A 72,089-nucleotide genomic window follows, 5' to 3' on the forward strand; every position below is an offset into this window, starting at 1 on the left:
TAAGAATTTCTTTCACTAAATGGTTTCCTTGATCTATTGACTACACTTAAATTTGTTCACTTGTCATCTCTCTTTCTATATGTTCAATACAAAGAGCTAGAAGAGACAAATAATATTTCTTACCTTCATCTCTCTAAGCACATGATAGAAATCAATTCTAAACTTGAGAAAAGGTTAGAGGAGAATATTGCATTCTTAAATTAATCTCCCTTAAGACCTTTACATACACACGGGGCATTCTTAAATTAATCTCCATGGAAGAAAATTTCATAAAACTAAAGATTCCATAGTGTTGAAACATAAAATCCAAGATCTCATTTATGATAGGATTGCTGATACCTCTAATGACTCATCCACTCATAGCCTTCATATCCAACTTCATATCATGTCATTATGCATGTGCTATTTTTCTTATTGGCTTTAATTGCTTATCCTACATGCTATCTTCTTTCATGGATTTCGTGGCTTATCCCAAATGTGCTTCATACAACTTTTCAATATGAAAGTATTTCAAAACATTATACAATATTATGACTCTTTATGCTTTCAAATGCTATGATTGGTTGCAAAATGGAAGAAATCAAGTATTCTAATTGTTCATCCGTACTTTCTAGATTTTTCTTATTTGATTAGTTTGATAAAAATAGTTTTAATAATCATAATGTCAGCTTTATGTCAAATAAGGAAAAAACCAAATTTGTAATAAGATATCTGCATGCAATTATCTTTCATATAGTTATAAATGCTCTTAAAATTGTCGGTATAGCCTTGTATCACATGCAAATATGATTTGGAAGAACTTGTTCAATATCTTCCTCTTATAATTCTTTACAAAGAACCTACCAAAATACAAAAACCATATACAAAAAACTACACATTTTACATCATAATACATCATAAATTTTAGAAATTCTCCCCAATACCATCCCCCTCCAACTCTTCATGATGTACCTACATTCCAATATCATACAAAAATTAGTAACTTATTGTATTAAACAAGATAATCATCAATTCATTAAATCATTATGAAGAAAATAACATAAGTAGTATATATACCTAGTCGAGTATTCCAATAGGGTCCTCTCTCTGTTTTAGGGTCTCCAACAAGGCTTCATGATCAACATTAGCAATAGTAAAAAGTTCTTTTACTTTTGGTCTTCCTTGATGCTTCAATAACTTTACATTTGTTGCTATAATAAGATGCGAATATATGAGAATTACTTTGTGCTTCTGATAGTCTTTGAATGCAGAAATTCTGTTCCTTCTAAGCATGTATGTCCGTAGCCATGTTCCAGCAACAACCACTGAACCAGTAGGATATGTGAATCCATCATCATCTGTGATCGGTTGTGCAAGTTTTTGTTTGCCTCTTACACAACGTGCTAACCAATAATAAGATTTCTCATCATTCCCCTATCGTGCAACCAATGCAAAGACATGTCCTGGCTGAAGTAGATCTGATAGATGGTTATGCTCAAGTGAACTTTCCATGTCATCATTTTTGATAGAGGGTATGATAGAAAATGGAGTAAGATAATGTGGAGCCCATGTGTCCACCCACTCACTTGACTGATAGTGATCCCAATCACACTGAAAACAAGTACGACAAAAACAAGCTAGTTGTCGTGTCCAAATGGTCCATGCACTAGAATTAGAGCTCCCAAATGAATGCATTTTTTATGAGTCTCTCACTGTAGCACAATCTCATCTATCACCTATGGACCCTTCCTCAACCAACCAAAAGAACCTGTGTACCACTGAATTAAGAGTCCCCCCTTGTGATAATGCTAAACTACACCAATCAACAATGGTATGAGCATCAAGAAGCTCTGTTGTTGAAATCTTCAGTTGTTCCTTAAATAGAGCTCTCTTCACACATGCCCCTGCTCCATCATGTTCCCCTTTTTCATGGCCGAACTCAAAAAAACTCCAAATATGAGGCACCCCTCTCTCTATGTGCATCCTACAAAACCAATAAAATATGCAAGCATTCTTGAATTGACCTGTACAGTTATCTGACCAAATGATATGTCTATCCATAGCAATTGCATGCTCATGTAAGAAATCAAAAAAATTCTCAAAACAATGTTGCACAAACTCGTGAGAGTGAGATCTATCATCACTCATATAAAAATGATACTCTCTAATAATCTTTCGATTATCTTCCGCACTATCAGGGGCATGTCTATATGTTATGTGAACAAAAATTGCAATCTGAATAGAGTTGTAATACTGAGATTGTGTCTCATTTTGAGGTTGCAATGTGTAGTTCTTAGCAAAATCAACAACTGATATAATAGTGCCAATGGGAAAAGTCTCCTTACATGTTCTAAATTGTTGATCCAACCACTGAGACCTGTGACTATGTCTTGCATACTTGTAAACAAGATTTGCCTTGAAATCTGAAATAAAATTAGCCACATTGATATCTTTTCCAACCAATTCACATCTAGAACTCTCACTCCCACTCTTCAATGTGTATTTCACCATTTCATAGACCCTTTTTTTCACTATTGTCTTTCCAAGATCTTGTTCACACCCCTCATGGAAACATGTGTCAAACTTGGATAAGCCACCACATTCTGAACACTTCTCATTTAAGCAAGCATTTTTATAAAAGGAACAACCATCAACTCTACGACATAAGAGTTGATCTAATAAGTCTCTTGATGATTTTGGAAGCCCACTAGCCCCACAATCCTCCAACATTTCTTTACTATGCAAATTAGAATGGATGGAGCATAATAGTTCATGGTGCATAGAAAAATCAACATGATTTTTGCAACAACATGTATTTCGAATTTTGAGTGGCACACAATAAAATGGCTTCAAAGATTCAAAAGCCCTTTGTGATATATGAACACTTGGATGACTTTCTCTAAATTGTTTGAACAACATAGTTTGACTTACCTCCAAATAGTGTTTAGGATGTGGCATGCGGTCTCTGATGCCAATTCTCAACTTTAAGACATCTTTAGCATTGGGTGATACTCGTGAGTTAGAGTGCCAAAATTGTATAATTTCTTCCTTCACATCGTCGGATAGCTTCTTATCAAAAAGTGGAAGTCTCCCACCAAATGCCCATGTTTCATTTTGAAGAGGATCATCAATTTTCTCTCATCGACTAAGTGCTCTTCTCAAAGTAGTATGATTTAGATTCAAATCAATACAATTTTGTCTCATATATCTACCCTTTCTCAAATGATGACTTACCAAAGAGGTTGTAATAACCCTTCGAGCAGCTCTATTAACCTTCTCTCTGCTATTTTTTCCAACGCTATTAAGAGCACTGAAAAGATTCTTCACAATAATGGCATTTCTTTCCAACTTTTTATTGACATGAATTTTCAATTTGGAAAGCATAGGTCTCATCTTTTGCATCTTTAATAAGTGCATGAAAACCTGACATTGCTCTACCACTGTCTTGTTGACGAAAAACATCTGATATAGTCTTGAAGCCCATAACCGAATGGTTCTTTCTAATTTTTTTCCTTCCAAACTAGTCATAATCATTTCATCAATTTCAATTATCCATTTTGGTGTTTTAGAACCTTCATGTTGATTATAATTAGGAGATATGTAAGGTTCTTGTCCATTAGGTTCATGTGCATTGTCATCTTCGACATGGTCAATTATGCAATTTGGATTATGACTTGGTGGCATTTCTTCTTCAAAATTTTCAATCTCTACATTTTCAATTTCCGCATTATCATTTTCAATAGGTACATTTTCATTCCCCAGCTGTACATTTTCATTATCTGACTCTATGATTTCACCTTCTATTAATTCATCATCAACTTGATTGATATTTAGCATACCTTGTCTTTTTTTTCGGTGTTTCATTTTGTCCTTTTTCCTATATGCCACAATGTCTTGATTGGATATCTTCCTTTTACGTTTATCCTTTTGACGACTGCTGCTCCCCATTCAAATGACAAATTCAAACACCTAACGTTATATTTTCAAATTTTTTTTGATGGTTGGGCCCCAAAACGCGAATTTTTACAAATCTCGTGAAAAAAGAGGTAAAAAAGTAATGTTGTCGAGTCTGTAGGGACAGTCAAATGTTTGAAATTGATGCCAGTAGAATCGGATATCCGATCCTGGATCGGATATCCGATATAGGAAAAGGACTTTTGGGGGGAAAACTTGCTAAGGTTTCCTTCCTTTGCCACAATAATATTAATATTATGAAAATATTTGGAGGCAAAGGACTTTAATTTATAACTAAGTTGATAGTATATTAGTATTAGCATAAAGTATCAATAATATAAATATATAATAGTATTAATATACCTATAGTATCATTATTATTATTATACCTATAATAGTATTAATATTATTAATATAGATATAATAGTGTAAATATATAGTGTTTATTTATATTAAGCTACAATATATAGTATTAATATATATTATTATTATAGCTATAATAGTATTATTATTATTACTATACATATAATAATATTAATATTTATTGTTTATTTATATTATAATTATTATCCTAAAATAGTATAAATAGTATATCCTAAAATATTACGTTATTATATAGATATATTAATAATATACATTTTAATATAATAATATTTATAATATATATTATATTTAATAAAAAATATTACATTGTTATATATATATTATATTATTATACATATTAATATAATAATATATAATACAAAGAGGGTCATCGTTTAATGGGTCAAAGAGGGTCATAGGTCACCCTATGACCCCCTTTGACCCATATGAACAATTTGAATATGTCTTTAGGGGTCCTAGGACCCCTAGGGACATATATCGTCGTTTAATGGGTCAAAGGGGGTCATAGGTAACCCTATGACCTCCTTTCACCCATATGAACGACTCGACTATGTCCCTAGGGGTCCTAGGACCCCTAGGGACATATGTCATCATTTAATGGGTCAAAGAGGGTCATAGGTCACCCTATGACCCCCTTTCACCCATTATACCCATTCAAATATGTCCCTAGGGGTCCTAGGACCCCTAGAGATATATATCATCGTTTAATGGGTCAAAGAGGGTTATAGGTCACCCTATGAACCCCTTTGACCCACATGAACGATTTGAATATGTCCCTAGGGTTCCTAGGACCTCTAGGGACATATGTCATCGTTTAATGGGTTAAAGAGGGTCATAGGTCACCCTATGACCCCCTTTGACCCATATTACCCATTCGAATATGTCTCTAGGGGTCCTAGGACCCCTAGAGACATATATCGTCGTTTAATGGGTCAAGAGGGTCATAGGTCACCCTATGACCCCCTTTGACCCATATGAACGATTCGAATATGTCCCTAGGGGGTCCTAGGACCCCTAGGGACATATTTTGTCGTTTAATGGGTCTAAGAGGGTCATAGGTTACCCTATGACCCCATTTGACCCATATTACCCATTCAAATATGTCCCTAGGGGTCCTAGGACCCCTAGCGACATATGTCGTCGTTCAATGGGTCAAAGGGGGTCATAGGTCACACTATGACACCCTCTGACCCATATGAATGATTCAAATATGTCCCTAGGGGTCCTAGGACCCTTAGGGACATATGTCGTCGTTTAATGGGTCTATGACCCCCTTTGACCCATATGAATGATTTGAATATGTCCCTAGGGGTCCGAGGACCCCTAGGGACATATGTCACCATTTAATGGGTCAAAGAGAGTCATAGGTCACCCTATGACCCCCTTTGACTCATATTACCCATTCGAATATGTTCTTAGGGGTTCGAGGACCCCTAGGGACATATGTCATCATTTAATGGGTCAAAGAGGGTCATAGGTCACCCTATGACCCCCTTTAACCCATATTACCCATTCGAATATGTCCCTAGGGGTCCTAGGACCCCTAGAGACATATATCATCGTTTAATGGGTCAGAGAGGGTCACAGGTCATCCTCTGACCCCCTTTGACCCATATTACCCATTCGAATATGTCCCTAGGGGTCCTAGGACCCCTAGAGACATATATCGTCGCTTAATGGGTCAAAGAAGGTTATAGGTCACCCTATGAACCCCTTTGACCCATATGAACGATTCGACTATGTCCTTAGGGGTCGTAGGACCCGTTGGGACATATGTCATCATTTAATGAGTTAAAGGGGGTTGTAGGTCACCCTATGACCCCCTTTGATCCATATGAATGATTGGAATATGTCCCTAGGGGTCCTAGGACCCCTAGGGACATATGTCGTTGTTTAATGGGTCAAAGAGGGTCATAGGTCACCCTATGACCCCCTTTAACCCATATTACCCATTCGAATATTAGGACCCCTAGGGATATATGTCGTCGTTTAATGGGTCAAAGGGGGTCATAGGTCACCCTATGACCCCCTTTGACCCATATGAAAGATTCAACTATGTCCCTAGAGGTCCTAGGACCCCTAGGGACATATGTCATCATTTAATGGGTCAAAGAGGGTCATAGGTCACTCTATGACCCCCTTTGACCCATAATCCCATTTTAATATGTCCCTAGGGGTCCTAGGACCGTTAAGAACATATGTCATCATTTAATGGGTTAAAGAGGGTCATAGGTCACCCTATGACCCCCTTTGACCCATATGAATGATTCAAATATGTCCCTAGGGGTCCTAGGACCGCTAGGGACATATGTCCTCGTTTAATGGGTCAAAGGGGGTCATAGGTCACCCTATGACCCCCTTTGACCCATATGAATGATTCGAATATGTCCCTAAGGGTCCTAGGACCCCTAGGACATATGTCATCATTTAAAGGGTCAAAAAGGGTCATAGGGTGACCTATGACCCCCATTGACCCATATTACCCATTTGAATATGTCCCTTGGGGTCCGAGGACCCCTAGGGACATATGTCGTCATTTAATGGGTCAAAGGGGGTCATAGGTCACCCTATGATCCCATTTGACCCATATGAACGATTCGAATATGTCTTTAGCGGTCCGAGGACCCCTAGGGACATATGTCGTCATTTAATGGGTCAAAAAGGGTCATAGGGTGACCTATGAACCCCTTTGACCCATATTACCCATTCAAATATGTCCCTAGGGGTCTAAGGACCCCTAGGGACATATGTTGTCATTTAATGGGTCAAAGAGACCTATGACCGCCTTTGACCCATATTACCCATTCGAATATGTCCCTAGGGGTCCTAGGACCCCTAGAGACATATATCATCGTTTAATGAGTCAGAGAGGGTCATAGGTCACCTTATGACCCCCTTTGATGCATATTACCCATTCGAATATGTCCCTAGGGGTCCTAGGACCCCTAGGGACATATGCTATCGTTTAATGGGTCAAAGGGGGTCATAGGTCACCCTATAACCCCTTTGACCCATATGAACAATTTGACTATGTCCCTAAGGGTCTTAAGACCCCTAGAGACATATGTCATCATTTAATGGGTCAAAGGGGGTCATAGGTCACCCTATGAACCCCTTTGACCCATATGAACGATTTGAATATGTCCCTAGGGGTCCTAGGACCCCTAGGGACATATGTCGTTGTTTAATGGGTCAAAGAGGGTCATAGGTTACCCTACGACCCCATTTGACCCATATTACCTATTCGAATATGTCCCTAGGGGTCCTAGGACCCCAAGGGATGTATGTCATCGTCTCATGAGTCAACGACCCATATGAACGATTTGAATATGTCCTTAAGTGTCCTAAGACCCGTACAGACATATGTCATTGTTTAATGGGTCAAAGAGGGTCATAGGTCACCCTATGACCCCCTTTCCCCCATATTACCCATTCAAATATATCCCTTGGGGTCCGAAGACCCCTAGGGACATATGTCATCGTTTAATGGGTCAAAGAGGGTCATAGGTCACCCTATGACTCCCTTTGACCCATATTACCCATTCGAATATGTCCCTAGGGGTACTAGGACCTCTAGAGACATTTATCGTCGTTTAATGGGTCAAGAGGGTCATAGGTCACCCTATGACCCCCTTTAACCCATATGAACGATTCGAATATGTCCTTAGGGATCCTAGGACCCCTAGGGACATATGTCGTCATTTAATGGGTCAAAGAGGGTTATAGGTTACCTTATAACCCAATTTGACCCATATTACCCATTCGGATATGTTCCTAGGGTTCCTAGGACCCCTAGCGACATATGTCGTCGTTTAATGGGTCAAAGAGAGTCATAGGTCACCCTATCATCCCCTTTGACCCATATGAACGATTCAAATATGTCCCTAGAGGTCTTAGGACCCCTAGGGACATATGTCGTCGTCTAATGGGTCAAAGGGGGTCATAGGTCAACCTATGACCCCCTTTGACCCATATGAACGATTCGAATATGTCCTTAGGGGTCCGAGGACCCCTAGGGACATATGTTGTCGTTTAATGGGTGAAAGAGGCTCATAGGTCACCCAATGACCCCCTTTGACCCATATTACCCATTTGAATATGTCCCTAGGTGTCCGAGGACCCCTAGGGACATATGTCGTCATTTAATGGGTCAAAGAGGGTCATAGGTCACCCTATGACCCCCTTTGACCCATATTACCCATTCGAATATGTCTTTAGGGGTCCTAGAACCCCAAGAGACATATATAATCGTTTAATGGATCAGAGAGGGTCATAGGTCACCCTATGACCCCTTTTGACGGGTATTACCCATTCGAATATGTCCCTGGGGGTCTTAGGAGCCCTAGAGACATATATCGTCGTTTAATGGGTCAAAGACCTATGACCCCCTTTGACCCATATGAACGATTCGACTATGTCTGTAGGGGTCGTAGGACCTGTAAGGACATATGTCATCGTTTAATGGGTCAAATGGGGTCATAGGTCACCGTATGACCCCCTTTGACCCATATGAACGATTGGAATATGTCCCTAGGGGTCCTGGGACCCCTAGGGACATATGTCGTCGTTTAATGGGTCAAAGAGGGTCATAGGTCACCCTATGAACCCCTTTGACCCATATTAATGATTCGACTATGTGCCTAGGCGTCCTAGGACCCATAGGGACATAGTCAAATTATTTATATGGGTCAAAAGAGGTCATAGACCCTATGACCTCCTTTGACCCATATGAACGATTCGACTATGTCCTTAGGGGTCCTAGGACCCCTAGAGACATATGTCATCGTTTAATGGCTCAAAGAGGGTCATAGGTCACCCTATGACCCCCTTTGACACATAATCCCCATTCGAATATGTCCCTAGGGGTCTTAAGACCCCTAGAGACATATATCATCGTTTAATGAGTAAAAAATGGTCATATGTCACCCTATGACCCCCTTTGACCCATATGAACGATTCGAATATGTCCCTAGGGGTCCTAGGACCCCTAGGGACATATGTCATCGTTTAATGGGTCAAAGAGGGTCATAGGTTACCCTATCACCCCATTTGACCCATATTACCTATTCGAATATGTCCCTAGGGGTCCTAGGACCCCTAGGGACATATGTCGTCGTTTAATGGATCAAAGGGGGTCATAGGGTGACCTATGACCCCCTTTGACCCATATGAACGATTCAAATATGTCCTTAAGGGTCCTAGGACCCCTAGCGACATATGTCGTCGTTTAATGGGCCAAAGAGGGTCATAGGTCACCCTATGACCCCCGTTCCCCCATATTACCCATTCAAATATGTCCCTTGGGGTTCGGGGACACCTAGGGACATATGTCGTCGTTTAATGGGTCAAAGAGGATCATAGGTCACCCTATGACCCCCTTTGACCCATATTACCCATTCGAATATGTCCCTAGGGGTCCTAGGACCCCTAGAGACATATATCGTCGTTTAATGGCTCAAGAGGGTCATAGGTCACCCTGTGACCCCCTTTGACCCATATGAACGATTCGAATATGTCCCTAGCGGTCCTAGGACCCCTAGGGACATATGTCATCGTTTAATGGGTCAAAGAGGGTCATAGGTTACCTTATGACCCCATTTGACCCATATTACCTATTCGAATATGTCCCTAGGGGTCCTAGGACTCCTAGGGACATATGTCATCATTTAATGGGTCAAAGGGGGTCATAGGTCACCCTATTACCCCCTTTGACCCATATTAACGATTCAAATATGTCCCTAGGGGTCCTAGGACCCCTAGGGACATATGTCGTCGTTTAATGGGTCAAAGAGGGTCATAGGTCACCCTATAACCCCCATTGACCCATATGAACGATTCGAATATGTCCCTAGGGGTTCGAGGACCCCTAGGGACATATGTCATCATTTAATGGGTCAAAGAGGGTCACAAGTCACCCTATGACCCCCTTTGACCCATATTACCCTTTCGAATATGTCCCTAGGGGTCCGAGGACCCCTAGGGACATATTTCGTTGTTTAATGGGTCAAAGAGGGTCATAGGTCACCCTATGACCCCCTCTGACCCATATTACCCATTCGAATATGTCCTTAGGGGTCCTAGGACCCCTAGAGACATATATCATCATTTAATGGGTCAAAGAGTGTCATAGGTCACCCTATGACCCCCTTTGACCCATATTACCCATTCAAATATGTCCTTAGGGGTCCTAGGACCCCTAGAGACATATATTGTCGTTTAATCGGTCAAAGAGGGCCATAGGTCACCCTGTGACCCCCTTTGACCCATATGAACGATTCGACTATGTCCCTAGGGGTCGTAGGACCCGTAGGGCCATATTTCATCGTTTAATGGGTCAAAGGGGGTCATAGGGGTGACCTATGACCCCTTTGACCCATATGAACAATTGGAATATGTCCTTAGGGGTCCTAGGACCCCTAGGGACATATGTCATCATTTAATGGGTCAAAGAGGGTCATAGTCCACCCTATGACCCCCTTTGACCCATATTACCCATTCGAATATGTTCCTAGGGGTCCTAGGACCCTTAGGGACATATGTCGTCGTTTAATGGGTCAAAGGGGGTCATAGGTCACCCTATGACCCCCTTTGACCCATATGAATGATTCGACTATGTCCCTAGGTGTCCTAAGACCCCTAGGGACATATGTCATCATTTAATGTGTCAAAGGGGGTCATAGGTCACCCTATGACCCCCTTTGACCCATATGAATGATTCGATTATTTCCCTAGGGGTCCTAGGACCCATAGGGACATAGTCGAATCGTTCATATGGGTCAAAGGAGGTCATAGACCCTATGACCTCCTTTGACCCATATGAACGATTCGACTATGTCCTTAGGGGTCCTAGGTCCCCTAGAGACACATGTCATCGTTTAATGGGTCAAAGAGGGTCATAGGTTACCCTATGACCCCCTTTGACCCATAATACCCATTCGAATATGTGTCTAGGGGTCCTAGGACCCCTAGAGACATATATCGTCGTTTAATGGGTCAAAGACTCTTATATATTAATAATATACATATATATTAATAATATGCACATTAATATAATAATATATATATATACATATTACATTATTATATTTAATAAAAATATTACGTTATTATATAGATATATTAATAACATACATATTAATATAATAATATTTATAATATATATTATATTTAATAAAAATATTACATTGTTATATATATATTATATTATTATACATATTAATATAATAATATATAATACATATTACATTTAATGAAAATATTACGTTATTATATATATTAATAACATACATATCAATATAATAATATATAATACGTATTATATATATATATATATATATATAAATTACATTATTATATTTAGTAAAAATAATAATAATATATATTTTATTTATAGATTGTAATAAGATTAACATAAGATATTATTATATATTACTAGATTATATCTTGTATGTTTACATTACGTTATTATATATATATAATATATTATAATATGCCTTTACATATTAATATAAGTGAAATAATTTAAAAATAAAAAACTAGAACGTTTAAATCGAATTTCCCTCCAAAATTTAAAATTTTTTGGAATTTGACTACCAAGCCATATTGGATATCCGATCAGGCTTGGTATTTACCAAGCCTGCCCAATCAACCCCAAAGACGTGTTTATAGAGAGTTTTAGTAATACTCAGACTTCGGGTAGCCGTCTGACAATGTTATTTTGATCGAAATTGAATGAAACGAAATGAGTTTTTTAATATCGCTCTCCAGATTCCATCGATATAATTTTTGTCAAATTTTGAGTTCGATAAGTATTTATTAGTTAATTATCAATGAAGATTATTGTAAAGTGCTGATTGAAATACTGAATGAAAAATAGCTATAACTTTCAAACGGTATAACATTTTTTAAATCTAAAAGTTGTGTCGCATTCTATACTTCACCTAGTATAAGGAAAAAAAAAAAATTTGATCAAATTTTCTATTAGTTAGGGTGGTCAGACACGAGAATTTTTTTAATCCAAAAAAGTTTTGGTAAAAAATTCATATTTAATTATTTAATTGGAATAAAAATATCGAAAAATATGCGTCACATCCAGGCATGAGTCTAGTTTTCATATCTATAATTATATTAAAAAAATATTATGATTTGATTTTGATTAAGGTGGTCAGACATACACCTACTTTTTATTTTCGCCCTGAAATTTTCTTAGTACTACATTAAAATTCAAAGTTTTGACCAATCAATTATTTTTTTCTCCTGATAAGGCCTAATAGTTTAGAAACTACATTCAATTTTCTACAAATTATTTTCTTACAACTTTTTGATATAAAGTCCATAACCACTTCAAAATTATGTGTCAAGTTGACATAAACCTAATTTGTTAATTTTTCACTGCCACTTAAGGCCATAGTTTGGTACACCATGATCCTGCACATATCCATACACACACACACACACACACACACACACACACACACACACACACATACACACCCATTCTCATTTGTAGTGTTATTTATATCCCTTCTATGTTTTGTTCTTCCTATCTCCTTCTTTGGTGTGTTTCGGTAGATTCATATTAATATATGCTATCCTATCTTTAGAATTGGTTTTAATCTATTCTTACTTCAATTGTTTTTCATCATGAAATGGGATGGTTTTTTTAGTCATCCTTGTGTTCTCTACTGGCTTTAGCCTTTATCCTGTGACATTATCAATATTTAGTGGCTAGGGTCAATTCATGCTAAGTTTTAGTGGATGACATCATTTGATAGCATCACATTGGTATGTTTCTAGCAGCTTCTTTCCCCTTTTACCTGGGTGTCAGATGCTACCATTTTCATTTGCTGATTTCTTTCCCTGAATATGGATTCGAATATCTGTGTGTATTATGCATCCGGAAATCAAACAATGGCATTTTTTGGAAATGTATAACTAGAGAGATGGAACAAAATTCTCAACCCAGTTGATGACATGACTCAGATTGCGATTAATAGATTTATCGAGGAAGGGGTCTTTGACTACCAATTTTCTTGGAGGACTAATAGTCACATTATAGGGTCTTTCATTGGATTCTTGGCTAGAGAAAAGGTTGAGGTAGGGGCCATTATCATACTTTGCTATGACTTATTTGTTCTGACATGGAGGAAGGGTTTGGAACAACTAGAACATAGCATAGATGATAAATTATGAATCCCTCTACCAGAAAAGTATATGACGCTACCTTTGGGGTCCGCTGATTTAGAAACTGCATATCGACATCTATCATTGGTAATTTGTGAGAGCCTTTTTTTTTATCATGAGTGACCTAAAATGGAGGCAAGCATTCAATTTCTACTTCGTTGGAGAGGGATTATCAATAGAGGCTATCTTTGTTTGTTCTTTTATGACTTAATATATTATTTAGAATAGTTTTAGTGGTTTAAAATATCTTGATAAGTTTTGAAGGGCATTTTATGTATTCTTAATATGGTGTTATGTAATGATATTTTAGATGGATTTTAATATAAACTTTGAATTATATGGTGTCATAGCCTAAGGCAATATTGTTGCCCAAATATAAAAAATTTCTCAATTCCTATTTTATCAATGCTATAGTTATTCTCAGAATATGCCTTGTTTTAACCATTAAAATGGTCATTTCCTCTCTAAGTTTTTGAGAAAGTATGCCCTTCAATGTCTTTGGCTCATTCCTAGCTTCACCCAGCACTTTGAATTTTCAAAATTTAGCTTATGAGCCCAAAGTTATCAAAGGTTAATGGAGAGACCTAAAAATATGTATTTTCAATTTTATCATTAACCATTAACCTCTCAAAAGGTTAATAATAAGTTTCAAATTACATATTTTGGAAGAGGTTAATTAACCTCTCCAAAATTACATATTCTCTCTCACCATTAACCTCTCAAAAGGTTAATGATAAGTTTCAAATTACTTATTTTGGAAGAGGTTAATTAACCTCTCCAAAATTATGTATTCTAATCTCTTAAAGATAGGTTAATGCTTGAGTCCCAAATACACATTTTTGAGACAGTTATTAAACTTTTGAATTTTTGATGAAGGATTGGATATATGAATGGCTTGAAATCAATGATCATAAGAATTCATATTTCTAGTAGCACATTTGCTAAGATGTGGAGAGAGTTATAGGTGGTCTGAAACAACAAGAATACCAACGCCCATGGACTATATGACAGAGTGCCTCTTGACATCATGTGGGACTCTGAGTTCATTGTGTAATTATAGGGGAATGGTGTGGAATCACAGACAAGCATGTGAACCATTTGATTGAATGTTGGGCAGCTGGTTATTGAAGGAAGCAAAACACATCCAGAGAGAGAGGAAGCTGGTAATGATAAGAGGAAAGAAGAAAGTACGTTGCTAGAGCCATATTATGGACTAACATTTTTTCTTGGAGATTGCTTGAGTTTTTGAAGAGAAGAAAGTCAGTTAGAACGTGGGTATAAACATAATAAAGGAACCCAATAAGATGTAAGATAGTTCAAGTTTTGTAGAGATGTGAAACTTTATGGATCAAAACATGACAAGTGTTTGACCAAATGTGTTGAAAAAAATTCTATTACCTCACTACCAGGATTATAGTATGTGATAAAGGTTTTAAGTTTTGAATTAAAAAAATGTCATCATCCAAAAATGTGAGCCATACTTATATTTCTAGCTACAGCTATGCCTTCTCCTTCTAACCTACGAAGGTCATTTCAATTACTCAATGGGTGTTAGTTGTGAGTTGGAGATGATTTACATTATGTTCGAGTGCAGTGTTTGGGTCAATTCGTTGTTATGTTGTGTGTTATTGCAAGATTCCTTGTTGTTGTTCTTCTTGCTATTATCGATCCTTTCCAAGGACTAGAAATATTAAACTTGTCGTTCAGAAGATTGGAATTTATGATATTGTATTTGTCATTGTGGCTATTGTGATCTCTGTCTTCTCCTACTAATGTGAGCCATACTTATAAGATGTTTAACAAATTGCTACACCTGTAGATGATATTGCCTCACTAATAGAGACATGTGGGTTGTCTATCTTCTCAGCATAGTGTCACTGAATGGTCTTCCTTGGAAATTGATAATCCACGTATAGAATGGAGTGTTGCATACACCATTCAAAGCCTAGAGAAATGATAGGCTAGACATGACAAAATAATCACAAGGCAATAATATCATAGCATTCAACAATAAAGATAATGGATACACCAAGATGATATTAGAAGATTCACACAGAAATATTCAATTCATTACAATTTTCTTCCTGAGTAAATGATCGTCTACAATATCCTTGTGAATGCCTAATATGAGCTCCAAAACATGGTGATCTTCAATCAAATGCATAGTGGCAAGCTGCATACATGTAAAATCTGAAATCATAGAGAATGTGATCAAACTATTTGATCAAATGATAGTCAAGGATTGATCAAGATATTATAGAATAATGTTGACAGATATATTTGATAGAATGTCTAGTTTATCACTTGGAAGCTGGAAATAAAGAGGTAGTTCAGGGTTGAAGAAATTTGGTGTAATTGAGAAAAAGATCAATAATCGAACAACGAAATACAAATATCAAATGCTGAAACTATGATGAAGCTTAGTTTGGTCGTAGTCACTCTAGAAGATTTCAACATTTCAACCTATCGACAAGAGTTAGAAGAGATCCAAGATAAATACTTCACAACCAAACTCGGGATGGAGAATGTGTTCATTCTGAATTATGATTCAATGATGATTATCCTTGATGCTTACAGGGATTCTTAGGATAAGTCAATTCTGTCCAAATAGATAGAGTTAATAGCAAGAAGACCAGTGATTGGATATGTATACATCCTTAGAAATTCTAGCTAAAGATTTGTTTTTGAATGTTTTCCTTGTATAGGTTAATTAACCTCTCCAAAATTATGTATTTTGGAGGTGGTTATTAACCATGAAGAGGTAGTTATTAACCTCTATGTCTATATAAGGACTCTTTTGGGCTTTGTAAAGGGACTTTTAGACTTTAGAAAAAGGGAGCAAAATGCTAAAATTTTGATTAGAAGATGATATTTGGAAAGTATGTACAAATTTTGTCTTTGTAATAAGAAATTCCTCTTAGGTTCTTGGTGCAAGAAAATAAAGGAATGTACAATTTGAGTTCTCTTCTTTCGAATCTAAATGGTTAGAAATGTTGATTCTCTTTGCAGTAAGCATTCTCACAGTATTGTGTAGATGTTTATGAATCTTTGGATCAGCATTTTTCTAGTAATAGTTCTTAAGCATAGGTTTTGATTGCTATTATTAGAAGTTTTATGTTAATTCAAGAAAATTATGAAGTCATGCAATGCATTCATCATCATGAACTTTCTCATCTTTGAAAGTTTGATTTCATATTTATTTAAAAAACTTCAAAATTATATCATACAAGGGAGTTGCCCCTCTAAACATAGAGGACGGCCGCATACCAAGGGCCTATCCAACTGTTGTGAACGGTTTTCCACACACACTCCATTGGGCCAATTTTATAGTGACAAATCCGTTTACCAACAAGTATGCAATTTTTTATGATTAACCATTTTGATTGACAAGTTGGTTAGACAAGAAAGCTTGTTTCTGGCATCTACACAAGAATGTAAAGTGTATAATAGAATTTTGTTAAGAAAGTCTATAACATTTCAAAGAGCTCATGATCCAAGTTTTGTATTTAACTTGATTTTTATAAGACATGGGACATAATTTATTGGTGGTGGGTATGTCCCTTTTATGTTGTAATAATATAGGACCATGGTCTCAGGCTAGACTGGAGGTTTTTTTTCCCCATTCTTTCCTACTAGTGCCCGTTTGAATGGTGGAATGCTATTGTATATGTATATTTATTTTAATAATAATCAATTCTCATGGCCATTGGCCATTTACTAATCAAAATTTTTTTTGAAAATGTAAAATATAAAATTGCACATATTAATATAAAATACTAAAATAAAATAAATCTTTACTGAAGAATATTAATATTTAAATTTTATAAAAATAGTCAATATGCCATGTCATTGATATAATTATTATTTAATCTTCACATTTAAAATAATTTTAACGATGAATCAAATGTTCCATGGTAAATGAAGATTTCTAGCAAAGAGAACATAAATTATAATTAATGCATTAAAAGTGGAGTGTAAAAACCATCTTATTTTTTTGTGAAGAAAACCAATTTTACTTCTTATAATTATTGCTCTAAGCTAATGAGAAAAGACATAAATTATTATTTTTAAATCATTTTTAAATATTTTTTATTTTTAACCTTTTCTATTTTAATAAGGACTAGTAGATAGGGGAGTTACTATTTCTGGGAACTTGCTATTTTTAGTAAGTTTTTCATATGAGCTCAGAATGTCCTAATTTTAGAGGTGGGTTGGTATTCATCTTGGATATATCAACCTACCAGTTGAGGCTCAGTGTCATATCATGTGTATACATAGATTTAGTGCTAATTTTTGGTTTACAATTTTGGTACATATAAACTTTAGGCTCACTATTGGAGGCCTTAGAGTTCCTAGATGATGTCTGAAACTCGATAGATGGGTACTCTTACAAATCCAAACTTGTAGATCAAGAGCTGGGGTTTTCGAAAAGTGTTATAATAGCCAATGTAGGAACGCTTTGAGAGTTATGGTTTTCTGAAGATGGGTTGACCAAAATGTGCAAAATAAATGTCAAAAATGTATTTGGCCAACTTTATATGTATTAAATTAGGGTCTATCAGCCCTAGGTATTAAGTTTGAATGTCTAGAACCTTTCCAAGCAGCATAAAATTGCCTATTTAAGAAATGCCCGAACATTGTTTAGGACAACTTTCGGTGATAGTTCACAATTTGTCTTGTAGATTACTATAATGAAGGCACCCATGCGGGTTAGCATATTGTAATTATGAATTTTGTAATTCCACATTTGGGGCGATAATAAGAAGCCCCTATTTTGTTCTTGCAATTACTATTGTTTCTTTATTTTTGTTACGTATTTATGGTATTAAGGGGAGTACCCTTTATCAAGATGTTTCTTATATTGTACTTGAACTCCATTTTATTTTATGATGGCCATCCTTTTTTCCCTAATAGTACTTATGTTAAAGGTGTAGCTTGTAGAAGGAAATAGAACTTATGGGTCAAAAACTTAACATTCACAAGGCACGAGCCTACAACACAATCCTAAATTGCAAGCCTCTCAATTGGGAGGTCTTAGGTTTGAGTCTATTCAAGCTTAACACATAATAATAAAATAATCTCAAAATATAACAATAAAAATAATAATAATAGTTAATCTAGAATTAAACCCATTAACTATCGAAAGAAAATTTAAAAATCTTGAGATTCATAATTTTTTAAGACTATATTTTATTTTGTACATAAAAGAATTATGCCCTTGTGTTATAACCTTCTTTGGAAACAATCAACCCTTATGATTGTATGTGCCTTAGAAATCTAACTAAAAGGATTGGAATAGCATATTAATATCCAAAGACATGTTTTCTATAAGATATATAAAAATATCATGTAATTTTATCTATATTATAAATATTTATGGTTTGATCTTTGAATTATTTTTATTAATGTCCTAGTTTAAAAAAAATGTATAATATTTTTTTGGTGTCAGTTTTTTAAAGAATAGACTATTCAATAATTAACTAATGAGATAAATATACTATTCACTAAAAACAATTTAAAATAAATAAAAAGAGGAGGATACAGATTATTCCATGAGGGTGACATATGTTGTGCATTGGATAAATAGTATTTGGATCATATTCTATCTAAATATGTAAACATTAACAAATTTACATCTATAGTAGTCAAAGTGATCGCTAAGTCATTTGAGAGGTCTTGAAACTTTGAATTTGTAGAACAAGTAGACAAATATTGGCTATAAAGTCTTTTTTCTCTAAATATGTAGACAGTAACAAATTTAAATCTGAAAATAGGTGTTTTTTTTTTAAAAAAAAATTTTAACTTTTAGATTGTGCTGAGTTCAAATCTCATCAATAATTTTTTTATCGTAAACATAATATTAATACTATTTCTAACAAAGGAATGAAATATAAGCCATAATAGATTTGAGACTTTGAGGAGGATTGTTTGGCATTTGGTCTCTATTCTTATTTCCTCCCCTGCTATGTTTCACCTTTTGGCTTCTCCCCTATTTTTGTCTGTATTTGGCTCTTCCCTCTACACATTTTTCTCCTTTAGTCATTTCTCTTGGTCTTTTTTATTAGACTGTGTCAATTTTGTGACCCTTCCTCCATTGGCTTCTCCTGCTCCTTGATCGAGTGCTTTTGTCCTGGTTTTTTCATAAGGGGTTTTAGGTTTCCTTAGTTTTGAAGGCCCCTTTTTTCTCCCCTCTTTATTTTTCTTTTGCTTTTAGGCTTCCCTTAACTCTTTTATCATGTTCTTCCCTTTATCTCTATCTTTTGTTTTATTTGAGCTTGATCTATGCTTTAGTTTTTTGTCTGCCTTCATTTTTTCCTTCATATTTTAGTTTAGCCTTAGTAAACTAGATCAAAGGATCTCATAGTTGATATCTCTAACTGTATATCTGTGTAACTATTCTTTGTGGTTAGATAAAACTAAAAGCCAACATATCTAAAATTAGAAACTTTAAATTTCATAAACTAGTTGTAGGTGGAAATAATCTCTAAAGAAATAAACTAAATGTCAATCCATCTAAACTAGTATGTTGATAAGCACGTTAATTTTCTTTCTTTGTATTTTGATATATCATGATAAGAGATCTACTAACAAGGATCTTGGCTAAAATAAGTCATTTTTTTGCAACCATTATGAAAGGATGGAACATGTCAAAAGCATTATAATATACTCAAATATATTTGTCAAGGAAGGTATGCCTTCCTAAGTCTTTCTAGAAAGGGGAAATAAATTTTGTAAGGAAGAGAATTCCCTTTCAAGTCTTTTGATTAGAATCAAATACAAATATATCATATCGCATATAGGAAATTATAGATGTCTTGGGCAAGACTATAGTTTTTCTTCCCCGTTCTTTTTCCCCCTGCACCTTGAATGGAGAAAAAAAATATAAAATAAAAATATTTTGTAAAAAATTTCTAATATATATAATATAAAAGGCAATATCTCTTTTACCGATCGAAAATAAAATACTATTAATACTATTTTAGAATGTAGGAAAGATATCAATTATAGGAGCAATGTAAAGTAAATTCAATAGCCTATATCATATAAGTTAAAACATATTTGAGATTATTTTTTCTACTATTCGCATGTTTTCAATTTGATTGGTGTATTAATATTTAATTATCAAAATTTGGAATATATTCTATGATTCGTCATCAGATTTAATAGTTAAAATTATATGTCATGATTGATCATCATAACTACTATTATCCATCTATGAAATATGAATAAAAGATCAAATATATTGATAAAATATATATTTACATAACATTTAAAAAATCTTCTATCATTAACCTTTTCAACTAGAAAACATAGTAACACTACTGCATAATATATGGAAGGAGTAGCAAATGATCTTTTAAAACAAGAGACGCAAGCATCATAGTTCTTGCAATTTGCATTTTTAGTTTAGATGCAATAGAAATAGAATTGAAGATGGTGGGGGATAAGAAAAGGGCAAGGAATAAATAGAACAAGTTTGGAATTAATGTTTGGTGGGAAATAAGTAGAATGAGTTTGAAAAGTAGTTTTAGCCACTTTTGCAAATGATTCACCGAATGAAAGTATTTGTAATCAACTGTCATTTATTTAAGTGATGGTAAAGAAGCTTAAAAAATGCAATAAGTGTAATACAATTGGAAGCTTAACATACCAATTCCTAAATGTAAGTTAATGTTTTTTCTTCATTATGATATGTGAGAAGTAGATAAATGCTTCCAATGTCTACATTTAAAATTTTACAATTGTTATAAATAACTACACCACAACTAAATGAATTCACTCTATTTTCTAGCAATGTTCCCATTCAAGACATAATAAATGACAACTTCCAAATGATTTTTTGATGTTCAAAAACTACAAACTATCCAGAATTCAATATACATTACAACACTGCATGTCTACAATGTATGTAATCAAGATCTCAATTCAAATATTTCGTTAATGACATTGATAATTGCATGGCATGGTCTAAGCTGAATCTTGATGTGAGTGACTTGCTATTGTCTGAATAGTGTAAAACTAGCTTACTTGCATCAGAGAAGATGGTGTTGTGGTATATGGGCACTAAATTCACCTTATATTAGTAGAAAAAAAAATTAAAAATAAGCTAAAAAAATAATGCAAGAATAGAGAAAAATGTATGATTCACATAATTCATGAACCATTATAGGTGAGTTAAAAGTCAGCTTCAACATTCTTATCTACAAAAAAGATTTTGTATGAATATAATGTCACATTAATTAGATTAATCATTGATAATGAACACATAGAATGTCAAAATAAAAAATTGTAAGTCTTGTCTATTTGTACACCCTTACAATATCAACTATAAAAAGGAAAGATTATAGAAAGTTAATAAATATATTATGAAATGATTTATTGTTAATTATAAAAAACAAATAGATTATTGATTTAGAAGTTGCTTCTAGATACTTTATAGAGTATAAAAATAAGGATGAAGGTAGAGTGAGGGAAGAAAGAAAGTTAAAAAATTATATTAAATTCAATATTTAAGTAGAGTTCATCCAAATTAATAAATATAAAAGACAATAGGCAATTGGAAGAACTCTTTATATAATCATTCTATATTTATAACAAAATATTTGAGTTGGTGAAGTTGAAAGGCTCACAAAGAGTCCACCAAGGATCAAGTCTTGCTGAGTGCAAGGCCCTCGACATCTAATTGCACCTCTATCAAAAAAAATTATAAATACAATTTCAAATTTAGAAATTGCTAAATTTTAATTGTAGTTTCTTTGATTGTTCAAATGTAAAAGCTTAAATCTTAAAGTTTTTATAATCTTTGTAAATAAAATTTAATAAATAATTAATTATAAATAAAATAAATCTAATACATTTATTTGAAATTATTGTTTTCAAATATTTATATAAATATTCAAGGTCATATTCGATAATTCAAAATGTAAAATACAAAATTGAACATATTAATATAAAATACTAAAAATAAAATAAAACTATATTGAAGAATATTAAGATTTAAATTTTATGAAAAAGGTCAATATGTCATGTCATTGATATAATTATTATTAATCTTCATGTTTAAAATAATTTCAAAATGAATTAAATGTTCCATGGTAAATGAAGATTTCTAGCAAAGAGGACATCACTTATAATTAATGCATTAAAAGTGGAGCGTAAAAAATATCTTAATTTTTTGTGTAGAAAAATAATTGTATTCCTTACTATTAGTGCTCTACGCAGATGCGAAAAGACATCAATTATTTTATTTAAATCATTTAAATAGATGAAAAAAAAAAAATCTTCACTATGATAAATTACTATTAGATGCAATAGTATCCTCCCATAACAGATATTAATAATTCAAAAACTACAACTATGGTCGGTGACGATTTTATAGATCACTTGTACCACACCCGCTACAATATGTTTGTCCCTTAAATCTAGCAGAGCGTTAAGTACGGATACATACCAAACATATATTATAATTCGTTAATTTCGTTATATGCTCACAAAAGCAAACATACACGGGATATAATACAAAGTATTCCAAACCTAATCTGTACATCCCTAAAACCTGCTTTGTTGTAACTACGGGTCGGTATGCTCATGGCAGAAATCCCTACTGTTATAATTACATAAAATATATGCAGAAGAAAACATTAACAAATAAATTAAAACAATCTCTGAAGTATGCACACGAATTACGCACTGTTGTTGGGAGTGGTTTTAGTGCTGGGCCACTTATCCTGAACAGAAGTGGGAGAAGGAGGGCCCAAACCACTAAAACCTTTCTTTCCTCCATCGCTGCCGAAAGAGGAGCGAAATTCTGCGCTTTTAACATGCACCCAATTATGCTCTATTTGATCAAGCTGAGCAACAACTTCCTTCATGTCTGGTCTATCATCCTTGCTTGACTGGAGGCATCTGAACGCCAATTCTGCAACTGCTGTGATAGACGATTTTACCTCATTATCCAAATCAAACCCTAAATTGGAATCCACAAGCTCCTGAAAAGCACCTTCTCTGATCTTTGTCAAAGCCATATTAGCCAGGGAAATTTCCTTCCTCGACCTATTTACATCTACAGCCAACTTGGAGGAGATCAATTCCACTAAAACCACACCAAAGCTGTAAACATCGGATCTTTCTGTGAGTTGAAAGCATTCATAGTACTCTGGATCAAGGTACCCCGGAGTGCCCTGCGGAGCAGTAGAGACGTGTGTTACATTCGGAGGCATGAACCTAGAAAGCCCAAAATCCGCAACTTTAACCATGAAATGCTCATCTACAAGAATATTTGTGGTCTTCACATCTCTGTGTAGAACAGGGGGCTCTTGGTTGTGAAGAAATGCCAAAGCATGAGCTGTTTCCACACTGATTTTTAAGCGTGTCTTCCAATTTAATCCTTCCCCTTTCTTTTCTCCGTGGAGATGATCTGCCACGGTACCGTTCTTCACATATTCATAGACAAGAAGTAGATCTCTGCCCTCTGGAGAAGTGCAGCCATAGAGACGTACAAGATTTGGATGGTGCAGAGATGAGAGAATTTGGACCTCATTGAGAAACTGGTCATGCCTTCTTGAGTTGTCCTGATACATTCTTTTTACGGCCACTGCTCGCCCATCAGGAAGTTTCCCAAGGTACACGGATCCAAACCCACCGTCCCCAAGAATTTTTTCTTCAGAGAAGTTGTCTGTTGCATATTGTAGGATTTCATAGGAGAAAATGGTCAAATTCCCTATTTTCTGCTGTACCCCTGCTTCTATATCCCTGCTTTCGCTATATTTATCCTCTTTTGCAATTAGAGTTGGGCTAGGAGAATTGTCTGAAATGCCCGTCCTCTTCTGTTTTGGAATTCTACATATCAGGAATCCTCCTATCAACAGCAAAGCCAATCCTCCACTGACACCGCCTGCAGCAGTTAAAAAGATGTTAATGCATGGAAAGAAGAAGAAATCAGCAAAATTTTACTCTCATACAACCGAGAAATATCCCACCTATTATTGGAGCCAAGCTTGAGCTCTTTGAGCTCTTTGAGCTCTTCTTCTTGCCTGCAAAAGAGGCAAAATGCTAATCAGCTATAAAAATAAGGATGGTTCTACCAAAACTGTATAGTACCAAAATTTTCCCTTTTGTCTATTTAAATTTGAGAGCTAACAAACTTAATTTGAGAGTTTCGAACCTAGTACCTGTTGAACATTGATCTGGAAAGGATTCATTCCCGCAAACGCAAAGGAAGTTCTCTGGATTGGAAATATCATACCCACAAAAACCACCGCTTGAGTGACAACTGCTACACTTCTGAAACAACGGGTTTTCTGTAATATCCCAATGTGCTAATCCCCCATTAACAATCACCTGCTGCAAGGTACATGGTAGACTTAAAGATACGCCATCAAGTACACATGACAGTTGAGGACACAAACGGACGGTCAGAGGAAAACTTAGTTGTCGGATACTGTCAAAGACGCTTGAATCACTCTTTAGATCAAAAAGGGTATCCGAAAATGAGCATTCTTTAAAATACTTATCCTGAACTATTATTGAGGTTGTATTGTCATAGAAGATATTTATGAGTGTGTAATTCTGGCTATCAATCTCGATAACCGGACGGACATCATTTACACAATCGATCTGAAATTGTGGCAGACCACATCCACTCTGCCGCAGACCGAAAGGATAGTGGATCTCTGTGACGCCACATTTTGTATTGGTGTTACAAGATAGCGAACAAGGGAGTAAAAGGGTATAGATCAGAATGAAGGTATAGAGGAGATTAAAACCAGACACAGGGGGATGGAGAAGTTGTATTGAAGTAAAATGGGCAAGAATTGCAGCCATCGCCATTGCTCTTGGTAGTATATTGCAACTATTGCAATTGTATAGCTAACTACATTGAAAAGAAGTTAACATTTGCGAGAGGGCTTTGCTGTTGATCTTCTTGTTCCCGTACATCACTGTTGAGAAGCTTCATTATCTATTTCTCGACTTTTATCTCCCGATGAGACAAAACGAGCTCCAAGATGCTTTTAAGTCAAAGCTGACCGAAGAGGTTCATTTCACACTTTAATAGACATGCTATCGGCGAGTTCTACTTGACAGTGACATGAACAGGTGGAATGAAATGAACGGTAAAATATATAAAGATCTTCAAATTTTATAATAGTTTTAAATAAATTTAAAAAGCTCTTTTTAAATATGGATAATTAATATTTTAAAATGTGTTAAATAAGATTTTAATTGTAAGATTGAAATAAATAGAATATTACAAACTATCTCTTTAAAGGTTTTAAAGTCAAAATTTTAGTATATACATTACAAGTGGATCAATCTTCAATATTTTATTTAAATCTTATTAGTCCCTATCTATATGGGAACTAATGTTTTGATTAAGTGAAGATAGGTTTTAAAGAACCCGAAACCTATTACAAAGAAACCAAAAGTCTAGAGAAAAAAGCATAAAGCTATCATCTAAGTCTAAAAATGTAGTTCACTAAAAAATAGGCCTCCAAAAATAGCATAGAAAAATAGGGAAATAGGAGGCCAACCAGAAATAGAGTTGAAAAGGTAGCAAAGGAACAACAAAAAATTAGCACCCGAACATCTACATAGTCTTCAACATGTCAGCAGCCTGGTTTGCAAAAATGTGCATATTCTCTATAGTGGCCTTCACCTCTTCCATCTTGTTCTTCTCCTCATTCTTCTTAGAGTGAGCCCGAGTGTGTTTACTAGGTCCCTGGTTCCCAACAACGGTAGGGGAATCTTGTCCTTTATCTTGCTCATGTTTACTAAGGAGACTACTCACATTATCTGCCATAGTCTTTAAAGCATTACTATTATTATCAATCATTTTCTTTATCATATTTTCCATATTATTTGCCTTGGCCTCCAAGCTTATCTCCTTCTTCATATTATCACTATTAGCCTTCTCCAACACCCTATTTTTGGCTTCAATCTGTGGAATCTTTTTCATAAGTTCTTTAACCTCTTCAACATTTCTAATAACCTTTGAAAGCCTGTCAATATGTTGACCTAAAGTGTGCTCCCCTCTGGCCAGTTTCCTAACCTGCTCCACTTCCTTAGCAATAAACTACATTTATTGTTTCAAATTTTCAACATCCTACAGAATGGTCCCAAGGCTTCCTAAGGGTCCTTTAGTAATGTCAGCTTCACCATCCTCCTTGTCTAAATCCAAAATTTGCACTTGATTCCCAAAATCCTCTTTTTCCAGAACTACCTTCTTCCTATGATTCTCAACCCCCTCCTGAGACCTCATCGATTTTCTTTTCCTCTCCATTCTGTGAGCAAGAATATCATCATCTGATGGGGTCAAAACCCTATCATCCTTGTGACCCTTGATATCCAACCCCCTTCCACCGCTCCCCTTCTTCTGGGAACCTCTCATCTTTTCCTCACCCAAGTCACTGCCACAGTTAGAGTCACTCACCTCAACTAATGTTTTCATTAGCTCCCCTTCCAATTAATTAGCATGGAAAATAAAATTTTAACTCTAAGGTTTTGGTGATAATATTTTTAAATTGAATTTTTCAATATAAATTCTATTTTCTTATTGATTTGATCCATTTTTCCTAGGGTTATTTTTTATTTTTAAATGTAGAAAATATAAAGGAAAAATTAAAAGATAACTAAAGGAAAAAGTAAAAGATAACTATGTATTAAATACATAGTCTAATAACATCTACTTCGTATTAATTACACTATTAGATAAATCAACTCCAGTGATTCATTGATTTTCCAAATCAATACTCGAAATTATCGTTGTGTTTGGCCAAAATCATGGCTGTCCAAATGTGTATGTGGCAAATGGGTTGTCTGTTCTTTGATCAAAATTTTATATCACTCTAAGCATATGTTTTGGAGATGGTACCAATTTAGCATTTGGATAATTATGATATTAAATTATTATCATTATTATATATTTTAAACTTATCAGACATAAACATGAAATGTAGTGATAGCCATGGATTTAGTTGTCAATCATAAATAAAATTCAAATAAAAATTAAAATAAAGAAATGAATTTATGAACTCTGACATTGTCTCAAGCAAAAATGATTAGACTTTTGGGATGCCATATTATCATGTAGGATTCCAATTTATTATTTTTATTATTAACCATTACTTTCCTCCTTAAGCTATTTAAAATAAAGGTACATAAAATATAATGCAAGAAAACATTAACATTTTATATTTTTATTCCCACATTTAAAGCGAGAGTACATATAATTAAAAATGAGTTGAGTATGTTTGGTCAAGGAGTATAAATATATGTAAACAAATTAGATGGAATAAAAGTAAATAAGTTTCAAATTAAGGTTTGATTTGATTTAGGGTAAATATCTACTTTGAAGTAAATGCATATTTATTATATTAGATTTATGTTTTTAACTGATTTAATATTATAGAAGTGAAAATATAGAGCAAGTCACAAATGAATATATATAAAATGATATAAAACATGTAACTAATTAATTAAGAAAATTTAGATACACAATATATTAAAAAATAAACTTAAAAATGAGTTGAATTAAAATAAATATATAATTATATAGAAACATCTATGACTAAAAAAATGTAATTTAAATGTACAATTAAGTAATGATTAACTAAATTTCTAATTCAAAGATCATCTAGGCTTGGCATTTGCAACCATGTCTAGAGTCATTCCGCTTAAAAGAGGGAGTAGAGTCTTACAAAACCACATTGTCATTGTATATCTTCAGTCTTGATTGTTTAGTGTTAATAGATTAAAAACATATTGAAACTATAATTTTAGTCATCTTAGGTTATATTACATCCCTCTAAGATAAAGCTAATTATAACTCTACAAATTTATTTATTTATTTATGTAACATATTAACTAATTTTGAAAGCATATATATTTCCTAACTGCAAAGAGTTAGAATCATTTTTATTGGTTGAATTGTTCTTATTATAAGAGACAAGGACTCTTGCTCCTATAGAACTCTTGTTGAAAATGTATCACGTATTTTTGAAAGCCCACACACCTCATACATGTATATAGCTTTTCATATTCTTAATTGTAAAGATTTTCTTGATATCTTTAAATTTATTAATAAATGTAAAATCTAGTAGACCATCATTTTATATTCTAGAAGTCTTCTCATCTGTTTAGACTTTTTGTTATACAAAACTAGCCTTCATAAAAATAATATATTTAATAAAATAAATTTGATAATAAATTTGGAAATATTGTAAAGTTTTTCTAGTGTACATGACAGTTCAAAACACAAACGGACGGTTAGCGGAAAACCTAGTTGTCAAATTCTATCAAAGACACTTGAATCACTCTTTAGATCAAAAATGGTATAATATATAAAGATCTTGAAATTTTAAAATAGTTTCAAATGAAAAAAAAAAGTAGTCTGTGATATTGTTGTTACGATTTATCTATGTAGTTTTTAAATCAAAGTCATTGATCTATATTTCATGAGTGACGATTTAATATGAATCCATCTTTCATGAGAATAAATGGAACACTTAGCACTCTTTGGATTTAGGTGATGCTCACTGGGAGGTCACCCATTCTAGTACTACTCCACCATAACGTGCTTAACTATGAAGTTTCCTCCGTGATTAAATCCACTCTACTTGCAAATAAAATAACTCTTATAAAATATAGATAGTTAATATTTAAAAATATGTTAAATATAATTTTGATTATAAAATTAAAATAAATAGAATATTAGAAAATGCCTTGTTAAAGGTTTTTAATTCAAAATATTGTTAGATATATTACAAGTGGATCAATCTTAAATATTTCATATAAATCTCATTAAAAGATACCGTGGTTTTTTAAAGTCTATACACTTCATACATTCTTAATTGTAGACATCTTCTTAATATCTCTAAATTTGTTAATAAACTTGAATCCGTCTTCATTAGTAGACCATTATTTTGTATTCTAGAAGTCTTGTTATGTGTTTAAACTTATTGTTATGTAAAAATGGCTTTAATAAAAATACTATATTATTCTTTATTTTTATAATCATAAATTAATAAAACAAAAAAATTCAACTTAATAATTAATTTGAAAATATTGTTAATTTTATTAAATTTATACACAATCATATTTTACAAGTAATTTTGTTTAAGCATGATCTCAAATCTCTCTATTTATATTTTTTAATATCATTAAAAATATTCCTACAATCAATAATTATTCATAAGATTAAACATATTTCAAATTGTTATTATATTATTATAAAAAAAGGATGAGATTCCCTTTGTAATTATGTGCCAATACACATGACCTAATCTTAACATTAATTAGACTTTACACTATTTTATTTTATTTTAATGGGGGTCTTCCACGAAATCATTTTAGCTAATAAGTAAGAGATAATTTCTAATGAATGGTTCATAAGGCACAACACTTGGTGAAGGTTTTGCAAACAGGGTTGCAAGCACAGTGGGTTTAACCATGGAGGAAACTATTAGAGTGGGGTTGTTGTTGCACCAAAAGACTGATCTTTTAATGCTCAATAAAACCACACAACTTATAGTACACAAGAGGTAGTTAAGCTCTTGTCATGAATCCCAAGGGGAGCATTGAACAAATTTTCAACAATCTCCCCCTCAGTGTTACCCAAGGGTCTAAGGATTTGAACCTACGACCAAGCTCTGATACCACTTGTTAGAAATAGGAATTACTGAGAAGGGGGGGGTGAATCAATAATCTACAAACTTTGGTCGCCAATTGAATATTATTTATTACTTTAAACCATACATAAGAAAGTAAACAAGTAATATTGAATAGTAATAATAACCATGCACAAAGATAACTCATAACACCATATTTTGTTAACTAAGGAAACCCTAGCCAAGGGAAAACCTCGGTGGGGATGATACCCACTAGATAATATACTGATATATATGTTTCATGTTAGAGGATGGACCCTATTAGGAGTCAATGAGAAAATTTAGTATAGAGAATCCCTATTAGGAGACATTGAATCCTTGTTAGGAGTCATAGTACAGTAGATGCAAGAAGAGCTCACTGCCTAAACATGCACTTCCAATTACAAGAAGAGCTCACTGCCCAAACAAGTAATTAGTCTTCTAGTATATCGGTGCTATAACTTCTTTCTTGACTAATCTCTAACCTCATCTCAATCTCAAATCACAAAATCAAGTTTACAAAACTTCACATCTATCGCTTCACAAAATTTCACATATCACTTATCATAATACAATTGCACACTTCTTCTCACAAGATGTCCTTTACATAAATATCGTGTCTTTTCACAAATTGTTGCTAGGTCAGCTAAGACCATGTGCAATATAATTTTCCAACTTAGAGTAAACATCTAGGATGTTGGACCTAATTGGTCAACTAATTATTTTATAAATAAAATAATTCCTTTACCTTTAAAGTTCAAATGTTTGGTAAATCTTGAATATCTTTCATCCATACAATCTGTACTAATGTTTGAGGTTGTACACATCATCATAAATGCATATACCATCTACATTTAACCTCTCTTCTAGAAATAACATCATTTAAACAAGTTATATGTTAAATATTGCTCTCTATTCTTGACTGATAATCACAAAATTGCTTTCACTAAAATTTGAATAACAAGTGTTAGAGTTAGTATTCTTGTACATGATGTTAGCCACATGTCCAATATACTTCGTACTTCCTCCATGTAACCTCGTTAGTCATAATATGATGTTGGTAACAAGTTATATACAAAACAATACACTATTGTAAACCAATTTCATACTTAGACAATTTTCTAGATACCAAAAGCTAAGTATATTTATTTACAACCATGATCCCACAATAATGGGTTCCACTTTTTCACCAATTTTGACACTAAAATCAATATTTTTGCAACAAACATCACATTCAGGTGACTATATCTCCAAAACTATAAATAATTCAAGATGACATAAACTAGTGATTTTGAGTACTTTGTTCCTACTTTGTAACCATATTTTTTAATTTTTTTTTTAAAAATTATTTATGTCAATTTTTTTTATCTCCTCCAAAAAGTGGTACATAATAAAATTCAATATTTTAAAAAGTGATAGTCCATTTGACACAACTTTTTTTTTAGAAATGATAATGAAGTAATTCTTTCGATGTTAGATTTGTAACATCAATATCCAGAGGATGCATTTGGTTTGATTTATTTTGGTTGAATATTGTATAGTTTATGAAGTTTTGAAGTGACATGAACCGTAATTCAGACATACGTTCCATTTGACATAGATAATTTGAAGTCAATTTACCATAAACCTTTTTTTTTTTTAATAGAAAGGTATCTCAATAAGCCAGTTCCTCCATATTTTTCAAATTTTTTTTTACCTAATTTACTAATTTTCCCGAGGTGTCAAAGTCGGTTGATGTTCATCGGTAATGAACCTATAATGAGTTAAACTCATATTTGAAAGTCTTAATGATTAAATTATGTATTAAAATTATAGTCGTTGGAAAGCTTGCTCCGAGCAGCACATTTTGACATGTTTTATTTTACGGTAGGAGATCATTCTCCTGCAATTATGGAAGTCAAAAGAGCAAAAAACAAATGAAAAAAAGGTTAAATTTTTTGTGATTTTGCATGTTCATGCGAACATGGCATTCACGCGAACATGTTTACCATGTTCGTGCGAAAGTATGTTCACGTGAACATGCTTATCATGTTTGCGCGAACATATTTATCACATATGTTCGCACGAACATACGAAATATGTTCGTATGAACATGATTTAAAAAAAGTTCACGGGAACATATGGTAAACTCAATTTCCCATTTTGCAATTTTTTTCATTTTTGTTCGTCCCACTAAAGTGGAACCCATTATTGTGGGTTGGCTTTCTACAAGCATGTACAGCATGGGTTACCATAAATGATAATAATTACATATCTTCATTAGCCAATTGTCAAAAATCTCCCCATTTGGCATTGATGGCAACAAAATAAGGAAAACTAAGTAAGTATCAAAAACTTATCCAGAACATTACAGTATCAATACATTAATCATCTTTTACAACTGATTACAACTTACACATGCTCCTCCTTATGATATGATTTCATACCTTAAAATTTTCTTATGCATCTTCTCCCCCTTTGACATTAATGACCAAGGTTGGAATGCCAAAAACTACCAAAACTATTCATCTGACTTAAACTAATAACATCTTCATGCAATCATCAAAACTTGCCTTGAGACTATTCAAACCTTTTATCCATGTATCCTTGGTTGTTTCAGCAGAAGTGAGAGTTTCACATAGAGCGTATGATGCAATTTCCATTGCATTCTAATTGGAGTATGAGAAATTTGAATAGGTGTCCTTGGCTTTGACACATTCCTCCAACTGTCTCTCAATAGATGATATCTTCATAGCAATAGACTCTCTGAATTCTGATAATCTCTTCAAAAAAAATTCTTTCTCAAGTTTTAGCTTCTTGATATTACCTTGAACACTGGCCACTTGTCCTTCAAAGTTATCAACTTTGTTGGAAGGTTGTTATATCTATCTTGTTAAAGCTTCTAGCTCACTCAACTTTCCTCCAATCTTACTATCAAAATTCTTGGTCAACTTATGAGATAAAGTACACTTAATGTACAATACCTTTCCATCTTGTTGACATTTCTGAAGTTTCGCTTAAAAAATCATTCTTGATATTCTAACAAACAGTGCTAAATAGATTAGCATCATGAGAAATCTGAACCTTAGACTCTGCAACATTCGAAAAATTTGTAAATTACTCATCAAAAGACTTTAACATTGCTTGTGCCCTCTGTATATGAGGAATGTTAGTATGCTAATAGAAACCAAATTTAAATAAAGCTTCTACAAACTAAACAAAATTCATAAACTTCAAGATAGACTAAGATGAGCTCTCAATTGAGAATATGAGCCATTAATGGGCTCTCTCAATAAGAAGCTCTCTTGTTGAGTAGCTTTGTCTAAATAGATAGGATGTATGCTCAAGCTTTATGCTTCAAAAAGGGCTTCAAATGGAGTTAAAATTTGGGTGTGAGTGTATGGTTTTGATGTAAAATGGCTTCTTAAAATGGCATTATGACTTTACTTCATGGATTGTGTTGTTTTACAAATGGGAAGGATCCAATTTATAGGCAAGAGGCTTGAGGGATTGAGGGCTAAGATGCAAGGATGAGAAAAAGCTCATGGAGGGCTTAGATTGCATGAGAGGAGAGCACATGGATTGTGCTTCCTTACAGCCAATCAGGGAGTGACACATGTCACAGGGTGAGAGGATGGAGGAAAGGGGAAGGATGAGTCAACAAAGGAGGCTCAAGGGATAAAATCTTCATAAAGACCCTCATAATGGCTTGTAAGAGCAATAAAAGGGCTTGGAAGAGTCATTTATGGCCTAGTGGGCTTCATAAAGTTTTATGGTTGGGATATTTTGAGGGAAATGAGAGCAATTTCGACTTGGGCTTGATTAGGAGGGTTTTAAGCTTGCTTAGGATTGTGCAAATGATTAGAGGATGGATTAGGATGGTTTAGGATTAGCTTAGGGATAGGCAAGTGGATGGCATTTAATGAGGGTGGGTGAAGGAGGAGATATTTGTTAACTTTGGCTTGGGTTAGTAAGTTTTAACCCATGTTTAGGGAATGTGACAAGGTTAGGAGGGGATTAGGATTAGGTTTAAAGACATCTTCTAGAAGAGTCTAGACTTTGGATGAGGATAAAGACTTTCTAGAATAGTCTAGAATTTCCTAGGATGAGGATGAAGACTTTCTAGAAGAGTCTAGAACTTCTTAGGATGAGGATAAATTAGATTTTAGGAAATAAATAAAGTTTTATTTATTTCAAGGGTTTGGGTTGAGGAGATATTTATTAAAACTTTTTTAATAAACATGAGGATTAATATTTAATCTTAATTAAATATTTTGAGTTGGGATTAGGGGTAGGAAATGATGGGATTAGCCTTTAATCAAAATTAAAGAAGGATTAGAAGATTTTGGAAGAGGTTAGTGGTCTTAAGGAAATTGGCCATGTTTTGGGCAAAAAATAATTTTTTTATTTATTTTGAGTTTTTTGGTCAATTTATTAATTAAATAATTAATAAATAAGGAAATAATGTTTAAATAAGATTTAAACATTTTTTGGCGAGATTCTTTAATTAAATATTTTTAATTAAGATAAAGGGATTTAATGGCATAAAAATTAATTAATTAATTAATTAAATAATTAATTAATTAATTAATTAATAAATGATGATGTCATCAAAAAAATTTCAGAAAATAAAAATACTTTATTTTCTAAAGGTTTTTAGGTGTCTACACCCTCTGTTCGAGATCTGCCTTTGTAATTCTTAGTATCAATCTCCATAACCGGACGGACATCATTTACATAATCAATCTGAAATTGTGGCAGACGGGTATGTGCAAGATCATGGTGTGCCAAAAAGTGGCAATGTGAAAGAAATAGAGTTTGAAGACGTCTAAAAGCACTTCAAAATCCACTCTGACTTTTTTCCACCTATCCAGGTACCAAACCTGGAAGTTAAGGCCGAGCCTTATCGGATATCCGATTACAGATTGGATATCCGATATTATCGAATATCTGAAAACATATCAAAAATCAGATATACTAGGGAGCCTAATATAATATTATTATTATTATATTATAATAATATAAAAATATTACCTTATAATAGTATAATATAATATAATATTATATTATATTATAATACATTATGTATTATAATATAATATATTATTATTATTATACTATAATAATAATATTATATTATAATTTATTATATTATAATAATATAATATAATATTTAATATTATAATATATAGTAATGATATTATATATATAATATAATAATAATAAAAGTAATATATTATAATATAATATATAATAAAACGTATAATATATTATAAATTATAATAATATAATATAATAATATTATTATTATATAATATAATATAAAATATAATAATAATAAAGTAATATATTATAATATAATATATAATAAAAAAGTAATATATAATAAAATATATAAATTATAATAATAATAATATAATAATATAATAATATAACATAATGTAAAATATAATACAATGTAATATAAAATAGCATATGTTATGTAAAATGATTTGCGTTATAAAATATCATATCCAATATATTGGATATCCAATATTATATCGGATATCCGATATTACATCGGATATTCGATATAATATCGAATATCTGATCCCTACCATCACATATATAAAAAAAACACAGACCCGCAGCCTTGTATTTTCTGGATTTTGAGGCCAGGCGCAACCGATATCGAGTTCTACGTCAGATATCGGATTCTATATCGGATATCAGCTATCCAAGTAAGTTTTTTTTGTTTTTTAAATTCATTTTAAATCTAAATCGAATAGATTTTAGCATAATTTTGTTTTTTTTAGTTGAATCTAGGGTTTTTTTGAAAAAAATGGTTAAAATTAAGGTTTTTTTAAAAATATATATTACGTTTTGCAATTCAATAAGAATGGTTGATCAGAATGATGACACTGAGGTATAGAATAATATTCCTCATAACCCCCCACCAAACAATCCAGTACTCCCACAAAACTGTCCACCAAATGATCCTCTACCCCCTCAAAACCCTCCTCGAATTGAGGATTTGATAAATGAGAATCTCACCAAGTTGAGATGTTTGCATAGAACATATAATAATGTACCTACATTGGCTCCTATGTTGTCCACGTTAAACACCATAGTGGATAACATTGGAAACCTTACAAACAAACAAAATGCTACTCTTCGTTGGTGTGATGAAATGCACGCGATGTTTGATGATGGTTTGGACTATGATGAGATTGCGGCCCTCAACATAACCAAAGAAGTTTTGGCTAGCCTTTTTGCAAACCCAAAAATGGGTTTACCAGTCAACCTAAAAAAATCCAAACTATCCATTAAATGGTGCACAAATAATGTCATACGTGAAAACTTTTGGGATCATTGGTGGATGGTCTTTGATATCCCTCCACATGGCAATTTAGACATGCCATTTTATTTTCTTAGAAAATTATATGCAGAATTTGTGTTGAAACTTAAAGTGAACTATTGGAGCATGAAGCCGAACATGGGCTTAGGACTAGGAGCTCCTCAGGATAGACCCTCTTCCCAACCGAAGAAATCTGGCACTTTTGTCCCCCCCACTGATATCTCCCCTCCTCCTCGAGTGCAGCATCCAGTTATTATGATAGAGGCTAGCTCTTAGACCATCAGAGCCATTCACTGGCTGAGTAGCCTAATGATATCTCAGGCTAGGTCAGTCCTACCTCCTCGTGTTGATGATATTGGTGCCAATTCATCATCGGCTAGCTCATCACACATTTGTGTGCCTCACACTTGCATTACATGCAAGAATATTTGCCTAGGTCCCATAGGTGATCTTCTTGAGTATCATTTTGTATTAGGCGAGAATACACCAAACACATATGTAGAGGCTACAGACCCTGATGCGAGAGAGGAGGGGAATGCAGAGGCATGGACTCCTTTAGTGTCAGTACGTGTATACATTTTTTTTTTATGACATATGCGATTTAAAGTTAATTTTTATAATAGAGTAATTTTCATTTTTAAGCCATATTGACTTTTATATGTATGTGATCTTCATTCATGTTTAGTTGATGATTGAGGAGGAGCTCAGACAAATTGATGATGCCACACTCTGAGCCATTTCATTTGGCCTTGAGATATCTACGGTACATTATGTTGTGTTCGCTTTTCTTTTCTTTTTTTATATTGTAGCATATATGGTTGCAAAACTTTCTTTTATCTTGCAGGTAGCAGCTGTTCCGGGGGGACAAAGTGCGGAGGGTGAGCCAGGGCGCATTGACAAAGGAAAGGTAATTAGGGGCTTTCTATTTGATTAAATATCGATGCATTCTTCTAACATGTTTGTGGTAATCTCATTTAATTAGATTCTTTATTGTATATAGGGCGTGGCTACTAGGGATGAGCATGTAAAGATTTCGCATCGTAGACCATCAAGGATTTCCATTTGCACTGAGAGCCCCATTGTATGTATAAGTATCATTTAATTTTTATTATCCTTATCTTCATAAATAAATTCAAAACTGATTTCCATGATATTAACAACTACTATTTTGTATCTCATAGGAGATTCCTAGTGCACATGAGGTCCGACGAGAGAGTTATGTAGATTTGATGATGCAGGCACTCTCTCTTGAGGAGGGGCCTACAATAGTAAGTTGTAGTTTGAATTTATGATTAAATATGTTATAAATTTAGCATGCTATGAATTATAATGTTATAGTTTAAATTGTAGATTCATTTGACAAACTTATAATTTGAACATATACAACCCACAATCAGAGAGGTAGAAGCATTGCTGAGGGCATATGAGAGGACTCCTAACCAGTGCAAGAGGTTGACGAGAGAAGTATTTATTATGAAATTTTGATAGTATAAATTTTTATTACAAAAAATATCGTTATGCATTTGAGTAATTCAATGTTAGATACAAAGAATCATATAAATTTAGTAGTCTAACTTTGGGTTTTCCATTTTTGTTTATGTAGGAGGCATCTGATCCACCTAGTGTAGCAAAGAGGCTGCATTTTGATCATCCACCAGCACCCTAGGATGGTATAGTTATCGTAGGATGCATCATGAGACATTTTGAGATGGCATATGTCACATTGTATATAGAAACATTGATATTATACACATTTTGATGGCATGATCAAGCACACTTTGTATATGGATCCATGTATTTTGATATATATTTGAGTTCTTTGTCTATGGATACACTGGTCTATTTTGATATGTTCATTATTAATAAATGGTATATTACAGTTCAAAATTTTATTATTGATTCATATTATATGAGTAATGGTTTTTAAATATTATATGATTCATATTATTGATGCCCATATTTCAAGGCTTTATTTGAAAATCTTAGTAAGTGGAGAAATTGAAAGTTTGAATATATGAGACGATTTAGTTGAACATTAAAAACAAAACTCCTGAAATTAACTAAAGTAGTAGGAATGAATGTTCATTTATTCCCAAATCTAAGAGATCTTCATCACTATGAATGTGGGTAAGAGTTTTTCCCTTTATCGTTCATAAAATTCTTATAGTGAGTATTCCTCAATTCATATTCCTTTAATCATTCTTGAATGCATATTAATGCTAATTTAAGAACTTTCTAAAAATAATCATATAAGAAGTAACCCAAAACAATGACACAATGAATTAAATAACTTCCAATTATACACAACACATTCCATATAAATTCATATCATATGAATTCAATATTTATTCTCAATGTCCCTCACACTGGAAAAGTCTTATTCTGAGTGGTTGAGCTAACCAAATGCTTTTAACATATATTTTGTCTTTTAAACATAAACTATAATAACATAAAAAAGATGTGTGACTTATACAGATAATAATAGGAACAGAAGATGTATAAGTACCTCCAAAGATCGACCTCGAAATGCACTTAGAGCACCTTGGAGACTCCTTGGTATGGGGTGGTCGCGGATGACGGATGGTCTCCATGGCTAGAACAAGGGTGTGACTAGGGTTCACCCACCCACCCAGAGCTAATGGCACTGACGATTTGATGCCAAGATCAGTGGTTTCAAATTTACGTTGTGGTGCACCTATGAATTAAGGCACACTACGAGTTTTGACATCGAGCGAGATCATTGTGCCGAATCCAAACGAAATGTGATCTCTCAAAAATGAGATAGGTAATTTTAGGTCTCATCATCACCGTCTTGTAGCATTTGACACTTCATCGATAGTCCTCATGAGCTCCAAGTTATGACCCTCGGAAGATCGACCTCAAAATGCACTTAGAGCACCTTGGGGACTCCTTGGTACGAGGTGGCCGCGAATGATGGATGGTCTTTGTGGATGGAACAAGAGTGTCACTAGGGTTCAACCACCCACCCAAAGCTAATGGCGCTGATGATTCGATGCCAAGATCAGCGGTTTCAAAGTTATGCTATGGTGCACCTATGAACTAAGGCACATTGTGAGTTTTGGCATTGAGCGAGATCGTTATGCCGAATCCAAATGGAATGTGATCTCTCAAAAATGAGATAGGTTGTTTTAGGCCTCAACATCACCATCCTGTAGCATTCAATAGTTCATAGATATCCTTCACGAGATCTGATTTATGACCCTCGAAAGATCGACCTCAAAATGCACTTAGAGAACCTTGGGGACTCCTCGGTACGGGTTGGTCGTGGATGATGGATGGTCTCCATGGCTGGAACAAGGGTGTCACTAGGGTTCACTCGCCCACCCAGAGCTAATGGCACTGATGATTAGATGCCAAGATCAGCGGTTTCAAAGTTGCACTGTGGTGCACCTATGAACTGACGCACACTTTGAGTTTTGGCATTGAGCGAGATCATTGTGTCAAATCCAAACGGAATTTGATTTATCAAAAATGAGATAGGTAATTTTAGGTCTTAGCATCACCATCCTGTAGCATTAGAAAATTCATCGATAGTCCCCGCAAGCTCCCAGTAATGACCCTCGGAAGATCAACCTTGAAATGCACTTAGAGCACCTTGGAGACTCCTTGATATGGGGTGGTCGCGGATGATGGATGGTCTCTGTGGCTGGAACAAGGGTATGACTAGGGTTCACCCACCCACCCGGAGCTAATGGCATTGACAATTTGATGCCAAGATCAGCGGTTTCAAAGTTACGCTATGGTACACCTATGAACTAAGGCATACTGTGAGTTTTGGCATCGAGCGAGATCATTGTGCCAAATCCAAACAGAATGTGATCTCTTGAAAATGAGATAGGTTATTTTAGGTCTCAACATCACCATCTTATAGAATTTGACAGTTCATCAATATCCCTCACGAGCTCCGAGTTATGACCCTCGAAAGATCGACCTCAAAATGCATTTAGAGAACCTTGGGGACTCCTCAGTACAGGGTGGCCGCGGATGATGGATGGTCTCCGTGGCTAGAACAAGGGTGTCACTAGGGTTCAACCGCCCACTCGGAGCTAATAGCACTAACGATTTGATGCCAAGGTCAATGGTTTCAAAGTTGCATTGTGGTGCACCTATGAACTGAGGCATACTGCAAGTTTTGGCATCGAGCGAGATCATTATGCCGAATCCAAACAAAATGTGATCTCTCAAAAATGAGATAGGTAATTTTAGGTCTCATCATCACCGTCTTGTAGCATTTGACACTTCATCGATAGTCCTCATGAGCTCCAAGTTATGACCCTCGGAAGATCGACCTCAAAATGCACTTAGAGCACCTTGGAGACTCCTTGGTACGAGGTGGCCGCGGATGATGGATGGTCTTTGTGGCTAGAACAAGGGTGTGACTAGGGTTCACTCACCCACCCAAAGCTAATGGCACTGACAATTCGATGCCAAGATCAGTGATTTCAAAGTTATACTGTGGTGCACCTATGAACTGAGGCACACTGTGAGTTTTGGCATCAAGCGAGATCGCTGTGCTGAATCCAAACAGAATGTGATATCTTGAAAATGTGATAGGTTATTTTAGGCCTCAAAATCACCATCATGTATCATTCGATAGTTCATCAATAGCCCTCACAAGCTCCGAGTTATGATCCTTGGAAGATTGACCTCAAAATACACTTAGAGAACCTTCGGGACTCCTCGGTACAGGGTGGCCGTGGACGATGGATGGTCTCCATGGATGGAACAAGGGTTTCACTAGGGTTCACCTACCCACCCAAAGCTAATGGCACTGATGATTCGATGCCAAGATCAGTGGTTTCAAAGTTGCGCTGTGGTGCACCTATGAATTGAGGTACATTGCGAGTTTTGGCATCGAGCGAGATCATTGTGCCGAATCCAAATGAAATGTGATCTCTCAAAAATGAGATAGGTAATTTTAGGTCTCAGCATCACTTTCTTGTAGCATTCGATAGTTCATCGATAGTCCTCATGAGCTCCAAGTTATGACCCTCAGAAGATCAACCTCAAAATGCACTTAGAGCACCTTGGAGACTCCTTGGTACGGGGTGGTCGCGGATGATGGATGGTCTCCATGGCTAGAAAAAGGGTGTGACTAGGGTTCACCCACCCACCTGGAGCTAATGGCACTGGCGATTCAATTCCAAGATCAGCGGTTTCAAAGTTATGTTGTGGTGTACCTATGAACTAAGGCACACTGTGAGTTTTGATATCGAGCAAGATCGCTATGCCGAATCCAAATGGAATGTGATCTTTTTAAAATGAGATAGGTTATTTTAGGCTTCAACATCACCGTCCTATAGCATTTGACAGTTCATCGATATCCCTCACGAGCTCCAAGTTATGACCCTCGAAAGATCGACCTCAAAATGCACTCAGAGAACCTTGGGGACTCCTCGATACGGGGTGGCTGCGGACGATTGATGGTCTCCGTGGCCAGAAAAAGGGTCTCACTAGGGTTCACCCACCCACTCAGAGCTAATGGTACTAACAATTTGAACAATTCTAGCCGTTAGAAGTTAGATTTTGAAAATTTGTCAAGAAAATTGCAAAAGTTGCTAAGCAACTTTTTGCAATTTTTGCTCTAAGACAAGTTTTATTGCAAATTTGATTACAAATGGACTCTACAAACTCCTAGGTACCCTAATAATGTTCTAAACATCTAGACTTACCTAAAAACATGGAATTTACCATAAATCCACTTTATTGGACCAATTGATACCCAAGGCTTATAGTCACACCATGGGGTCTTGTGTCCATTACAAATGTGGATGGTCACAGGGAGATCATTAGATCTATGCCTAGACCTTATCACATCAAGAAAAGAAAAATGATTAGGTGCTTTGCATTAGTTTTCCCTATATTCCATTAATGTTTGACTAATTCAAAATTCAAACATCTATGTTTTATCACCATAAACATGAATCAACTCACAAACACTGCCCTCTTTAAGGAAAATCAAGGATAGCCACAAGGAAGAGAACGAAGCAAGGTGAAACATGAGTTCAAGCTCAAGGCCAAGGAAAGCAATGAAAGGGGACTCGTCAAAAGAATTTGAGTTCAAAGGAAAATACTTCAAGATAATACACTTTGAAAGTGGAGCAAAGGAAAGAAAATTCAAGGATCAAGTTAAAGGAATTATCCCAAGACCAAACCTTCACTAGTCAAAAACATGGGACAAGTTTGGATTTAAAGAGGTCCATGGACAAGTTCAAGGATTCAATTCATAGGTATTCATGTGTCCCAATGCAAGTCACCTTTACACTTGGTAAAAAACTTAAATGTTTGAAGAACAAAAACTATCTTACAAGGAGATCAACTTGTCTCTATTTACATCAATTTTCTATAAGGATCAAACAAGTACACCAAGAATATTCGAGGATCTACCACCAAAGTGAGCTTAGGAGCATGAACAAGGACATAAAGCAAAGTTTTAGGTTGAGGGCACAAAAGAATGCAAAGATAAGATTCCCATCAACGGAGTGATCCCGATGACGATCAAGTTGTGCAAGGAAATGGATTTAATATGCCATGGAAGATGTTAATGCATGCAAGGGATTGCTCCAAGGATCAAACCTGAAGATGAAGATGAAAAAGAAGAATTACAAATGATGAAGGTGGAAATATCAAGGGTTCAAGCATTGTCAAGTCCACCTATCCAAAAGAAAGAAGTCCTAGAATAATAACAAATTCCTAAGAACTAATTTTGGTTCCCCTAATTAAAGCTTGTAATGGATTAATCTAGATCATTATTTTCGAATCAATCTTGTTAGTTCATTATAATTGGGGCTCCTATTTAAATCCCCAGCCCTCTCATTTGTAAACAAAGGCTGTTGGAGAATTGTTGTCAATTAAATACCAAATTTGCTCTACTTTTTATTGTTGTGTATTGCATGGAAAATTGTTGTGATCAAATTTTGACACAAGGTAGGATGGGTGAATGATTTTGTGGGAGCACTCACCAACCACCTTGCTAGAATGCAGGATTGCCAAAGAACCCAAGATGTCATGCATCAAGTTTGCATTATTGCATAATGATCCTTATTTCCTCACTTAGCTTTAAATTTCATTTCATGTTGTTTAGTATTAGTTTTGTTGGATGAAAGAATTATGGATGAACTTGCTCAGTTCAAATATAAACTAGATCATTGGCCTCTTGTTGATGGTAGGAGTGCCTTGTGTGGTGAGTTAGTGAAAGTACTCAACTCAATAGTGTAAGTCACCCGAGTGAGAGTGAGATCTATCATCAGTCATATAAAAATGATACTCTCTAATAATCTTTTGATTATCTTCTACACTATCAAGGGCATGTCTATATGTTATGTGAACAAAAATAGCAATCTAAATGGAGTTGTAATACTGAGATTGTGTCTCATTTTGAGGTTGCAATGTGTAGTTCTCAGTAAAATCAACAACTGATATAATAGTGCTAATGGTAAAAGTCTCCTTACACATTCTAAATTGTTAATCCAACCACTGAGACCTGTGACTATGTCTTGCATACTTGTAAAAAAGATTTGCCTTGAAATCTGAAATAAAACTAGCCACACTGATATCTTTTCCAACCAATTCACATCTAGAGCTCTCACCCCCACTCTTCAATGTGTATTTCACCATTTCATATACCTTTTTTTTCACTATTGTCTTTCCAAGATCTTGTTCGCACCCTTCATGGAAACATGTGTCAAACTTGGATAAGCCACCACATTCTAAACACTTCTCATTTAAGAAAGCATTTTTATAAAAGGAACAACCATCAACTCTACGACATAAGACTTGATCTAGCAAGTCTCTTGATAATTTTGGAAGCCCACTAGCCCCACAATCCTCCAACATTTTTTTACTATGCAAAGTAGAATAGATGGAGCATAATAGTTCATGGTGCATAGAAAACTCAACATGATATTTGCAACAACATGTATTTTGAATTTTGAGTGGCACACAATAAAATGGCTTCAAAGATTCAAAATCCCTTTGTGATATATGAAGACTTGGATGACTCTCTCTAAATTATTTGAAAAACATAGTTTGACTTAGCTCCAAATAGTGTTTTGGATGTGGCATGTGGTCTTTGATGCTAATTCTCAACTTTAACACATCTTTAGCATTGGGTGATACTCGTGAGTTAGAGTACCAAAATTGTGTAATTTCTTCCTTCACATCGTCGAGTAGCTTCTTATCAAAATGTGGAAGTCTCCCACCAAATGCCCATGTTTCATTTTGAAAAGGATCATCAATTTTCTCTCGTCGACTAAGTTCTCTTCTCAAAGTAGTACAATTTAGATTCAAATCAATACAAGTTTGTCTCATATATCTACTCTTTCTCAAATGATGACTTACCAAAGAGGTTGTAACAACCCTTCGAGAAGCTCTGTTATCCTTCTCTCTGCTATTTTTCCCAATGCTATTGAGAGCACTAAAAAGATTCTTCACAATAATGGCATTTCTTTCTAACTTTTTATTGACATGAATCTTCAATTTGGAAAGCATAGGTCTCATCTTTTGCATATTTAATAAGTGCATGAAAAGCTAACATTGCTCTACCGCTGTCTTGTTGCCGAAAAACATCTAATATAGTCTTGAAGCCCATAACCGAATGGTTCTTTCTAATTTTTTTACTTCCAAACTAGTATTAATCATTTCATCAATTTCAATTATCCATTTTGGTGTTTTAGAACCTTCATGTCGATTATAATTAGGAGATATGTAAGGTTCTTGTGCATTTTCATGTTCGACATGGTCAATTACGCAATTTTGATTATGACTTGGTAGCAATTCGTCTTCAAAATTTTCATTCTCTAAATTTTCAATTTTGGCATTATCATTTTCAATAGGTACATTTTCATTCCCCAACTATACATATTCATTATCTAACTCTATGATTTCACCTTCGATTAATTCATCGTCAACTTGACTGATATTTAGCATACCTTATCTTTTTCTTCAGTGTTCCATTTTGTCCCTTTCCCTATATGTCGCAATGTCTTCATTGGATATCTTCCTTTTGTGTTTATCATTTCGACGACTTCTGCTCCCCATTCAGATGACAAATTTGAACACCTAAGGTTGTATTTTTGAATTTTTTTTCATTGGTTGTGCTCAAAAATGTGACTTTTTGCAAAATCCATGAAAAAAGAATTGAAAAAGTGATATTGTCGAATCTGTAGGGACAAGGATATGTTGGAAATTGGTGCCAATAAAATCGGATATCCGATTTTCTAAAATGACTTTTGGTGGGAAAAATTTGCTATAATTTCCCTCCTTTTCTATAATAATATTAATATTATAAAACTCATTGGAAGGAAACCGACTTTGGTTTATTAGTACTAATAGTATAATAGTATTAATATATAGTCAATAGTATTAATATATAAAAGTATTAATATATAGTAGTATTAATATATAATAGTATTTGTAGAACAAGATTTTAGTGTGCAAGGAACATTAACATTAAAGAAAGCATTCACAAACTAAAACTATATTCACATATAATATTAGACAAAGGAAACAATTAAGGAATGCAAACCCAAAAAAGGAAACACTCCATGCTTCCTTGATTTTGTAGATGTGTCCTTTGATGTGAATGTATGCTCAAATGCTCAAAGTTGCTTCAATGGTGGAGATGGATAATAGCAAATTGGTAGCTTTGTGAGCTCTAAATTTGGCATTATAAGGGTAAGATTGATGACTTTGGTTCTCAAAATAGCATGGTAACTTTAGCTCAAAGATTGTTGTTGAAATGGCTTGGGATGGGATTCAATTTATAGGCCAAGGGGTAGAGGGATGGAGGGCTTAGATGTAAGGATGGGGAGATGGTTAAGGAGTGGTAAGATGCACTCAAAGGGGAGCACATGGATTGTGCTTGTTTAGCACCAATGGGAAGGTTACACTTGTCACAAGGAGGATGAGTGTGAGAGGGTAGGGTAAAGGGTTGGTTAAAGGCATGATGAGTGGGGTTGGGTATGTAAGAGAGATGTAAGAGGAATGAGTGTGGAAGAGAGAAGAGTGTGGAAGATGGATGTAAGAGTCATGAGTGGGCTTGTAAGAGTCTTTTATGGTTTGTAAGAGCACTCATGACTTGGTGGTTGGGATTTTTGAGGGGGGACTTTGATTTGGTTTAGGAAAGTCTTAAAATTGTTTAGGGAATGTGACAACATTAAGGGGTGGATTAGGCTTGGGTTTAGGATTAGATTAGGGATGTTAGAGATGTGCAAGTGGATGGCATTAATGAGGGTGGGTGAGTTAGTGGCTAAGCTTGGTTAGTATGGGTGGATGGGGTGGATTAGGCTAAATGGAGGATTAGAGATAGGTTAGGGGTTTTTGAATTTGAAGATTTTATTTATCAAATAGATTTATTTAATAAATGGGGATTTTTGGAATTAGATAGAAGAATAGGATTTAATTGATAAATAATAGGTTTATTTGATTTATCAATTAGGACTATAGATGATTAATTAAATTAATCAGCTAGGGATGGCAAAAGATTAATTAAATAAGAATTTAATTAATGATGCCTTTAGAGATAACTAAATAGGATTACTAAAGCGGTGTAATCAAATTTAGGTGTCTACATTTTGCCCCTCTTTGACATAGTGTTGAGACAACACTATTTCAAAGAAGTTCGAATGAAGACGACATGAGGAAGATGTTTTAGCAACAAGGTTGCCCCAGTCTCGGATAAGAAGAGGAGAGACTAGACTTAGATGATGCCCCCTCAAGAATGTGGCGGGAAGAGAAATGAGGCTCGACGACTTCTTGAAAAGTACAAGAAATTGAGATGAGCTAAGACACAGATTGGAAAAGAGAAGGGGCTGAATTAGCTCAAACTCTCACTACAGGAGAATGATAAAGGGAAATCAAAGGCACATTAGTAAAGCAAGCTTAAGACTTTCCAAGATTGGGGGAGGAGGATGGAGGAGCGGAGCACTATAAAAGGAATCCATGGAGGAGGGGAGGGATGATGGGATGATAAAGCTGATGCAATAGGATTTCAAAGAGTCAGATTGGTGGAAGATGGGTTTCGGAGATCCCTAGGACTAGGATTGTGGATCTCAAAAAATGAGGCTTGGTGGGTTGATTTGATTGGTGGATCCCTAAGACTAGGATTGTGGATCCCTAAAGCTAAGCGTGAGGAGTGATCCAAAGAGATACTGATGCATATGTTGGGGTAGGTGCTGGATATGGATGGGGGATAATGGAGATAAAGGGAATCCATTGAAGCTTTTTGAGCAAGGGGATACTTCAAAGAGAAGTACCACCATGTAGTTGAGCACTAGATTTGCTATAGGACTGTTGGTTAATTGCCAAGGTTACCAAGAACATCAAGGCATTTTCACCAACCATCCAAAGGACTGACGAACTGACTCGAAACAAACAAACAAGGATTGCCCTAGTATCACACATGAATCCTAGAGGAAGCAATATGGAAATGACACTAGGTAACCCACAAGCAGAAAAAGAAAACAAGCAAAAGACCTGATCAAGACCTTACGCTCTAATTGCCCCATTCGCAGCATACCATGATATGGAAGATCGTGGCAACCTTGAGGAGGGAACAAGGAGATTTCTTGGAAAAGATATTTCAAGACCCAAAAGGGCAGATCCCAAATCAAAAGAAAGTAAAAATCTAAAAGAGAACCGTTTGCCAACAAGATGGGTAGGACGAGGTACTAATGGACCAAGATCAGACATGAGGAAAGCTATATCTTGCAAGGACCTATCGGAGAGTACCTAAGCTGGTGGATTTGGATAAGTGATGCGTCTAGCAAGCTGAACTAAGAAGGATAACACTTTGGTGACAGGAAGTCTAGCTAAAGGATGCATTGGAATAGCTAACCAAGAGGTGCAATGTGTGCAAGATGTTGATCAAGGAGGAACTGACACAAAAGTTGGATAGATACAATGGTACTAAGCTAAAGAGGATGTACAAGCTGACAAACCAAGATATGTTACAAATGTACAAGTTTGTTCATGTTTTGTTTTTTGTGAGATGGAAATGTTTCTGAAGGATGGGATGTCTATAATAGTTGATAGGTGGATAGGTAGATGGTTTGCGAAAAGCTTAAGGAAAATGGAATTCTTTGTGTGCATGTGATAGGATACAAGCTAGGATACAAGATTATTTACAAGCTAGAATATGGTACAAGCTTTGGACAAGATTCAGATATACAAGGTATGATACAAGGGATGATACAAGATTTACAAGTTGTACAAGAGGTATTTACAAGCTCCATTAGACTTTGGACTTTTTGGTTGGAACACCAAGGGAACAAGCAGGTGTTTTATGGGATGGTGGGTGGATGGATGAGGGATAGGATAGTGATAGATAATGGATTATTCTTTAGTACACAAGGCGCCTGAATTACTAGGTTTTCACCTAAGGTACCTATCCAAGGCGCTTGAATTGCCAAGTTTTCACCATTGGACACTTATTTCTCTTTACTATTTTTTTGTATTTTTCAAAAGCTTGGTATACCAAGGATCTTCATTCATAGAACTTCTTGAGATGAATGATGTTAGTGGGATCATTCAAGAGTTCTCCTTCTGGTGTAGATAATTGATAGGCTCTGGAGCCAAAGCAGGCAGTAACCACATAGGGACCAAGCCATGTAGGTTCAAACTTGCCTTTCTTTTCTCGATCTGCTTGGACTTTCATATTTTCTTTGAGGACCATGTCACCTGGTTGAAAGTGTTGTGGGAGCACCTTCTTGTTGAAATTCCTTTTGAGACGAGTTTGATAGACTGTGAGATGGTCATAGACTTGTTGTCTCTTCTCATCTAGGAGATCTAGCTGGGTGAGTCGAGCTACTCTGTATTCTTCATCTGAGATTTTCCCTCGCAAAGATATGCATAGTGAGGGAAGTTCAACTTCTATAGGTAATACCACTTCGGCACCATAGACTAGGGAGTATGGAGTTGTGCCTATGGATGTACGAAAGGAAGTTTGATAGGCCCATAGAGCTGGATTTATTTGTAGGTGCCAATCGCGGCCGGAATCATTGACAACTTTCTTTAGGATTTTGAGGAGGGTTTTGTTAGTTGCCTCTGCCTGGCCGTTACCTTGTGGGAAATATGGGCTAGAAAAGCAGTGATGGATGCAGAGGGAAGTGCATAATTCTTCCATGTTGAGATTTTCAAAGTTACCTCCGTGGTCAATGAAGATGGTGGATGGGATGCCGAAGCAGCAAACAATATGGTACAAGATGAACTTGGAGACCTGAACTCCTGTAACTGAGACTAGGGGGACTACTTCAACCCATTTAGTGAAATAGTCTGTAGCTGTTATTATCCATTTATGTCCATCAGATGAGAGAGCAGTGATAGTTCCAACTAGATCAAGGCCCCAACAAGCGAAAGGCCAAGGTGGTGCAATAGGGTGTAGATCTTGTGCTGGAGCATGCACAAGATTTGCATGCTACTGACATGGGAGACACTTTCTGACAAAGTCACAGGAGTCTTCTTTAATGGTAGGCCAATAGTAAACTGCTCTAAGGATTTTTCATGCTAGGACAATACCACTTGTGTGGGCACCACAAAGTCCAGAATGTACTTCTTTTAATGCCATCGCGGCCTCATTTTCATCTAAACATCGAGAGAGAGTATCGTGATAACCCCGCCGATATAGGGTATTGGCTATGATAACATAGTGGGATGATTTTCGGATGAGGTTCTGGCATTGGGTACATGTGAGGTGAGGGGATATGATACCATCATTAAGGTAAGCATGAATTTCATGGTACCAAGGGGATTAGGGACCAACCAAGATACAAACATGGTTTGAATCCTCATTCGCATAGGCGGGTGTGAGGAGCTGCTCGACTAAAAACTCATACTGTGTAGCTTCATGGGGAATTTCCAAGAGCGAGCCGATAGTGGCCATGGCATCTGCTGCCTTGTTCTGCATTCGTGGCACTTGTGTAAACTGAAGCTTTGTAAAATGCTGGGTTAGCTGATCAACTAGCTCTTTGTAGGGTAATAGCTTTTCATCTTTGGTTTGATATTCATTTAAGACTTGTTTGATGATGAGCTGAGAATCGCCAAAGATTTCTAACTCAGTGATATTCCATTCTGCAGCGATCTTTAATCCTACTACAAGAGCTTCATATTCTGCAAAATTGTTGGTGCTAGGGAATTGTAGCTTGAAGGCTTTTGGAATATAATCTCCCTAAGGTGTAACTAATAATATTCCTGCCCCTAATCCATGAGATGTGTATGAGCCATCAAAATAAAGCTTCCATGGGGGTTGTTCTTCAATTAGGCAGATATGCTCGTCTGGGAATTCTATGAGCAAAGGATATGCATCTACTAGAGGTGCATCAACTAGGTGATCTGCTATAGCTTGCCCTTTGATTGCCTTTCTATCCACATACTGGATGTCAAATTCGCTAAGGAGCATAACCCATTTGGCCAAACGGCCTGTAAGTGTTGTTCTGGTGAGCATATACTTGAGAGGGTCAATCTTGGAGACTAGTTGGATGGTATGACCTAGCATGTAGTGGCGAAGCTTTTGAGTTGAGAAAACAACTACCAAACAAGCTTTTTCCATAGGAGTGTAATTGAGTTCATAACCAACTAGGGTTCTACTGATATAGTAGATGGCTCTCTCTCTGCTATAATCATCATGTTGTGCTAGAAGTGCCCCTAGAGCAGTAGGTGTTGCTAATATATAAAAGATCAAGGGACGACCAGGAACTGGTGGAACCAAGATAGGGGGATTGATGAGATACTGCTTGAGCTTATCGAAGCTGCGTTGACATAAAGGATCCCACTTGAAGTTCTCATCCCTCTTTAGTAAATGTGAAAATGGTGTACACTTATTTGCAAGTTGGGAGATGAAGCGCCAGACGGATTGAAGCTTTCCCTAAAGAGAGCAAAGCTGTTGCAGTGTCTGGGGAGGAGGCATGTCTAAGATAGCCTTGACCTTTTTGGGGTCGATCTCTATACCTTGCTTAGAAACTATGAAGCCTAGAAGCTTGCTAGATGTGACCCCAAAGACACATTTCTTGGGATTTAACATGAGATGATATTGGGCTAACCTATCAAAGACTTTCTCCAGGTCAACGAGATGATCCATGAAGGTGTGAGATTTGACTAGGATATCATCCACATAATCCTCCAAAATGCTATGGATAAGATCATGGAAAATGGCTGTTATAGCTCTTTGATAGGTAGCCCCAGCATTCTTTAGGCCAAAAGGCATCATGGTGTAGTAGAAGGTTCCCCAAGGGGTAGTGAATGTTGTCTTATGTTGATCCTCTTCTACAATCTTGATCTGATTATACTCGGAAAATCCATCCATAAGGGATAGAATCTCATGTCCAGCTGTAAGATCTACAATCATATCTATGTTGGGTAAGGGAAAATCATCTTTTGGGCAAGCTTTGTTTAGATCTCTAAAATCAGTGCAGATTCTGATGTCACCAGATGGCTTAGTGACAGGGACCATGTTGGAGATCCACTCTAAGTAGTCGATAGGTCGGATAACCTTAGCAGCTAACATTCTTTCTAATTCAGCTTTGACCAGTAATGCCACCTTGGGGTGCATTTTTCTAAGCTTTTGTCTGACAGGCTTGATCTTTGGGTCAACTGCAAGATGATGAACTACAAGCTTTGGATCAAGTCCCGGCATGTCCTGATATGACCATGCAAATCGGCCAATATTCTCTCTTAAGACCTCAAAGAGGAGGTTAGCTTGGTCTTGTGATAGGGATGCAGCAATGTGAACAAGTCTAGGGATCTCTAAAGAACCAATGTTGACTTCTCTAGTATCCTCTATTAGAATAGAAAACACCTTTGGTCGATTATCTTGAGGAGGCAATACTAAATCCTAATGTTCTGCTTGTGGCTCTAGATTTTCTTACTAAGGGGTTCTCTTCGCTACCTTAGCTAGTCCCAGATTTACCTTAGTTCCAGTTTTGGGTGTATCGAAACTAGGTTGGGGATTTTCTCCAAAATACCCCTTGGGATCTAGCTTGTAGATGTAGGAAGAATCTGGCTTTGTCTTCTTATGAGGAGTTTCGGCTCCCATGAATCTTAGAAGTGCTTCCTCTGATGCGAACTCATCAATATGTATGACACTTGGTTGGTCCCAATCTATGAGTTGTGGATGAGCGAGTGGTAGGTCAATGAGATGGATGGATAGTTCTCAGAGAACAGAGTCTCCTAGGAAGATTTGGTCTGGGATATCGTTGTAGGCTCTCTTTTCAACTTCCTCAGGAATGTCTTCGATTTCGACAAGGTCGCGGTGGATGTTCGAAAAAGCGTGACCGTTCTCGTTGGTGCTCCCAGTTGTGGGTATGCCAAAGCCAAGACCTGACTTCATTTCCCACTTATATGCTTTGATGGGACATTGCATGCCCCTTTCTTCTGGTCCTAGTCCACCTCCTTGATAGTTCTATTTTTCAGTGATGAGCTTATGTTCTTGGGGATACTTCTAGCTGAAGTGATCAAGGCATGCTTGATTTCTTGGAGGTGCATCCTTATGTAACCAATTGTTGATATCTGGAGTGAGCTCTTCATGAAGAGGGTTTTTGAGGACACAATGGTGGTTGGGCCAAACTGTTTGTATCGAGGAGGTGATATGTTGGTCGTCCATGGGTATGTGGATCAAGTGGGATTGCTCTGATAGCAAATGCATCTAACAGACTATATTCTCCACAGCCTTTGTTGCTGATCTTTATAGTAGATAGGGTGGAGGCGAGGATGGTTTCTGCGTCATTACAAGTGTGGGATGAGCTAGCGATGGCTGTGCCGATGTCTATTCTAGGGCAATGATTTGTATATGAGGCTTCAACTGCATTGCAGTAAGCAAAGGGTTCTGGATTGGCATGGATGGTCACCTCAGTGCCCTATTGCGAAAATTTGATGCACTGATGTTAGGTTGATGGAATGGCCTTCATAGCATGAATCCATGGGCGACCGAGGAGGATGTTAAATGGTAGGTTTAGATCAACAACATGGCAAACTGTCTCTTGGATGACCGGCCCAACCTTGATTGGTAGCAAAATAGTTCCTTCTATGGTTCTTTCGAAGTTTTCATAAGCTTTGATGGTGATAACTTCACTGATCATATCTGCCTTAGTATACCCAGCTTGTTTTATGAATTTTAGGGTGCAAATGTTCAAGGCTGATCCATTATCTATCATTACTCTTTTCACGGCAAAATTTGATACCATGATGGCTATGCGAAGCAGAAGGGTGTGATCTGGCTCAACCGTGGGTATGTCGGTGGGTTTGAAAGATAAGGCACATGAGGATGAAAGGTGTCCAACAAGATTATGAAAATCAGTAGCATTGATATCAGAAGGGACACAGGATTCTATGAGAGCACTGTCAAGGATGTCTTTGCACATAGGACTAGTGCAGAGAAGGTCTAAAATAGAGATTTGGGCTAGCATGTTCCCAAGGTGTTCCAGGATATTGTATTGGCTTTTTGATGGAGCTAATGGTGCTGATGAAACTGGTGGGCCTGCAATGTTAAATTGCGCTCTTCGAGTGGTAATTGCACACTCATTGTCTGATCCTCGGATATTGATAACATTGATAGAAGGATCTTTCTCAGATATACAACCTATAAGGCTACCATAGTCTATATAGGATGAAGTGTGGTCATTGTTCTTCCCATGCTATTGGTTTGGCTGGTGGTTGTTGGTGTTGTTGTTGTTTTGGATAGGTGCTTTTCCTAAATTTTAGTTGTTGTGTGGAGGAAAAGCATTTTGATAAATCTGTAAGCCTACATTGGGAGAGGTTTGGGCACTAACAGTGATTTCTTTCCGATCAATGAGGTCCTGCACATAATCTTTTAGTTTCATGCATCTGAGGGTGGTGTGACCATTTACCCTATGTAACTTGCAATACTCATTGTCCTTGTACCATGTAGCTTTGGATTGGCTTGGATCAATTTGCTGGGTAGGAGGAAATTTGATGAGATTTTCCTTAGCCAATTTCTCAAAAGTGACATCCAATGGCTCACCAAGGGGTGTATATTTTCTAGGTGTAGGTTGGAATCTGGGCTTTTGCCCTACAGCTACATTGATGGCATTAGCTTGATTGTTAGACCATTGAAAGTTGGGTCTTGTATTGTGGTTTTGATAGCTTTGGTTATTCCGTTGTTGGTAGTTGATAGCTTGTTGATTGTTTGTTTGATATGGTGGGTTAGAATGGTTTTGAGAAGGACCAACAATATTCACATGTCTAGTGTCAGTAACTCCATCTATTGCAACATGCTTGTTTTTGTTCCAATACCTAGACTTGTCATTGGAATGTGATTGATTTTGGTTGGCCTCTTTGTAAATCTTGACCACACCATCTTTGATGAGTACTTTCTCAAGGATCATTCCTTTCTCTTTGATATCCTTATAGGTCTACAAACAGTTCATGGTCATGTGGTGAGCCAAGCTGGGATGTGCATTATCAATAAACATTTTCACCACATGGTGTTCTGGCAAGGTGCAGGATATGCAAGTGGTAAGGGTTTGGCATCTTTGCAGGTACTCGGCAAGGCTTTCTCCAACTTTTTGCTTGTTGTGGACAAGATCAACTATTAATAGCTCTGTTTCAACAAGATGGGCATATTGGGCTACAAATGCCTCAGATAATTCAGCAAAGTTTTTAATTGTGCCATAGGGGATTCTGTAAAACCATTCAAGAGCTAGTCCAGCCAAGCTTTTGGGAAAAAGGCGTAAGAGGAAGACATCATTGTATGCCACATCCTGGAAATGCATGTAAAATTCTTTGATATGTGTGATAGGGTCTCCTTTTCCTCTGAATTTGTCAAATTTGGGTACCTCAAAGTGTTTGGGAAATGGTTTCATGGTAATGGCTCTATCAAATGGGTAAGGACACACATTCTCAAACTTGAATGTCTTCGGATCATTCCTTTCTTGGATGGCTTTCAGAGCTGTCTTCATTTGCTCCCATTTTGAATTGATAGGTGATGGTTGGGGTGCCCCCAATGTAGGAGTGCCTTGAGGTAGGTATGCACTAGATGGGGCCACTGAATATGGATGGCTATGAGAGATTTGTTGATAGGGATTGTACATTGTTTGGGCAACTGCATGGTGGATGACGAGTTGTTGAGGGGGAGGTGGCGCATATTGTTGCATGTACTACGAGGCTTGCTGTTGATATGAGATTTGAGGTTGGGATTGAGGAACATAAGCTAGCTGTGGGATAAATGGATTGCTTTATGGAGGTAAGGTATAAGATGGTTGTGAGGTTTGGGGAAAGGATCGAGGGGCTTGTGGGGTTTGACCAATATATGTGGGTTGTGCCCCCATTTGGGATGGTATCTGCAAATAATTGGTAGTTGGCTGGGGTGGTGGATTACCTCCTAAGAGTGGCATTGAAAAGTAGTTGGTAATAGGAGGTAATGGATTAGTTGGTGGTGGAGGTGGTGGGAATTGAAAGCTTGGTAATGGAACTGATGCGGTTTGATAGCTTGGTGGCTGGATTTGGAAGCTTGGTAGAGTGGTGGCGAGAGCTAGGGTCACTTGGGAGCTTGGTAGAAAATTGGCAGTAGCTTGTGGGATTTGATAGCTTTGTGGAATGAAGGTAGTAGCTTGTGGATTTGTGGTTGATGGTATTGAGCTGCCAAGACCTAATGGAAATGATGGGATTGTGCTTTGGGTTGTGGTGAACAAGCTGGGGGTGATGAAAGGTTGATTACTTGGCCCCATGGGTGGCATCCCTATTGTATATTGCTGAGGTTGGCCAAAGATGCTAGCTCTGATTTGGGAGATGGGTGGATTTGGAAGGCTGGGTTGGGGAGCAGCAGCAATAGTGAAGGGGGTGAACGGTGAGGTGTTTTGGGTAAAGGGGGTCTGGAGTGGAGAGGTATGAACCAAGCATGGAGTGGTGGTGGTTGGGTTTGCTTGTGGCATGGAGATTTCAACTTGGGTGGATGATGGTATCTTTGGGTCTGTTGGATCATATGGATTGGCTGGAGGCTCTTCTTTTGGCATATATTGAGGATAATTTGGGTCATAAGAGCCTATGGGTGGTGGCAGCTACCCAAACAATGGGTGAGATGGATCTGATAATGGAGGGGGTCTTCTAAAGTCAAAGGTTCCTACATTGTCCCTTCGAAAATTAGCCATGATTGTCTCTTTGTTCTTGTCTATAATGGCATTTACCAATACTGCATTTCCTGGTTGGTTCATGAAAGCTTCAATGTCAGTAGGTGATGGCATAGCTTTCTCTGGGCTGATGGATGGCTGAGTGCTCAAGGGGGGTGATGTTGTTCGATCCAAATGATAGGGGTCCATTGTTTCTTTCTTCTTGGCTAAGTGAGTGACGGGTGGCATGAAAAATGCTCCTAGGGATGAGATGCAACAAATGCTAGTGGATGCAAAAGGGGGGAAGGCTTTTCTATGCAAATAATTTTCTAGGTTGAGACAAAGCTATATGACAAAACCTAAGGAGGATTTGGTTGGGGATTCTAACTTCAAAGATATGTTGCCAAAGCACAAAAAGTCTACTTTCCTATGTGCAAGCTTGGTGGTGATTGTGTCAACTTAAGGATAGACTGATGATCCTTTAGGAAGAACACGAGATTGACCACTTGTGGATCCCAACATTTAGCTCAAGGTGATGAGGGATAACAAGTGACAAAGCTAGATTACCCTAGACAAAGCTCTGTCAAAGGGATAACCTTGGTGAGATTGGTGGATTTGGAAGATTTTAGGAATGGCAAACTTTTGGCAAGGTGACAATAATTTTGAAAGCTTAGATGTGCAAATTTTGGATTGCTGGCTAGATGATGGTTTGATTCTAAATGAGATGGATGAGCTAATAATGCTTAAGGGGATAAACTAAGATGGTTGGCTTTTCTACAAAGATGACTCTAAAGTGAAGCTTATCCAAGAAGATATGGAGAAACAAGGGTGTCTAATCATAGAAATCATGCCTAGTTGGTAAGGCATAAGCAGGATTAACTCCTAGATGTTGGCTAAATTTGATGTTGCGCTCTAACCAGGCCTCTTGAAGTGCTTCGTCGGTAGCTTTGTCCTCTGCTTTGTGGAGTTTGGCAATTCGTGGGCTTGGTGTTATTTCTTTTCTCTTGGTTGAAAGCTCTTGGTATGCCAAAGATAGCTTGAGTTTGACTTTGTGAAACTTCTGTTTGGGTTTGGGTTGTTCCAACATATATTCCTAAATTTTCTTGGCTTTGAGAGATCTCAGTTGTTTTACTTTGACTCGTTCAACTTCTAAAATAGGTAGCGACTACGCTAAGTGTGCCCTAAGCTAGGATTGACTAAGTTTGGCAAACATTCATTCAACAAGTAAAATAAAATCAAGTAATAGATAGGAACACCCAGATAGAAGTTTGTGGTTCTTAGAATGTGATACTTGCGCCGAGGAGTGTGTATGTTCTACAAATGTTTTGATCAGTCACTTCAAACACATTAACATCCTAGATGGTGTTCTGCAAAGCTGACAGTTGGTTTAGCTAGGGAGTCCTCGATATACATAAGGTACGTGAGGCCCAAATTCATAGATGAGACCAAAAGGATGTCAAACAGCTGAGAGGAGCGGTAACCCACTTCTCCTCTTTCACTTCTCAAAGGTATAAAGTTCCTTGAGGCTTAGCCTGAATGACAAAATCTTGATCCCAAGAGAGGTGTCTTTCGATTCACCTCCCGATTTTTATACTCCACTGGAACGCTGGAGTTGAGGTCGTCCAAGGGGTGATAAAATCCCCAAGTAGACCTCCTAAAAAGAAACAAGGTTTTGGATCCTAATCTTATGCACCCAAGATGGCCTTGAAAGACGACAAGGGGAGAGAAGACTTGGATGACCTTGGGCTAAAAAACACGCTTGTTTTTTTACAAATTGACTCTTATGTGCGCTAATCTAGACTTTGCAAGCACTCATGTTTAAGAGACAATGTTTAATTCCAACTTGAAGCACCAACAAAAGTAAATCGATCGAAGAATGCAAACAATAAGAAGAGTTAGGGTCAACAAAAGCAAAATCGCGTGCTTGGAGGCCCTCCACATCAACTATCGATTAATTTACTTTAAGGCATTCGAGATTGAGTGTGAGTTTGTTTTAAGCCCAAAACAAAAGTGTGTGAGATTCGATTTCAAGCGCGTGCCCGGAGGCTCTCCACGTCAGTTGTTGTTCAATTTTAGTGCTCAAACTTGAAGTGTGATCGATTTAATCTAGATTTTTGGTCATTTAAAAATTTTGATAAAGTTAAAGCAAAAGTTCAAAGACCAAGTGAGTTAGTTAGATTGTGGAACATTTAACACCTTTTTCAAGTAGACCCATCTCCATAAATGGCGCTGAGATTGCAACCAATGGTTGAATTGATGGGTGATTAGAAAAGAGGTGAGTCCAAGGAACTACTCAAATTGATTTTTGCAAATTTGTATTTAACTTAACAAAGTTTCTTAATTGTCCAAAAATCAAACTTTACCTAAATTGCATGTCAAAAAGAGATTTGTTTTGTTCAATTTTAGAAGCTCCAAATGAAGTGTTTGATATTGCAATGGTTAATTGATCCTTGGCATTCAAGATTGGATTTGTTTTTTTAAGCATGCATTCCAAGGAAAGTTGATTTTAATCCATGGCATTCAAGAGTGTGTTTTGAGCAACATTCATTCAATGGAAAATGTGTTTAACCATTCAAGTTCATTTTTTAGCAACATGCATTCAAAGACAAATGGTTAAACATTCAAGTTCATTTTTTTAGCAATATGAAAATCTGCAAGAAACATGGTTAGTGGTTCCATATGTGCTCCAACTTGCAATGAGACAAAAAAAAGCAATTTAGTTAGTTAGCCAAAATTTTCAAAAATGAGAGCTTAACTATGGAAAAAAAAAAATTTAACTTTTTTTGCTATTTTTCCTACGCGTAAAAATGCTTAAGATGGTCTAAATCCTACGGAACCACTAAAAGTCAAATTTTGATTTATACTTTTTTTTTTTTTTTTGAAAAACTATAGGTTCATTTGTTAGAGTTTTGAAAGCATGAAAAGACAATGACTTGAACAAGATAGCCAAAAACTAAGCGACAAATCTTGAAAAACAATACAACAGACGAAGACGCCAATCTGCGCAGACGCTGATCTACGCAGACGACAGTCTAATGAAGAAAGTAGCTGGCGACGTCAAAGACGACAGTTGGCGAATTGTGGCGGCGGAGACGACAGCTTGACAGGCGGAGATGTCAAAATTCGCAGACGATAATCTAGGCTTTAGGAGACGATGGTTGAGCTCACGCAGACGATGGTTATGCAAGTGCAAATGATGATTATGCAGGCGCAAATGACAATTGAGCTTGCAGAGTCAATGATTGAGTTTACGCAGACGACGATTGAGATGGTGGAGACGACAGTTGAGATGGCGAAGATGACGGTTGAGTTTGCGCAGACGACGTTTGGCAGAGACGACAAGCAAAGACGCCAAACTGTGGAGGCGATAGGCGGAGATGCCAAACTACTGAGATGACAGGCGAAGATGCCAATCTACGCAGATGACACTGTGCGACGTGAACCGATGGGTGCGGGTTTTTTTCCAGAATTTTTTTGTTTTCTTGGTTATTTTTGAATTTTTGAGGGTATGTCTTCTTCTCTTCAATGCATCCTTCAACCTACAAAACAAGCAAACAACCTTGCAACAACTCAAACAACATAAACCATTAGATTGTTAGTTTTTAAAAACAGCATGTAGATTGAAATAGATGGAAAAAAAAATGACCCATAGCGGGGTCCCACCGGGCGTGCCAAAATGTAGAACAAGATTTTAGTGTGCAAGGAACATTAACATTAAAGAAAGCATTCACAAACTAAAACTATATTCACATATAAGATTAGACAAAGGAAACAATTAAGAAATGCAAACCCAAAAAAAGAAACACTCTATGCTTTCTTGATTTTGTAGATGTGTCCTTTGATGTAGATGTATGTTTAAAGTTGCTTCAATGGTGGAGATGGATAATAGCAAATTGGTAGCTTTGTGAGCTCTCAATTTGGCATTATAAGGGTAAGATTGATGGCTTTGGTTCTCAAAATAGCATGGTAACTTTAGCTCAAAGATTGTTGTTGAAATGGCTTGGGATGGGATTCAATTTATAGGCCAAGGGGTAGAGGGATGGAGGGCTTAGATGTAAGGATGGGGAGATGGTTAAGGAGGGCTAAGATGCACTCAAGGGGAGCACATGGATTGTGCTTGTTTAGCACCAATGGAAAGATGACACTTGTCACAAAGAGGATGAGTGTGAGAGGGTAGGGTAAAGGATTGGTTAAAGGCATGATGAGTGGGGTTGAGTATGTAAGAGAGATGTAAGAGGAATGAGTGTGGAAGAGGGAAGAGTGTGGAAGATGGATATAAGAGTCATGAGTGGGCTTGTAAGAGTCTTTTATGGTTTGTAAGAGCACTCATGACTTGGTGGTTGGGATTTTTGAGGGGGGACTTTGATTTGGTTTAGGAAAGTCTTAAACTTGTTTAGGGAATGTGACAACATTAAGGAGTGGATTAGGCTTGGGTTTAGGATTAGATTAGGGATGTTAGAGATGTGCAAGTGGATGGCATTAATGAGGGTGGGTGAGTTAGTGGCTAAGCTTGGTTAGTATGGGTGGATGGGGTGGATTAGGCTAAATGGAGGATTAGAGATAGGTTAGGGGTTTTTGAATTTGAGGATTTTATTTATCAAATAGATTTATTTAATAAATGGAGATTTTTGAAATTAGATAGAAGAATAGGATTTAATTGATAAATAATAAGTTTATTTGATTTATCAATTAGGACTATAGATGATTAATTAAATTAATCAGCTAGGGATGGCAAAAGATTAATTAAATAAAAATTTAATTAATGATGCCTTTAGAGATAACTAAATAGGATTACTAAAACGGTGTAATCAAATTTAGGTGTCTATAGTATTAATATATATATATATATATTATAGCTATAGTATTAATATATAGTATCAATATTATTATTATTATACCTATAATAGTATTAATATTATTACTATAGATATAATAGTATAAATATTTAGTGTTTATTTATATTATTATTATTATGCTACAATAGTATTAATATATATATTAATACTATGCCATAATAGTATTAATATATATATTATTATTATAATTATAATAGTATTATTATTATTACTATAGATATAATAATATTAATATTTAGTGTTTATTTATATTATTATTATTATTATCCTAGAATAGTATTAATAGTATATATATTCTTTCATTTTTAACCTTTATTAACCATTCTAATATGTCCCTAGGGGTCCTAGGATCCCTAGTGACATATGTCATCATTTCATGGGTCGTGGGGGTCATAGGTCAACATATGACCCCCTTTGACCCATATTAACCATTCTAATATGTCTCTAGGGGTCCTAGGACCCCTAAGGACATATGTCATCATTTAATGGGTCGAAGGGGGTCATAGGTCACCCTATGATCCCATTTGACCCATATTAACCATTTTAATATGTTCCTAGGGACATATGTCCTCATTTAATGGGTCAAAGTGACCTATGACCCTCTTTGACCCATCTAAATGGACCCCTAGGGACATATGTCGTAATTGAATGGGTCAAAGGGGGTCATAGGTCGCCCTATGACTACCTTTGACACATATGAACTATTCTAATATGTCCCTAGGGGTCTTAGGACCCCTAGGGACATCTCTCATCATTTAATGGGTTGTCAGGGGTCATAGGTCAAACTATGACCCCCTTTCACACATATTAATCATTATAATATGTCCCTAGGGGTCCTAGGACCCCTAGGGACATATGTCATCATTTAATGGGTTTGACCCATATTAACGATTTTAATATGTCCCTAAGGGTCCTAGGTACCCTAGGCAAATATGTTGTCATTTAATGAGTCAAAGGGGGTCATATAGGTCAACCTATGACCCCCTTTGATCCATATTAACCATTCTAATATGTCCCTAGGGGTCCTCGGACCTCTAGGGACATATCTCGTCATTTAATGGGTCATGGGAGGTCATAGCTCAACCTATGACCCCCATTGACCCATATTAATCATTCTAATATGTCCCTAGGGGTCTTAGGACCCCTAGGGACATATGTCATCATTTAATGGGTCGTGGGGGGTCATAGGTCAACCTATGACCCCCTTTGACCCATATTAACATTCTAATATGTCCTTAAGGGTCCTAGGACCCCAGGGACATGTCATCATTTCATGTGTCAAAGGGGATCATAGGTCAACCTATGACCCTCTTTCACACATATTAACTATTCTAATATGTCTCTAGGGGTCTTAGGACCCCTAGGGACATATATCATCATTTAATGGGTCGAAGGGGGTCATGGGTCACTCTATGACCTCCTTTCACCCATATATAACATTCTAATATGTCCATAGGGGTCCTAGGACCCCAAGGGACATATGTCATCATTTAATGGGTCAAAAGGGACCTATGACCCCCTTTGACCCATATGAAAGATTCTAATATGTCCCTAGGGGTCCTAGGACCCTTAGGGACATATGTCGTCATTTAATGGGTCGAAGGGGGTCATAGGTCACGCCATGACACCCTTTGACCCATATTAACCATTCTAATATGTCCCTAGGGGTCTTAGGACCCCTAAAGAAATGTCATCATTTAATGGGTCAAAGGAGTCATATGTCACCCTATGACACCTTTTGACCCATATTAACCATTCTAATATGTCCCTAGAGGTCCCTTAGGGACATATGTCATCATTTAATGAGTCAAAGGGGGTCATAAGTCACCTTATGACCCCCTTTGACCCATATTAACCATTCTAATATGTCCCTAGGGCTCCTAAGACCCCTAGGGACATATGTCATCATTTCATGGGTCAAAGCGAGTTATAGGTCACCCTATGACCCCCTTTGACCCATATGAACCATTCTAATATGTCACTAGAGATCCTAAGACCCTTAGAGACACATGTCATCATTTAATGGGTCGAAGGGGGTCATAGGTCACCCTATGACCCCCATTGACCAATATATACCATTCTAATATGTCCCTAGAGTTCCTAAGACCCCTAGGGATATATATTATTATTTAATGGGTCAAAGGGGGTCATAGGTCACCCTGTGACCCCCTTTGACCAATATTAACCATTCTAATATGTCCCTAGGGGTCCTAGGAGCCCTAGGGACATATATCGTCATTTAATGAGTCGTGGGAGGTCATATGTCACCCTATGACCCCCTTTCATATATATTAACCATTATAATATGTCCTTAGGGGTCCTAGGACCCCTAGGGACATATGTCATCATTTAATTAGTCAAAAGGGGTCATAGGTCAACCTATGACCCCCTTTAACCTATATAACCATTCTAATATGTGCATATCTCATCATTTAATGGGTCATGGGGGGTCATAAGTCAACCAATGACCCCTTTTGACCCATATTAACTATTTTAATATGTCCCTAGGGGTCTTAAAAACCCTAGGGACATATCTCATCATTTAGTGGGTCGTGGGGGTTCATAGGTCAACCTATGACCCCCTTTCACGAATATTAACCATTCTAATATGTACCTAGGGGAACTAAGACGCTTAGCCACATATCTCATCATTTAATGGGTCATGGGGGGTCATAGGTTAACCTATGACCCCCTTTCACACATATTAACCATTCTAATATGTCCTTAAGGGTCCTAAGAGCCCTAGGGACATATATCATCATTTAATGGGTCGAAGACCTATGACCCCCTTTGACCCATATATATACCATTCTAATATGTCCTTAGGGGTCCTAGGACCCTTAGAGACATAAGTCATCATTTAATGAGTCAAATGGGGTCATAGGTCAACCTATAACCCCCTTTGACACATATTAATCATTCTAATATGTTCCTAGGGGTCTTAGGATCCCTAGGGACATATGTCATCATTTAATGGGTCAAAGGGGGTCATAGGTCACTATATGACCCCCTTCAACCCATATATACCATTTTAATATGTTCCTAGGGGTCCTAGGACCCCTAGAGACATATCTCATCATTTAATGGGTCGTGGGGGGTCATAGGTCAACCTATCACCCCCTTTCACACATATTAACCATTCTAATATGTCCTTAGGGGTCCTAAGATGCCTAGGGACATATGTTGTCATTTAATGGGTCAAAGGGGGTCATAGGTAACTCTATGACCCGCTTTGACCCATATATACAATTCTAATATGTCCTTAGGGGTCCTAGGACCCCTAGGGACATATCTCATCATTTAAAGAGTCATGGGAGGTCATAGGTCAACCTATGACCCCCTTTCACACATATTAACCATTCTAATATGCCCCTAGGGGTCGTGAGGCCCCTAGGGACATATGTCATCATTTAATGGGTCAAAGGGGGTCATAGGTCAACCTATGACCCCCTTTGACCTATATTAAACATTCTAATATGTCCTTAGGGGTCCTAGGACCCTTAGGGATAGATGTCATCATTTAATGGGTCGTGGGGGGTCATAGGTCAACCTATGACCCCTTTTGACCCATATGAATGATTTTAATATGTCCCTAGGGGTTCTAGGACCCCTAAGGACATATGTCATCATTTAATGGGTCGAAGGGGGTCATAGGTCACCCTGTGACACCCTTTGACCCATATTAACCATTCTAATGTCATCATTTAATGGGTCGAAGGGGGTCATAGGTCACCCTGTGACACCCTTTGACCCATATTAACCATTCTAATATGTCCCTAGGGGTCCTAGGACCCCTAGGGACATATGTTGTCATTTAATGGGTCGAAGGGGATCATAGGTCAACCTATAACACTCTTTGACTCATATTAACCATTCTAAAATGTCCTTAGGGGTCTTAGGACCCCTAGGGACATATATCATAATTTAATTGGTCGAAGGAGGTCATAGGTCACCCTATCACACCTTTTGACCCATATTAACCATTCAAATGTGTCCCTAGGGGTCCTAGGACCCCTAGGGACATATGTAGTCATTTAATGGGTCAAAGGAGATCATAGGTCACCCTATGACCCCCTTTGACCTGTATTAACCATTTTAATATTTCTCTAGAGGTCCTAAGACACCTAAAGACATATGTCATCACTTCATGGGTCAAAGGGGGTCATAGGTTACCCTATGACCCCCTTTGACCCATATGAATGATTCTAATATGTCCATAAGGGTCCTAGGACCCTTAGGAACATATGTCATCATTTAATGGGTCAAAGAGTGTTATAGGTCACACTACGACCCCCTTTGACCCATATTCACCATTCTAATATGTCCTTAGAGGTCCTAGGAGGACCCCTAGGGACATATGTCATCATTTAATGGGTCGAAGGGGATCATAGGTCTCCCTATAACACCTTTTGACCCATATTAACCATTTTAATATGTCCCTAGAGGTCCTAGGACCCCTAGAGGCATATGTCATAATTTAATGGGTCGAAAAGGGTCATAGGTCACCTTATGACACCCTTTGACCCATATTAACCATTCTAATATGTCCCTAGGGGTCCTCGGACCCCTAGGGACATATGTCATCATTTAATGAGTCGAAAGAGGTCATAGGTCACCCTATGACAACTTTTGATCCATATTAACCATTCTAGTATATTCTTAGGGTCCTAGGACCCATAGTGACATATGTCATCATTTAATGGGTCGAAGGGGGTCATAGTTCACTCTACGACACCCTTTGACCCATATATACTATTCTAATATGTCCCTAGGCGTCCTTAGAGCCCTAGGGACGTGTCATCATTTAATGGATCGAAAGGGGTCATAGGATGACCTATGACCTCTTTTGACCCATATATACCATTCTAATATGTCACTAGGGGTCCTAGGACCCCTAGGGACATATGTCATCATTTAATGGGTCAAAAGGGGTCATAGGATGACCCCCTTTGATACATATTAACCATTCTAATATTTTTCTAAGGGTCTTAGGACCCCTAGGGACATATGTCGTCATTTAATGGGTCAAAGAGGGTCATAGGTCACCCTATGATCCTCTTTGACTTATATTAACCATTCTAATATCTCGGACCCCTATGGACATATGTCATCATTTAATGGGTCAAAGGGGGACATAGGTCATCCTATAAGCCCCTTTGACTCATATATACCTTTCTAATATGTCCCTAGGGGTCCTAAGACCCCTAGAGACATATCTCATCATTTAATAGGTCGTGGGGGGTCATAGGTCAATCTATGACCCCCTTTCACATATACTAACCATTTTAATATGTCCCTAAGGGTCCTAGGACCCCTAGGGACATATGTCATTATTTAATAGGTCAAAGGGGGTCATAGGTCACCCTATGACCCCCTTTGACCCATATTAACCATTCTAATATGTCCATGGGTCAAAGGGGGTCATAGGGTGACCCATATTAACCATTCTAATATGTTCCTAGGGGTCCTAGGACCTCTAGGGACATATGTCATCATTTAATTGCTCAAAGGACCCTATGACTCCCTTTGACATATATGAACAATTCTAATATGTTCGTAGGGGTCCTAAGACCTCTAGAGACATATGTCATCATTTAATAGGTCAAAGAGGGTCACAGGTCACCCTATGACCCCCTTTGATCCATATGAACAATTCTAATATGTCCCTAGGGGTCCTAGGATCCCTAGGGACATACTTCATTGTTTAATGGATCAAAGGGGGTTATAAGTTAACCTATGACCCTCTTTGACACATATTAACCATTCTAATATGTCCCTAGGGTTCCTAGGACCCCTAGGGACATATGTCATGATTTAATGGGTCAAAGGGGTTTATAGGTCACCCATTGACCCCCTTTGACTTATATGAACGATTCTAATATGTCCCTAAGGGTAGGGGTCCTAGGACCCCTAGGGACATATGTCATCATTTAATGGGTCAAAGGGGGTCATAGGTCACCCTATGACCCCCTTTGACCCATATGAATGATTCTAATATGTTCCTAGGGGTCCTAGGACCTCTAAGGACATATGTCATCATTTAATGGGTCAAAAGGGGTCATCGGTCACCTTATGACTCCATTTGACCAATATGAACGATTCTAATATGTCCCTAGGGGTCCTAGGACTCTTAGAGACATATGTCATCATTTAATGGGTCAAAAGAGGTCATAGGTCACCCTATGACCTTCTTTGACCCATATTAACCATTGTAATATGTCGCTAAGGGTCCTTGGACCCCTAGGAACATATGTCATCATTTAATGCATCAAAGGGGTCAATGGTTGACCTATGACCCCCTTTGACTCATATATATTAATAATATACATATATATATTAATAACATATATATATTACGTTATTATATTTAATAAAAATATTACGTTATTATATTTAACTAAAATATTATGTTATTATATATATATATATATATTAATAACATACATATTAATATAATAATATATAGTACATATTATATATATATTACGTTATTATATTTAGTAAAATAAATAATAATATAAATTATATTTATAGATTGTAATAAGATTAACATAATATATTATTATATATTAATAGATTATATCTTATATCTTTACATTACGTTATTATATATATATATATATGTCTTTACATAGTAATATAAGTGAAATAATTTATAAATCATAAGCTATAACTTTTAAATGCAATTTTCCCTCCAAAATGGGTTGGCATTTGAAATTTTCCACCCAAATTATGCCGAAGCATATCGGATATCCGATTAAGCTTGGTATTTACCAAGTGTACCCGGTCAACCCAAAAGATGTGTTTGAAGAGGGTTTCAGTAATACTCAGACTTCAGGTAGCCGTCTGACAATGTTATTTTGATTGAAATTGAATGAAAAGAAAAGAATTTTTTAATATCACTCTCGAGATTCCATCAATATAATTTTTGTCAAATTCTGAGTTTGATAAGTATTTATTAGTTAATTATCAATGAAGATTATTGTAAAGTGTTGATTGACATGCTGATTGAAAAATAGCTATAACTTTCAAATAGTATAATATTTTTTAAATCTAAAAGTTGCCTCACATTCTATGCTTCGCCTAGTATAAGAGAAAAAATAAATTAAATTTGGTAAAATTTTCTATTAGTTAAGGTGGTCAGTCACGAGACCTTTTTTTTCGAAAAATTTTTGGTAGAAAATTCATATTTAATTATTTATTTGGAATAAAAATACCAAAAAATATGCGTCACATCCGGGCATGAGTCTACTTTTCATATTTATAATTATATTAAAAAAATATTATCATTTGATTTTGATTAAGGTGGTTAGACATACACCTACTTTTTGTTTTCGCTCTGAAATTTTCATAGTACTGCATTAAAATTCAAACTTTTGACCAATCAATTATTTTTTTCTCTTGATAATTCTTAGTAGTTTAAAAACTACATTCAATTTCCTACAGATTACTTTCTTACAACTTTTTGATATAAAGTCCATAACCACTTCAAAATTATGTGTCAAGTTGACATAAACCTGATTTGCTAATTTTTCACTGCCACTTAAGGCCATAGTTTGGTACACAATGATCCTGCACATACCCAGACCACATCCTCTATGCAGACTGAAAAGGATAGTGGATCTCTGTGATGCCACATTTTGTATTGGTGCTATAAGATAGCGAACAAGGGAGTAAAAGGTTATAGATCAGAATGAAGGTATAGAGGAGATTAAAACTAGACACAAGGGGATGGAGAAATTGTATTGAAGTAAAATGGGCAAGAATTGCAGCCATCACCATTGCTCTTGGTAGTATATTGCAACAATTGCAATTGCATAGCTAACTACATTGAAAACAAGTTAACATTTGCTAGAGGGCTTTGTTGATGATCTTCTTGTTCTTGTACATCACTATTGAGAAGCTTCATTATCTATTTCTCAACTTTTATCTCCCGATGAGACAAAATGAGCTCCAAGATGCTTTAAGTCAAAGCTGACCAAAGAGGTTCATTTCACACTTTAATTGGCATGATATTGGTGAGTTCTACTGGATAGTGACATGAACATGTGGAATGAAATGAATGGTACAATATATAAAGATCTTCAAATTTTATAATAATTTCAAATAAATAAAATAGCTCTTTTTAAATATGGATAATTAATATTTTAAAATGTGTTAAATAAGATTTTGATTGTAAGATTGAAATAAATAGAATATTACAAACTATATTTTTAAAGGTTTTTAAGTTAAAATCTTAGTATATATGTTACAAGTGGATCAATCTTCAATATTTTATTTATATCTTCATCTAAAAATATAAAAATATATTTAAATCTTATTAGTCCCTGTCTATATATAGGCAGGGAACTAATGTTTTCATTAGCTCTCCTTCCAATTAATTAGTATGGAAAATAAAATTATAACTCTAAGACTTTGGTTATAATATTTTTAAATTGAATTTTTCAGATATAAATTCTATTTTCTTATTGGTGGGATCCATTTTTTCATCGTTAGAAAATGAAAAGGAATAAGTATAAGATAACTATGTATTAAATGCATAGTCTTATAACATCTACTTCATATTGATTACACTCTCAGATAAATCAACTTTAGTGATTCATTTATTTTCCAAATCAATAAGTGGAATTATCGTTGTGTTTGGCTTGAATCATAGTCATCCAAATGTGTATACAGCAAATGGGTTGTCTATTCTCTGTTCAAAATTTCATTTCACTCTAAGCATATGTTTTGGAGATGGTACCTATTTAGCATTTGGAGAATTATGATATTAAACTATTATCATTATTATATATTTTAAACTTATCAGACATAAACATGAAATGCAATGATAGCTCCATGGATTTAGTTGTCAATCATAAATAAAATTCAAATGAAATTGAAAATAAAGAAATGAATTTCTGAGTCTGACATTGGCTCAAGCAAAAATGATTAGGCTTTTAGGGTGCCAAATTATCATGTAGGATTTCAATTTACTATTTTTATTATTAATCATTACTCTCCTCCTTAAGCTATTAAAAATAAAGGTACATAAAATATAATACAAGAAAACATTAAAAAAATTATATTTTTATTCCCACATTTACAGTAGGGGTACATATAATTAAAAATGAGTTGAGTATGTTTGGTCAAGGAGTATAATTATATGTAAACAAATTAGATGGAATAAAAGTAAATAAGATTCAAATTATTATTTTAAGGTTTGATTTGGTTTAAGGAAAATATCTACTTTGAAGTAAATGCATATTTATTATATTAGATTTATGTTTTTACTTGATTTAATATTCTAAAAGTGAAAATATAAAACAAGTCACAAATGAATATATAAAAAATGATACAAAAAAGGTAACTAATTAATTAAGAAAATTTGGATACACAATATAATAAAAAATAAACTAAAAAATGACTTGAATTAAAATAAATATATAATTATATAGAAACATCTATGACTAAAAAAATGTAATTAAAATGTACAATCAAGTAATGATTAACTAAATATCTAATTCGGAGATCATCTAGGCTTGGCATTCACAATCATGTTTAGAGTCATTCTACTTAAAAGTAGGGAGTAGAGTCTTACAAAACTACATTGTCTTTGTATATCTTCATTCTTGATTGTTTAGTGTTAATAGATTAAAAACATTAACACTATTATTTTAGTCATCTTAGGTTATATCACATCCCTCTAAGATAAAGCTAATTATAACTCTACAAATTATAATTATTATTTTGTAACATATTAACTAATTTTGAAAGCATATATATTTCATAACTACAAAAACTTAGAATCATTTTTATTGGTTGAGTTGTTCTTATTACAAGAGGTAAGGACTCTTGCTCCCATAGAACTCTTGTTAAAAAAGATATCAAATATTTTTCAAAGCACACACACACACACACACACACAGATATATGCACATCTACGTATATATATATATATATATATATATATATATATATATATATATATATATATACATATATATATATATATATACATATATATATATATATATATACATATATATATATATACATATATATATATATATATATACATATATATATATATCTATATATATATACATATATACATATCTATACATATATACATATATACATATATATACATATATACATATATACATATATACATATATACATATATACATATATACATATATACATATATATACATATATACATATATACATATATATACATATATACATATACATATATATACATATATATACATATACATATATATATATACATATACATATATATATATATATACATACATATATATATGTATATATATGTGTATATATGTATATATATGTATATATGTATATATGTATATATATATATATATGTATGTATATATGTATGTATATATACGTATATATACATATATATATATATACGTGTATATATATACGTATATATATATACATATATATACATGTATATATATACATATATATACATGTATATATATACATATATATATATACATATATATATATACATATATATATACATATATATATATATATATATATACATCTATATATATATAGCTTTTCATATTCTTAATTGTAAAGATTTTCTTGATATCTTTAAATTTGTTAATAAACTTAAAATCCATTTTCATTAGTAGACAATCATTTTATATTCTAGAAGTCCTCTCACG

General features: G+C 35.7%; 1 protein-coding gene across 1 annotated transcript; it reads right to left on the minus strand.

The window, feature by feature from the left end:
* Positions 1-22,948: 22,948 nt before the first annotated feature.
* Positions 22,949-25,375, minus strand: LOC149571559 (LEAF RUST 10 DISEASE-RESISTANCE LOCUS RECEPTOR-LIKE PROTEIN KINASE-like 1.4). The gene is made up of 3 exons (XM_089813076.1): positions 24,665-25,375; positions 24,480-24,511; positions 22,949-24,394 (listed from the first exon to the last, which is right to left on the minus strand). Exons 1-3 carry the CDS (start codon positions 25,327-25,329, stop codon positions 23,184-23,186), a joined length of 1,908 nt encoding a protein of 635 aa, XP_089669202.1. The 5' UTR covers positions 25,330-25,375; the 3' UTR covers positions 22,949-23,183.
* Positions 25,376-72,089: the final 46,714 nt, after the last annotated feature.

This window comes from Cupressus sempervirens, chromosome 2 (genome assembly GCF_028749045.1).
Source record: "Cupressus sempervirens isolate cs-2001-9-10 chromosome 2, ASM2874904v1, whole genome shotgun sequence".
In the NCBI taxonomy this organism is placed as follows: domain Eukaryota; kingdom Viridiplantae; phylum Streptophyta; class Pinopsida; order Cupressales; family Cupressaceae; genus Cupressus; species Cupressus sempervirens.

Excerpts from the sequence above, each read along its gene's own strand:
- LOC149571559 (XM_089813076.1), bottom strand. The coding sequence starts at position 25,329 with ATGGCGATGGCTGCAATTCTTGCCCATTTTACTTCAATACAACTTCTC. Across the intron at positions 24,512-24,664 it reads CAATGTTCAACAGGTACTAG|CTCAAAGAGCTCAAGCTTGG; the intron begins GTTCGAAACTCT and ends GAGCTCAAAGAG. Across the intron at positions 24,395-24,479 it reads AAGCTTGGCTCCAATAATAG|GCGGTGTCAGTGGAGGATTG; the intron begins GTGGGATATTTC and ends TAACTGCTGCAG.